General features: G+C 40.0%; 3 protein-coding genes across 11 annotated transcripts in view; 2 read left to right on the forward strand and 1 right to left on the reverse strand.

The window, feature by feature from the left end:
* The first annotated feature begins 3,145 nt into the window (after positions 1-3,145).
* Positions 3,146-32,108, forward strand: LOC110258709 (C-type lectin domain family 4 member A-like). 5 transcript variants are annotated; one of them, XM_021081966.1, is made up of 7 exons: positions 3,147-3,491; positions 5,191-5,304; positions 12,028-12,129; positions 25,759-25,910; positions 27,611-27,726; positions 29,709-29,890; positions 30,825-32,108. In XM_021081966.1, exons 1-6 carry the CDS (start codon positions 3,410-3,412, stop codon positions 29,854-29,856), a joined length of 714 nt encoding a protein of 237 aa, XP_020937625.1. In that variant the 5' UTR covers positions 3,147-3,409; the 3' UTR covers positions 29,857-29,890; positions 30,825-32,108. The 5 variants fall into 5 exon arrangements, with proteins under 5 accessions (XP_020937630.1, XP_020937625.1, XP_020937629.1 ...); XM_021081970.1 differs by lacking the exon at positions 29,709-29,890; XM_021081968.1 differs by lacking the exon at positions 12,028-12,129.
* Positions 32,109-48,505: 16,397 nt separating this feature from the next.
* LOC110258710 (C-type lectin domain family 4 member D-like) lies at positions 48,506-59,337 on the forward strand. Of its 5 annotated transcripts, none has more exons than XM_021081972.1 (7): positions 48,775-48,846; positions 48,941-49,058; positions 51,805-51,894; positions 54,747-54,851; positions 55,833-55,984; positions 57,518-57,633; positions 58,170-59,335. In XM_021081972.1, the coding sequence occupies exons 2-7, from the start codon at positions 49,031-49,033 to the stop codon at positions 58,315-58,317; spliced, it is 639 nt and encodes a 212-aa protein (XP_020937631.1). In that variant the 5' UTR covers positions 48,775-48,846; positions 48,941-49,030; the 3' UTR covers positions 58,318-59,335. The 5 variants fall into 5 exon arrangements, 4 of the variants coding, with proteins under 4 accessions (XP_020937634.1, XP_020937631.1, XP_020937633.1 ...); XR_002341227.1 differs by lacking the exon at positions 48,775-48,846 and adding an exon at positions 51,992-52,127 and having other exon boundaries at positions 48,875-49,058; positions 57,518-57,631; positions 58,170-58,861; XM_021081974.1 differs by lacking the exon at positions 48,775-48,846 and adding an exon at positions 51,992-52,140 and having other exon boundaries at positions 48,875-49,058; positions 58,170-59,337.
* A 4,841-nt stretch (positions 59,338-64,178) lies between these two features.
* Positions 64,179-71,433, reverse strand: part of LOC110258711 (C-type lectin domain family 4 member E-like) — a 9,048-nt gene continuing 1,793 nt past the window's right edge. Inside the window, exons 2-6 of the mRNA XM_021081976.1 lie at positions 68,175-68,267; positions 67,483-67,572; positions 66,335-66,486; positions 65,301-65,416; positions 64,179-64,511 (exon numbers count right to left, since the gene is read on the reverse strand). Coding sequence (XP_020937635.1) covers positions 64,361-64,511; positions 65,301-65,416; positions 66,335-66,486; positions 67,483-67,572; positions 68,175-68,267 — 602 coding nt within the window. The 3' untranslated portion in view covers positions 64,179-64,360. The remainder of the gene's footprint in view (positions 64,512-65,300; positions 65,417-66,334; positions 66,487-67,482; positions 67,573-68,174; positions 68,268-71,433) is intronic.

Consider the following 71,433-nt stretch of genomic DNA (forward strand, 5'->3'; position numbering starts at 1 on the left):
GAAAATGTACACGTTATCTGAACAGATGATTTGAATGTTACTACATGCTCCAGTTTACCAAGGGCTGCTTTGTGATTCTAGGTTCCAGAATGAGAAAGTATTTAGAGAAGAGCCAAGCAGAGTTACAGTCCATCTAAGGCAGACCCTAAACCCTGACGTAACGTGAGTGAGAAGTAAATGTAAGCCGCTCCGAATTGGGGGTTGCTTGTGCTACACTGCAATCCAGTTACACTGTGATTTATTCCAGGAAAAGAGAGGCACCTTTAGGAATGTATTTTGCTTCCTCCTTGCAAGCTTGGATTGTTAAATTTCAGCAATCCTTGTTAGGTCCAATAGCCTTTTTGTGTGTGTGTCTTTTTAGCGCCGCACCTGAGGCATATGGAGGTTCCCAGGCTGGGGGTCTAATCTGAGCTGTGGCTGCTGGCCTACACCCCAGCCACAGCAACACCAGATCCGAGCCACGTCTGCAGCCTACACTACAGTTCATGGCAACGCCAGATCCTTAATCCACTGAGAAAGGCCAGGGATCAAACCTGCGTCCTCATGGATACTAGTCAGATTTGTTTCTGCTGAGCCATGATGGGAATTCCAGGTCCAATAACTATTTACTGGAAAACTTGTAAAAACTAGATTTTCTCCTCTTACATCCTTTTTATACCCCTTTCCCTTTTCTGACTAAAAATCTCATTCCTAAATGAAGCATTAGGTGAGGCAGAGCAAGGTAGCTGTCTGGGGAAGGGTGGCCTGGGAGAGCAACAGTGGTCTGGGGCAGGCTGTCTGAGCTCAAGTGTAAGGAGCAAGGTGACAGTGCCGAGTGGTGGCGGTGGGTTTGGTGGGGGTGTTGGAAAGTGTCCTGGCATCACAGTCTGAGCACGCTCTGGGTGCATCCACAGGGGTGTTGGCAGTGGCAGTGGCCTGATGTGAGGTGTCAGAAGCAGCCTGGGCTGGCGCTCCGGTCCCTGAGAGGTGAAGGGGGTGTCTAAGTGGTGGGGTGCTGAGGTTGCAGGAAGCCCACGCAGAGTGACGAGGGCATCTTGCTGGGAGGTGGAGGACCTAGCCTGCGGTGTCAGGGCCCAAGCAGGGTGAGGAAAGCATCCAGGCAGAGGGGAGACCCGGGGTGGGCTTCCAAGGCTGAGCAGGGCAAAGAGGATGTCCATGTGGGGGAGCAGCCTGATGCGGGGACTCAGTGGCCACACAGGGTGAGGAGGGCTTTTGCACGGGACGGTGACCTTGTATGGGTGGTAGAACCTAAGTGGGGTGGGGGCTGATTCCCCGTGAGGGACAGGAACTGGCTTCAGACTTTAGAGTCCAGGCAGGGTAAAGGGGGCTTTGCAATGGAAGGTGGCCTAGGGGCAGACCTGGGCCTGGTGAGGACAATGTCCATGGGGTTGGCTGGCTCTGTGCAGGAACACCCATGCAGATGCAGAGCGTGTCAACCACAGGGGGGGCCTGGATTGAGAAGTCAGAGCCCCATCAGGGAGAGAAGGATGAAGGGGCAGCAAAGATAGAAGATTCCTTACATCCGGGGGCGTTGATCAAAGCTGTAAATAAGTTAAAGAGAGTGGAAACAGGTTTCTTTATTTTTAAATGGATTTTATTTATTTATTATTTTGGCTGTACCCATGCCCAGGGCATGCAGAAGTTCCCCGGCCAGGGATGGAACCCAAGATGCAGCAGCGACCCAAGCCACAGCAATGGCAATGCCTGATCCTTGATCCACGGACTCACCAGGGAACTCTGCAATCAGGTGTCTTCCTGCCACAGAAGAAAATTCAAAAGGTGGAAAGGTGGAGTTGCCATGGTGGCTTGGCAGGTTTTGAACCCAACTAGTATCCATGAGGTTGTGGGTTCGATCCCTGGCCTCACTCTGGGTTAAGGATCCGGTGCTGTGAGCTGTGGTGTAGGTCGCAGACACAGCTTAGATTCCATGTGGCTGTGGTGTGGGGTGGCAGCTATATCTCAGATTAGACCCAAGATGGGAACTTTGTATGCTGTGGGTGGGGCCCTAAAAAGAAAAAAAAATACATAAAAAGGGAAAAAAACTAGAATGAACTCGTGCATTAGATTAGAATTAAAGGCATGAGTGTGAACTCATGGACTTCAATTATATTGAGACATAGAAATAAATATAGAGGCAAATCATGCACGTGTGTGTGTGTGTGTGTGTGTGTGTGTGTGTGTGAGTGATGCAGGTGAGGGAAGAATTAGGTGGGGTGATTAAAAGAAGAAGGATTATTTGGGGAGAGGGCTTGAACCAGGGCTGTGAGCTGGGAGCATGTCTGTAGAAAGATTCATGTGGAGGATTTAATTTGTGGAGTGCTTTCCTCCTGGCCTTTGGAAAAGTTCCTGTGTAGTGCTCATTTCTCTCCTAAACTGTGATTCCATTAAATTATCCTGATCTGTTAAAGGTCGTATATACCCTAATAGACTTTTGTGGTGGTGTCGTGGCGGCTCGGATCTCACGTTGCTGTGACTGTGGTGTAGGCCGACAGCTGTAGCTCCGATTAGACCTCTAGCCTAGGAACCTCCATATGCTGCGGGAGCGGCCCCAGAAAAAAAAAAAAAAAAAGACGAAAAAAAATAAAAAGAATCGAACTGCAGCAGTTCCCACTGCTGCTTGGTGCAGGGGGTTAAAGTATCCGGCATTGCTGCAACTGAAGCGTACATGGCAGATGTGGCTTGGATTCAATCCCTGGCTGGGGATCTTCCATATGCTGTGAGTGCAGCCATGAAAGCAAGCAAGCAAGCAAGCAAGCAAGAAAAGGAAAGGAAGGAAGGAAGGAAGGAAGGAAGGGACAAGCAAAGCAGGGAACATGGGGGAGCAACTCCCGAAGGCACATAACCTAAACCCTGACTCCCCCACTGCATTAGGGGATGCTGATTCTTGAGAGTGGGGAGGCTGACATGCTGACACGTGATTTCCTTTCTCAGTTGGAATGTGGTACCCCAACCCTTACCTGGCCAGCCACACGGGATGAGGAGATTGCAACATAAAGGGGGATAGACCCAGGTTAGTTGGTCTAAAAATAATTAGGTGTTTCAGGTAGATGCTCCCCAATGCAAATTTTCTGGTGAGTTCACTGTTTCTGAAAGTTCTAACTGCTTTGTTCCTCCTTTCCTTTCCTTCCTGTTTCTTCTACCCTGGGACTTCCTACTTTTATAACAATTTGCCAGCAGAATGTTTAAAGGCTGTGACTGACACTGCGCCTGTCTTGGGGATTGGACTTCTGCCTGAGGTTTTCAGTTTTCCTGAGTTTTCTTTCAGGGTTATTTGCTCATCTGAGGCCTCTGGTCTCATCTAGTTGTGTGATGGGATGTATGACTAGTTATGACTGCATTTGAGCTTCATTTTAAGATGTTTTAAGGAAGAGGTGAAAAGGAGTCTTTGCAGAGAGCAGGAGATCTCAATATGAATTCAGAGATCACTTATGCTGAAGTGAGGTTCAAAAATGAACCCAAGTCTTCAGGCACTAAATCAGAGCCTCCTACAGGTAAGACATTTTCTGGTGGTCAGAGCTGATGATGAGATGAAAGATGAAGAGAGAATACTGTAAGTGGAGCATAGGTGATGTTGCCTGCCAGTTCTCTGCCTGGCCATAGTTGGGAAACACAGGATTTTCAGAAGACTGAGTTGCCTGGAGATAAGCATTAAGGGTTGTGCAGTTGTACCAAAAACAGGACTGGGGTGTGAGAAAGTCATAAGAGTTCTGAGCTAAGGAGAGTGCTAATGAAGCTGAGAAGCTGTCTTTCTATGTCTTCGGAAGCTAAGTGAGGCTGTGGTCAAGAGATGGGTACCAGTCCTGAAACCATCAGCCCTGATGCAGGGGCTGATAATGAACGAGTGGATTTTATTTCTTGATCTGTTAGAGGGGAAGAGTTTGGGTGGAGAGTGTTTGGGTACCTGACTAAAGTGGACAAACCCCCACTGCAGGTTGAAAGACTCCAAGAGTCTTAGAAGGTAAGTCCCTTATGTTTCAAGAGAATTGCTCTGTAGTCAGAAAATCCATTGCATGCTTCATCTCTGAGATGGATTCATCTCAGTGTGGACATAGATAACAAGTACTTTGGGTAGGATGTATGGCATCTCAGATATAGAACAAAAGAGAGAGAAGGAAAAATAAAAAGCTTGGAGACTATGAGAAGCTGTGAGAAGGAAGTCATGTTTGCTCATATTTTCCAAAATTCCTCTGAGGAGATATGAAGAAGGCTCAGGTTTTTTCCTCTTAAACATTTGTATATAACTTTATTGCATGCTACAATGTTTGCTCATAGAAAAAAATGGAAAATTAGAAGTACACGCAAATGTAAATTACTCTATTTCTTCTTACCATTTAGAGATAACTATAATTTACATTTTAGTGTACATCCTTCCAGATGTAAATATACATATATGTGTATTTTTTATAAAAATGAGATATTATCCATTGCTGAAGTTTTCCCCTGCATTTGGCAATCTGTTAGAACTGTGAGAAAAGAGGTTTTTTGTTTGTTTGTTTGTTTGTTTTTTAGGATTGAATCCATGGCATATGGAAATTCCCAGGCTAAGTGTCGAATTGGAGCTGCAGCTGCCAGCCTATGCCATAACCATAGCAATGTGGGGTCCGAGCCACATCTGTGATCTACACCACAGCTCATGGCAATGCCAGATTCTTTTTTTTTTTTTTTAAATAAACTTTATTTATTTATTTATTTTTTGTCTTTTTTTTTTTTTTTTTTTTTTTTGCTATTTCTTGGGCCGCTGCCACGGCATATGGAGGTTCCCAGGCTAGGGGTCCAATCAGAGCTGTAGCCACCAGCCTATGCCAGAGCCACAGCAACGCGGGATCCGAGCCGAGTCTGCAACCTACACCACAGCTCACGGCAACGCCGGATCGTTAACCCACTGAGCAAGGGGAGGGACCGAACCCGCAACCTCATGGTTCCTAGTCGGATTCGTTAACCACTGCACCACACGGGAACTCCGCAATGCCAGATGCTTAACCCACTGAGCAAGGACAGGGATCAAACCCACATCTTCATGGATACTAGTCAGATTCGTTACCACTGAGCCGTGATGGGAACTCCTAGTTTCATATTATTTCAGATGTCATGTTGTTAGTAATAGCGCATCATCCAAGAAAACAAAGAGGAGAAAGAGAAGGTCAAAGTTAAAATTTATGATTGATGAAATTAATCTGATTTCTCCTTCAGCTCCCAAAGAGAAGACCAACCCTCAAAAAAGTGACTCTAGTTTTCCCAAGCTTCTTGCTTCATTGCTGATACTTCTGCTGCTATTGACAATCTCATTTTTAATTGCTTTTATCTGTAAGTATCCAGCTGAATCCATGAGGAATGTCTGCTTTACATGAAGAGATGGCATCCAATAAGGCGATATACAATGGGTTTATTCAGAAATCTGGAGAAGCAATTTTCTCTTGGGGAAGAAATATTTAGTGGGAATCCACTGGGAATCTTGCTCTTTCTTTCTTTCTTTTCTTTTTTTTTTTTTTTTTTTTTGTCTTTTGTCTTTTGAGGGCTGCACCCACAACATATGGATGTTCCCAGGCGAGGGGTCTAATCAGAGCTATAGCTGCCGGCCACAGACACAGCCACAGCAATGCCAGATCTGAGCTGCGACTGTGACCTACACCACAGCTCACAGGAATGCCAGATCCTTAACCCACTGAGCGAGGCTAGGGATCGAACCCGCAACCTCTTGGTTCCTAGTCGGAGTCGTTTCCACTGTGCCACAATGGGAACTCCCCAAGCCTCATCTTCATTCTACATCACAGCTCGTGGCAACGCTGGATCCTTAACCCACTGAATGAGGCCAGGGGTTGAACCCGCAACCTCATGGTTCCTCATTGGATTCATTTCTGCTGCACCACGATGGGAACTCCTCTTTCTTTGAATTTAGTTTAGAAATAATGGAATTTACTCTCTTTAGAGAAAATTAAGAGCATATGTGTGTGCATGTTTCTGTTTTATAGAGTGAAATCTATAGGGCACCATTTCTCTTTTTTTAAAATAAATTTTCTGTTTAGTTGACTTTGAAAACTGTGTTAGTTTCAGGTGTATAGCAAAGTGAATCAGTTATACATGTATATATGTCCATTTGTTTTCAGATTATTTTCCCTTATAGGTTATTATACAGTGTTTTAGGTAGATTACCCTGTGCTATACAGTAAGTCTTTGTTAACCCATCTATTTTATATACGGTGGTGTGAATATGTCAATCCCAACTCCCTAATTTATCCCCTCACCCCACATTTCCCCTTTGTAACCATAAATTTGGTTTCAAAACCTTTGAGTGTGGTTCTGTTTTGTATGTTCTTATGTATCATTTTTTGTTCGATTCCACATATTAGTGACTTCGTATTATATGTATCTTTCTCTGCCTGGCTTACTTCACTAAGTGTAATAATCTCTAGGTCCATCCATGTTGCTGCAAATGGCATTATTTCATTCTTTTTTATGGTTGAGTGATATTCTAGTATATGTATGTACCACACTTTATTCATTCCACTGTTGATGGACATTTAGGTTGCTTCCTTGTCTTGGCTGTTGTAAATAGCGCTGCAATGAACATTGGGGTACACATATCTTTTTGAATTATGGTTTTCTCCAGGTAGATGCCCAGGAATGGGATTTCTGGATCATATGATAGTTCTATATTTAGTGTTTTAAGGAACTTCCTTACTGTTCTCCATAGCGGTTGCATCAGCATACATTCTCACCAACAGTGTAGGAGGGTTTTCTCAGGCACCATTTCTATACTAGACAGTGTGTAAGTAAGGCCAAATCTGTATTTCCTTAGTAGCGTTTATAAGGCCATGCCTTTTTGTGTGCACAGACACATATTTTGGGATGGACAGGTGGACAAGAAGGAAATGGGAAGAAATCTTTTTTTTTTTTTTTTTTTGTGACCATAAAACAGTGTCTGGGTATTGTGACAATTTTGCTGCTGTCAACATTCTTTGAGTTCCCTAGAAATTACCACCTGAAGCAAATTTGACTTTCTGAAGCTTTACTGGAAGAATGCAACCCAGAGGAAGCTAGAATGAAGGGGAACAGGGCACTGAGGCAGGAGGAAGGGGAAGCAGATGGAAGGTGCTTTGTGACTGCGCTGGCCCCCACTTCACTAGAGGGCACAGACGGGTGCTCGGTCCTGTGGGAAGTTTCCAGAGGCCACGTGGAAACATTTTTTTTTTTTTTTTTTGTCTTTTTTGTTGTTGTTGTTGTTGTTGGTATTTCTTGGGCCGCTCCCGCGGCATATGGAGGTTCCCAGGCTAGGGGTCTAATCGGAGCTGCAGCCACCGGCCTACGCCAGAGCCACAGCAATGCGGGATCCGAGCCGCGTCTGCAACCTACACCACAGCTCATGGCAACGCCGGATCGTTAACCCACTGAGCAGGGGCAGGGACCGAACCCGCAACCTCCTGGTTCCTAGTCGGATTCGTTAACCACTGCGCCACGACGGGAACTCCGGAAGAAATCTTTCAAGAAAAAAAAATTTTTTTTTTTTTGGCTTTCCTGCTATTTCTTTCTTTCTTTTTTTTTTTTTTTTTATTTTCCCACTGTACAGCAAGGGGGTCAGGTTATCCTTACATGTATACATTACAATTACATTTTTTCCCCCACCCTTTCTTCTGTTGCAACATGAGTATCTAGACATAGTTCTCAATGCTATTCAGCAGGATCTCCTTGTAAATCTATTCTAAGTTGTGTCTGATAAGCCCAAGCTCCCGATCCCTCCCACTCCCTCCCCCTCCCATCAGGCAACCACAAGTCTCTTCTCCAAGTCCATGATTTTCTTTTCTGAGGAGATGTTCATTTGTGCTGGATATTAGATTCCAGTTATAAGTGATATCATATGGTATTTGTCTTTGTCTTTCTGGCTCATTTCACTCAGTATGAGATTCTCTAGTTCCATCCATGTTGCTGCAAATGGCATTATGTCATTCTTTTTTATGGCTGAGTAGTATTCCATTGTGTATATATACCACCTCTTCCGAATCCAATCCTCTGTCGATGGACATTTGGATTGTTTCCATGTCCTGGCTATTGTGAATAGTGCTGCAATGAACATGCGGGTGCACGTGTCTCTTTTAAGTAGAGTTTTGTCCGGATAGATGCCCAAGAGTGAGATTGCGGGGTCATATGGAAGTTCTATGTATAGATTTCTAAGGTATCTCCAAACTGTTCTCCATAGTGGCTGTACCAGTTTACATTCCCACCAGCAGGCAGGAGGGTTCCCTTTTCTCCACAGCCCCTCCAGCACTTGCTATTTGTGGATTTATTAATGATGGCCATTCTGACTGGTGTGAGGTGGTATCTCATGGTAGTTTTGATTTGCATTTCTCTTATAATCAGCGATGTTGAGCATTTTTTCATGTGTTTGTTGGCCATCTGTATATCTTCTTTGGAGAAATGTCTGTTCAGGTCTTTTGCCCATTTTTCCATTGATTGATTGGTTTTTTTGCTGTTGAGTTGTATAAGTTGCTTATATATTCTAGAGATTAAGCCCTTGTCGGGTTGCATCATTTGAAACTATTTTCTCCCATTCTGTAAGTTGTCTCTTTGTTTTCTTTTTGGTTTCCTTTGCTGTGCAAAAGCTTTTCAGTTTGGTGAGGTCCCATGGGTTTATTTTTGCTCTAATTTCTATTGCTTTGGGAGACTGACCTGAGAAAATATTCATGATGTTGATGTCAGAGAGTGTTTTGCCTATGTTTTCTTCTAGGAGTTTGATGGTGTCCTGTCGTATATTTAAGTCTTTCAGCCATTTGGAGTTTATTTTTGTGCATGGTGTGAGGGTGTGTTCTAGTTTCATTGCTTTGCTTACAGCTGTCCAGGTTTCCCAGCAATGCTTGCTGAATAGACTTTCTTTTTCCCATTTTATGTTCTTGCCTCCCTTGTCAAAGATTAATTGACCATAGGTGTCAGGGTTTATTTCCGGATTCTCTATTCTGTTCCATTGGTCTGTCTGTCTGTTTTGGTACCAGTACCACACTGTTTTGATGACTGTGGATTTGTAGTATTTCTTGAAGTCTGGGAGAGTTATGCCTCCTGCTTGGTTTTTGTTTCTCAGGATAAGAAAAATTTTAAATTGAATTTTCACCTTGATTATTTCTGTCCTTCCCAAGACTGCTTGAGATTTTAAAGCCAATTTGGTGACTGGGAGTTTGGGATTAGTAGATGCAGACTATTCTATATAGAATGGATAAACAAGTCCTATTTAGGGAACTATAGTCAATGTCCCATGATAAACCATAATGGAAAATAATGTGAAAAACTGTGTACATGCATGTATAACTGAATCACTTTTCCATATGGAAGAAATTAACACAACATTGTAAATCAACTATACTTGAATAAAAAAAAAAAAAAAAAGCCAGTCTGACAAATAGGTGGATTTCTATCTATCTTTCGTGTTAAGAATTTATCAAATTTTTAAAAGTCATAAAACTAGATATATTTGGGTAATACTTTATTTATTCATTTGTTCATTCAAAAAGCAGCGATGGCCACCTACTTTATATCAGGCGCTGTGCCATACAGAGTTGACAGAGCCATAGCTTTGGTCTCAAGTTCAGAGAATGATGGTAACTGGTTGAATGAGCCAGTGGCTATAACATTGCATGGTAAATGTTGTTCAGGTAAGAAGCACAGGAAGCTGAAATAGGCTTGTGGAAGGAGGTGACATCTACACTTATGTGACGTGAGAGAGCTTGGAAAAATTGGGGGAACCATATGTATAAAATGGCTGTAATGTGATTCTGAATGAACTGTGAGAAATGAAGTTGCAGGTAGGAGAATCAAGCTGGGTTCAGATCATGAAGACTATTTTGCACGATTCTAAAGACTGGATTTCCCTCCCCTGAAGGTTATTGTATCAATTATTCTCCACTGCTTAGTAAACCAATCTAAAACATAGTGGATTAAACCAACAACTATCTTTAGCTCATGATTCTGTGGTTTGGCAATTTGGACTATGCTCAGCTGGGAGGTACCTTTGGTCCTGGCTAAAACCATTCATTCATATGCAGTCAAATACCAGATGCAGGGAACCCAGTTTCTGAGGCAGAGGATGTAAGCTTGAGTGACATGGACAAATTGGTCCCATTTCTTTCCTAATTCATCTTGATAGCTTGAGCTTGTTCAGACAGTAATGTGTAGGCTTTGAGAGTGAGAATGACAGTGAGCAAAGCCTCTTGAAGCCTTCGCTTGAAACTAACTAGAGTTGCACCTGCTCACTCTACTGGCCAAAGGAGGTCTTAAAGCCAGGCCAGAGTCAAGTGATGGAGAAACAGACCCACTGAGAAGCTAAGAAGTTATATGGCAAAGGGATGTGGATACAGAGAGAGTTGAAAATTGTGATCATTTTTGCAGTGTGTCGTCCCAGTCATGGAGAGTGAGCCATTGAAGAATTTGAAGCAGGGACACGATATAACTCAATTTGACTTATAGAAATATGCTTTTGGCAGAGTGTGTAAAACAGATATATGAGGACAGAGCTGGAAGCAAGAGAGAACAGTTAGAAAGCCAATTCACCATCTGACTGAGAAGTAGTGAGACCCTGATCTAAGGCTAGAGGTAATGAGGAAGGTGAAGAGGGGTGGCGTTGAAGGATAATGAGAAGGTAGAATGGAGGAGATAGAGACTGAATGAATACTTAGATCTGGGAAATAAGGGACCAAGAGAAGCAGAGCATGGCTCCAATATTCTGACTCGGTAAACTCAGAAATCACAAAGTTATTCAAGGAGGTAGATAATGAAGGATGAGTAGGAGGTTTGGGATGGAAGATGGCGATTTAAGCTTGGGGCATGTTAAGTTTTCTATGACTCTGGGAGCTTCAGAAGGACATATCTAGTGGGAGACATATTTGTATGGATTTTAGGAGAGAGGTCTGAACTTTGGAAGCCATTTACATCGAGGAAGCTGTTGAAACCATGGGGATGTATGATATTTATTCAAGGAGACGGTTTAGTATAAGAAAGAAGGATAAGGATGCAACTCTAGGGAATGTTACATTTTAAAAGAGATGGATCAGGAGTTCCCTGGTGGTCTAGAGGTTAGGACTTGACGCTTTCACTGCTGTGACCCAGGTTCAATCCCTGGCCTAGGAAGAACTGAGATCCCACAAAAAACTGCTGCAGGCTGCAGCCAAAAAAAAAAAAAAAAAAAAAAAAGAGAGAGAGAGAGAGAGAAGAGCTTATAAAGGAGAATTAGGAGCAATAACAAGAAAGGTGAGAGGCCCAAACAGGAAAGAGCAATGTCCCAAGAGTTAAGGGGAAAGAGAACTGGGGTCACGTACTACAGGACATCAAAGAGGAAGAAAATTAAGAAGTGACCCTGGGAATTACCGATGAACCATTGGAAGGGTGGTTTTCATGGAGTGGTGAAAGCAGAAGGCAGCATGCAGTGGATCAAGGAGTAAATGGAGATAAGGAAGAAAGAAAGAGAGAGAACATTTGCTTTATAGAGGGAGAGGTACGTTAATTTTAAGTTGTGAAAGACTTTAACTAAGGAATAAGAGCCAGTTGGGATAGATAAAGAAAAGGAAAGAAGATGAAGAGACTAATGCTTTTCTTTTTTGAGCATTGTTGGATTTTTTTCCTTTTTGATTACCTATTCTACAAGTAATTCATGCAAATTAGCTCATTTCCCCTATGTACATCCTCAGATAGGAGTGGTTAATGGTTTTCTCTCCACTTCCCCTCCTTAGCACAGCCTTTGCACGCATGTGGTGTGAATACCTGAAGGAGAATATGGATGAGTCCCTTTGGACTCATTATAATGGAGGTATCGTGTCCTCTTTCAATGCTGATTTTTCAGCTATTGACTTGGAGAAATCTATGGTTTGAAAATCAGAGGGATTAAGGCTAATTGAATGTGGGGTGATAGGAAATCTTTTCCACTATCAGGATTCTTCTATTAATGTAATTGGGCAATTGTAGATTTTGTTTCTATTAAAGAATGTAAGTAACATTAAAGAGTGAAGCTGTTACTGCTGCTAGGAAAATGAATGGTCTTATTCTCTTTTTCAGTTTTTTTTCAAAAATATTCTCATATTCATAAAGAAAAAACGACTCTAAAAGAAGTCCCTCACAGAGCTTTGGAGTGTATGAAAGAAAATTTGACCATGGAAGGTAAAAATTCATGTGCCTATAATTCAGTTGTTGGCTATACTTAAAAGGATCCCAGATCAATATGTCCAATAAGATTCACAGGTAATTATACTAAGCAGTTGATGCCTATGATCATTTTAAGCTTTGAGGACATACATATATATATATATATAAATTTCTAAAATTTTTGTGTGTGTATCTTTAATTTATCTGTGCAAGAATGTAGTCTCAATTGTGAAAAAGATTACATGGCTTTTGGCTCCACTTCTTTCTGAATTTTCTATGCATACTTGCTGTTTTTCTCACGCATTGCTTAAAACTCACTTGCTCAAGAGAAATCTAATTAATTTATGTTGGAAGAAGACATATTGTGTTTGCATCAAACATTTCTAGGAGAATACATAAAATACCCTTACAGTGCTTACCAAGGGAGACTAGGGTTGAAGATGTTGAAAGAGAAAGTTTTAGTTTTGTTTGATGGCAATGACATTAATTTTAATGTAGATGTGAATTATTTAAATTAAAAATTGACTATTTTTAGAGAGCAGTTTTTATTTTTACAGCTAAATTGAGCAAATAATAGAGTTGCAATATCACTTCCCTCTCCTGTACACAGAATTTCTCAAATTATTAACATCTCACATTATTACTTATGATACATTACAATTGTTGAACCAATATTGATAAATTAGGAGTTCCTGTCATAGCTCAGTGAGTTAAGGCGCGTGACTCTGTGAGGATGAGGGTTCAATCCTTGGTCTTGCTCAGTGGGTTAAGGATCCAGTATTGCTGCAAACTGTGGCATAGGTTGCAGGTGCAGCTTGGATCTGATGTTGCTGTGGCTGTGGAGTAGGCCGGCAGCTGCAGCTCTGATTTGATCCCTAGTCTGGAAACTTCCATATGCCTCAGGTTTGGTCCTAAAAAGAAAAAATATTGATAAATTATCACTCATTAAAATTCTTAGTTTGTTCAGATTTCCTTAGTTTTTTCCCTTAATGAAAAAAATTTTTTTCTTAGTGAAAGCTTTTTCTTAATATTTTAATTGCTATTTTTTCTGTCCTAAGATCTCATCCAGGATGTTGCATTACATTTAGTTTTCATGTCTCTTCAGGCTCCTCTTGGCTGTCATTGTTTCTCAGATGTTTCTTGTTTTTGCTGACTGTGTCAGGTTTGAGGGCGATTGGCCAGGTATATTGCAGACTGTCCCTTTATTGGAATCTGTCTAATATTTTTCTAATGATTGGACTGGGATTATTGGTTTTTAAGAGGAAGATTACAGGCAGACATCAAGTACCATTCTCATTACATCATATCAAGGATACAAACTATCAAGATGGTTTTGAACTGTTGATGTTGAGTTTGAACACCTGGCTGAGATAGTGTTTGTCACATTTCTCAACTATAAAGTTATTCCCTCCTGCTTTTCATACTGTGCTGTTTGAAGGGAAGTTGCTATGTGCATGCCACAATTAAGGATTGGGGAGATACACTTCTTGTTTTTAGAGTGAAGTATTATTGAATTTAGTTTGCTTGGGTTGCCATAACAAAATACCACAAAGTGCATGTATTAAGCAATAGGTATTTTTTCACCGTTCCGGAAATTAGGCATCAAAGTGTAGCAGGGTTGGTTTCTGTTGAGGCCTCTCTCTCTGGCTTACAGATGGCTGTCTTCTCACTGCATCCTCACATGGCCTTTCCTCTGTGCACATGCAGAGAGGGGAGAGAAAGAGAGAGAGATGGAGCAATCTCTGGGGTCTCTTATCCTTTTTATAAGGACATCAGCCCTAGTGGATTAAAGCTCCTTCCTTATGACCTCATTTAACCTTTTTAAAAACATTTTTAAAAAATTATTTTTATTTTTTATTAGCATATGGTTGATTTACAGTGTTGTGTCAAGGTCTGCTGTATGGCGTAGTTACTGAGTCATACGTGTATATAATCCATTCATTTTCTCATACTATCTTCCATCATGTTCCATCCCAGGAGACTGGATATATTTCCCTGTGCTGTACAATAGGACCTCATTGCTTATCCATTCTACATGCAACGGTTTGCATCTACCAACCACAGACTCCTCTTCCATCCCACTGCCTCTCCCTCCCCTTTGGCAAGTGCAAGTCTGTTCCCCATGTCCATGAGTCTGTTTCTGTTTTTTGTAGATAGGTTCATTTGTGCCATATTTTAGGTCCCACATATAAATGATGTCTTATGGTATTTGTCTTTCTCTTTCTGACTCACTTCACTTAGTATGAGAATCTCTAGTTGCATCCATGTTGCTGTATATAGCATTACTTTGCTCTTTTTAAAGGCTGAGTAGCATTCCATTGTATATATGTACCACATCTTATTAATCCAGTCATTTAATCTTATTTGCCTTCTTAAAGGCCCTCTACAAATATAGTCACACTGAGGGTTAGGGCTTCAACATATGAATTTTGGGGGAACAAGGTTCAGTATGTAACATTCCACCTTCTGACCACCCCCCTCTCCCATTCACATTCTTCTTGCATAGAAAATACATTCGCTGGAGTTCCCATTGTGGTGCAGTGGAAATGAATCTGACTAGGAATGATGAGGTTGTGGGTTCAATCCCGGGCCTCTCTCAGTGGGTTAAGGATCTGGCATTGCCATGACCTGTGGTGTAGGTCACAGATGCGGTTTGGATCTGGTGTTGCTGTGGCTCTGAAGTAGGCCGGCAGCTACAGCTCCAATTACACCCCTAGCCTGGGAACCTCCATATGCTGCGAGTGCAGCCCTCAAAAGACAAAAAAAAAAAAAAAAATCTACAGTTATCAAGATGTTCTTCAGCAGGTGGATAAAAAAACTGGTACATCCTTTAAATCAAATGGTATTCAGTGATTTTTAAATGAGCCACAATGTCATGAAAATACATGGAGGAAACAAACGCATATTGCCTAGTAAAATAAGCCAATATAAAAAGACATCCCGGAAAAGGCAAAACTATGGAGACAGTAAAAATTTCAGCAGTTACCAAAGTTTGGAAAGGAGGGTAGAGCACACAAGATTTTTAGAGCAGTGAAACTATTCTAATATTGTAACAACAATGACATTATGCATTTGTCAAAATCCATAGTACTTCATACATATATATTTTCATTTTTAGGGCCGCATCCACGGCATATGGAAGTTCCTGGGCTAGGGGTCAAATCAGAGCTACAGCTGAAGGCCTATGCCACAGCCACAGCAACACCAAATCCGAGCCACATCTGCAACCCACACCAAAGCTTGTAGCAACACTGGATCCATAACTCACTGAGTAAGGCCAGGGATCAAACCTGTGTCCTCATGGATACTAGTCAGATTTGTTAACCACTGAGCCACAACGGGAACTTCCTATACTCCATTTTCTTTATCCAGTCACCTGTTGATGGAATTTCTAAAATAGTCAAATTCCTAAAATCAAAGGCTGGAATGGTGGTTACCAGGGACTAGGGAGAGGGGAAAATTGAGAGTTATTAATCAACGGTCATATACTTTCACTTAAGAAAGATGGATAAGTTCTAGAGATCTGTTGTATGGCATTGTAACTATAGTCATCAATACCGTACACTTAAAATCTGTTAAATGTACAGCTCATGTTAAGTGTTTTACCACAAGAATAACAAGAATGTCACTTACCAGATGTACTTCCCTAGAGACAAAAATTTTGGCTGCAGGTTCATCTGATAGCTATCAGGTTTGTTCAGAGAATAATATAAGCTTTTATCCCTTGGAGATCTAGTGTCCATTAGCATGCTAACAATTTTATAAAGTCCTGCATTTATCCTTTTATTTACTCATTCAATACCGATTAACAAGTGCTGACTATGAGCCAGAAATTGGACATTGAACAGAACAGAAAAGCTTCTTTCTCTTACAGAATTTTTCCTATAGAAGGGGAAGAAAATAAACAAGTAAATATATTTTATGTGGTGATAAGTGCTGTTGTGTTAAAAGCAAAGTATTAAAAGGAGACAGCAGATGCATGGGGGTACTATTTTATGTAGGGCAATTGGAGAAGATTCCAAGAAAAGGAGACATTGAACAGAGATCTGAAGGAATTAATGAAGCAAACTGTGACTATATTAGGAAATGAGCATCTCGAGCAAGGGGAAGAGGTAGTGCAAAGGTCCTGTAACAGGAACATACTTAAAATTCTTAGGAAACAAGCTGACAAGTCAGCCAGGGGTGGTGTAAGTGGAGATGAAGTCAGAAGGTTAGTGTGAATCACATGCCATGGGAGGGAATTTGGCTCACATTGAGTCTATTTAAACATGTGAGAGGCCATGATTTCATCTTCAAAAAAGCTATAATCTAGTGAGAAATAATGATGGCCAGAAACTGGATAATGATGTATGATATGGCAGGATTCTGCATGTAATATACAGATACAGACAATAAAAAAGTTGATAGATTGGATATGAAGCATGAAAGAAAGATTTCTTGGCCTGAGAAATTGGAAAACCAATTGCTATCGAATTGCCGATTGCTAAGATGAGAAAGACAATGGAAGGACCAAAAATTTTTCATTTTGTGAGGCATCAAATGTTCTCTTTGGAAATATATATGTTCTTTTTGGAAAATATAAAATCTAAAATAAAAATATATGTTCTCTTTGGAAAATATATAAGTGGGAAGTTCCTGGATATGAGTATGTAAAGCTATAGGCTAGATTAGATCACTTGAAGAGTGACAGTGCAAGTAGACAATGAAAAGGGGTCCAATATTTGAGTTCATAGAGAGGAAGAAGAACTTGTAAAGGATATTAAGATATAGATCTTGCAGTAAGGGTGAATGACATACCAGAAGCCAAAGGAAGAAAATATTATAAGGGTTGAGTCATGGAGTTCCCTGGTGGCTCAGTGGGTTAAGGATCCAATGTTGTCATTGCAGCAGCTTGGGTCACTGCTATGGCATGGATTCAGCCTCTGGCCTGGGAACTTCCACATGCCAGCGGTGCAGCCAAAAATAAAAATTAAAAAAAAAATTGAGTTGTCACCTATTTCAATTGATCTCAATGAAAAGTTTAAGTTGGAGATGGGAGAGAACTGAAAAAGGATTTGGCAACAAGGATGTCTTCAGTGACTTTAGCAAGATGCATTTTGGTGGACTTGAGGGTTAGGAAGCCTTCTTAGGAGGGTTTGATAGATGTTGGGAAGAGAAAAACTGAAGAGGATGAGTAAAAACAACTTTCATTTAGAGCAGAGAGACGAAGATTGCTGATAGCAGACTGTGGCTCCCAGGGCAGAGTGGAATGTTGCCTTCCAAATGAAAAGATTTAAAGTATCCAAACTACCAGTTTTCTTTTCTTTCTTTCTTGTGTGTGTGTGTGTGTGTGTGTGTGTGTGTCTTTTTGCCGTTTCTTGGGCCACTCCCACAGCATATGGAGGTTCCCAGGCTAGGGGTCAAATCAGAGCCATAGCTGCTGGCCTACGATAGAGCCACAGCAACGCGGGATCTGAGCCACATCTGCAACCTACACCACAGGTCATGGCAACGCCAGATCCTTAACCCACTGAGCAAGGCCAGGGACTGAACCCAAAACCTCATGGTTCCTAGTCGGATTTGTTAACCAAGAGCCACGATGGGAACTCCCCAAATCACCAGTTTTCTACACAAAATGGATTTTCTTATATGATGGCCTGTTCTGTTACAGGGTTCTGGTTTTATTGTCTGGATTCTCCTCGCATGAATTACACCCTCAGCACAGATTTCTAACTAGTAAGGTTATACTAATTACAAACATCATTTATAATCCCATTTTGGGGAAATTATGTTTATCTCAACTGACTCAGAAAAAAATCAATTATTTATTTATGTAGTTAAAATTAAGTTATAGTTGACTTACAACAGTGTGTAAATTCAAGGTGTACAGGTATTGATTTTATGTCATAATATAATTGCTATATTACCATTAGCTAACGTCTCTAACATATCATATAATTACCATTTTTTTTCTGGTGTTGGGAAGACTTAAAATCTACTTTCCTAGCAACGTTAACATTCACCATCTAGGTTTGTTGTCTATAATCACTGTACTGAGTATTAAATCTCCAGGACTTAGGTGTATGCTAGTTCTAAGTATGATCCCTTAAACAGCATCTCTCCTATTCCCACACCTCCCAGCCACTGGTAACCACCAATTTATTCTCTGCTTTTACAACTTTTTTTTTTTTTTTTTTTTTTTTAGATTTCACATGAAGAGATACCATATAGTATTTGTCCTTCTTTATCTGACTTATCTCATTCAGCATGATGTCCTCAAGGGCCATCCACGTTGTTGCAAATGGCAGAATTTTCTTTTTTCTCATGGCTGAATAGTATTCCAGTACATACACCACATCTTCTTTATTGGTTCATCTCTTGATGAACACTTGGGTTGCTTCCATAGCTTAACTTTTGTAAATAATGCTGCAGCGAACATAAGAGTGCATGTATCTTTTTTAACTGGTGCTCTTATTTTCCTTTTTTTTTTTTTTTTTTTTTGTCTTTTTGCTATTTCTTTGGGCCACTCCCGCGGCCCATATGGAGGTTCCCAGGCTAGAGGTCAAATCGGAGCTGTAGTCACCGGCCTACCCAGAGCCACAGCAACGCGGGATCCGAGCTGCCTCTGCAACCTACACCACAGCTCATGGCAACGCCGGATCCCTAACCCACTGAGTAAGGGCAGGGACCGAACCCGCAACCTCATGGTTCCTAGTCGGATTCGTTAACCACTGCGCCACGACGGGAACTCCCTGGTGCTCTTATTTTCTTCTGCTAAATACCCAGAGTGAAATCGCTGGCTCTTTTTCTTTTGTGTATCTCCTGCCTACTTATTGTGGATGTAGATGACTTTATTCCTTTTGTCTTTTAACCATACCGCTAGCTTTAAAGTGGTTGATTTTCTACTCATACCATATATTTGCCTTTACTGATGAGGTTTTTCCTTTTGTAATGTCTGTGGTCTTTTCACTTAGAGAAGTCCCTTTAATATTTTTGGGAAAGCTGGTTTAAGTGGCTCTAAACTCTTTTAGCTTCTCTGTAAAACTCTTTCTCTCTCTTTCAATCTGAATGAGTGCCTTGCCAGATAGTGTATTCTTGTTATTTTTTTCCCTTTCATTAAATAATTGTGCCACTCCTTCCTGACCTGCAGAGGTTCTTCTGAAAAGCCCGCCTTATGAGAGTTCCCTTGCACATTGCTAATTGTTTTCCCTTGCTGCTTTTACAACCTCTCTTTATCTTTAAAACTTGCCATTTTTATTACAGTGTTTCCGGATGTGGACTTCTTTGGGTCTCTCTGTGCTTCTTGGACCTGGATATCTGTTCCCTTTTCCAGGCGAAGGACATTTTTCAGCTATCATGTCTTCAAATATATTCTCTGCCCCTTCCTCTCGCTTCTGCTTCTGGGACCCCAGGAATGTGAATGTTAGTATGTGGATGTTGTCCCAGGAGTCTCTTAAACTGCCCTCATAAAAATTTTTTTTCTTTCTGTTCAGTTTGGGTGATTTTCACTACTCTTTCAGTTTGCCGATCCAGTCCTCGGTGTCATCGGATCTATTGTTGATTCCTTGTGGTGTATTTTTAATTCCAGCTATTGTGTTTTTCAGCTCAGTTTGGTTCTTTTTTATATTTTCCAGCTCCTTCTTAGACTTCTCACTGTATTCATCCTTTCTTCTGAGCTTGTCTAGTATTTTTCTGATCATTACCTTGAACTGTTTAATGGGTACATTACTCATCTTTGCTTCGCTTATCTCTTTTTCTGGAGTTTTATCTTGTTCCTTTTTTTGGATTCTCTGTTCTTATTTCTGCACATGAGGTATGTCAGTTATGTTCCTGGATTGTGGAGAAGTGGCCTTATATAGGAGGTGTCCTGTGGGGCCCAGCAGCATGTTCTCTTCTGTTCACTAGTGTTATGTGCTCTAAGGGTGCCTCCTATGTTGGCTGCATGGGACCTTCTGTTGTGGCAGGGCCAACTACTGTGGGTGCATCACTAGGCAGGCCTGGCTTCTGGGCCTGGTCCCTGCCAGGCACTGTCTAGTGCAGAGGTTGTTTGCCCAGTAGTTGGTAGGCCATGTCCTGCTGTGGATGGCTGCAGGTCCCAAAGGCCCAGGACTAGTGCTAACCCACTCTTCGGGCAGAGCCAGGTCCCAGGTGTCTAGGTGTTGGGGGCGAAGGGGGTTCCTGGAGCTGATACTGGTTGCTGGTGGGCAGGGCCATTTCTTCTTATGGCTGGGTGTGGTCCCTGGGGGAATTCTGTGGCTGGTGGTGGTCCACTGGTGAGTGGAGCTGGGTCCTGGTGGCTGGCTGCAGGGCCTGATGGTTCTGGAGCTGTTGGCCTACTTGTGCACAAGGCCAGACTTGGGGGTTCCAGAGCAGGTGCTGGCTTGCTGGTGGGTTTTGACATTGCTGGCTGAGGTCACAGAGGGCCCAGGCCTACAGCTAAACAGCTGATGGGTGGAGCCGGGGTTCTGGGGTGGCTCTGCAGGACCTTGGAGCCGGCATAAGACTACTGGTAGATGGGGCCAGGGCTGGGATCTTAGGGCTGTTGCCCACCTGCTGGTGGATGTGGTTGGCTCTGGGGGGTTAGTGCTGGCCTGCTGGTGGGTGGGGATGTGTACTGGGCCCTTTGGTGGGCAGGGCTAGCATTTGGGGTGGATGGGGGCTCAAGTGGACCGATGGCTGCTGACAACCTGCTGGTGGGTGTGGCTCTTTTCCTGCACAACTTGTTGCTTGGCACCCAGGACAGGTGCCAAGAAGCTGGTGGTTGGCATTGGGTCTGAGAAGCTAACAAGCTGGAGGAAGAACTGAAAAATGGCACTTATCTGCACCAGCGCCCTTGTGGGAGAATGAGCTCCCCAAAGGGCTGCTGCCAGTGTCTATGTCCCCAGGGTGACTCCCATGTGCCTCCTGCCTCTCTCTGGGAAGTTCTCCAAGATTAGCACGTGGGTCTGACCCATGCTCCTTTTAAGTTAATGCTTCTTCCTTATATTTTAGAACATGTGAGGTTTTGTGTGTGCCCTTTAAGAGCAGAGTCTCTGCAGAGCTCCCTGTGGCTCAGAGGGTTAAGGATCCGGCATTGTGGAGTTTCTTTTGTGGCTCAGTGGTAATGAACCTGACTAGTATCCAAGAGGACGCAGGTTCGATCCCTGACCTTGCTCAGTGGGTCAGGGATCTGGTGTTGCCATGAGTTTGGTGTAGATCACAGATGTGACTTGGATCCTGCATTGCTGTGAATCGACCCCTAGCCTTGAACTTCTAAGTGCTGCAGATACAGCCCTAAAAAGCAAAAAAAAAAAAAAAAAAAAAAAAAAGGAGAATCTCTGTTTCCTATAGCTCTCTGACTCTTCTAGTAGCAAGCCCCATTGGCCTTCAATGCAATGACATTTTGGGGGCACATCTTCCCAAGGCATGACTGGGGAACGTGATGTGGGCTTGGACTCCTCCCTTCTTAGAACGTTTTTTTTTTTTTTGTTTTTTTTTTTTGTTTTTTTTTTAAATAGCCTCACTCCCAGAATATGGAAGTTCCCTAAACTGCACTGCAGCTGTGGCAACGCCAGATTCTTTAACCCACTGGGCCAGGCCAGCGGTGGAATCTGCTGTGACTCGAGCTGCTGCAGTCAGGTTCTTAACTCACTGCACCACAACAAGAACTTCTCGAGTTCTCTTTCTTTTATGTATGTATTTATTTATTTATTTATCTTTTAGGGCTGCACCCATGGCATATGCATATGGAGGTTTCCAGGCTGGGGAACAATTGGAGCTATAGCTGCTGGCCTACGCCACAGTCACAGCAACACAGGATCCAAGCCACATCTGCAACCTACACCACAGCTCATGGCAACGCTGGATCCTTAACCCACGGAATGAGGCCAGGGATCGAACCCAGGTCCTCATGGATGCTTGTCAGGTTCGTTAACCACTAAGCCAGGAAGGGAAGTCCTCAACTTTCCTTTTAAATAACTGTGTAAAGCTTCAGATGCAGTGAGAGTACCTTAAAATAACAAAATGATCTGAATTCCTTCCTTCCATCCCTTGTATCAGTGCTATAATGTATTTCACTTACACATTATAGTTGATATTATTATTTTGAACAAAGTATCTGATAGATCAATCGAGAATTTGAAAAATAAAAGTTTTTATTTTACTTTTACTTATTTATTCTTTGATATTCTTTCTTTCTTCATGTAGATCTATGTTTCTGACCTATACTATTTTTCTTTTCTCTTAAAAACATCTTTCAACATTACCTGCAAATCAGGTCAACTGGCAATAAACTCCTTCAATTATGTTTGTCTGAAAGCGTTCTTATTTCTTATTCACCTTCGAAGGTTAATTTTGCAGGTTACAGAATTAGGGTGCTAGCTTTTTTCTTTCAACACTTTAAATATTTCACTCCACTCTCTTCTTGCTTCTGTGGTTTCTGTGAAGTCTGAGGTTATTCTTATCTTTGCCTTTCTATAGGAGGTGTTTTATGCCTTCTGGCTTCTTTAAGGAGTTTTCTTTTTTCTTGGCCACACCCAAAGCCTGTGGAAGTTCCCAGGCCAGAAATTGAACCTGTGCTGCAGTAGTGACCTGAGCCTCTGCAGTGACAATGCTGGATCCTTAACCCACTGCACCACAGGGGAATTTTTTTTTTTAAATCCAAATTATATCTCTGCTTTTGTTTAATTTAATTAATTAATTTATTTTGGGTCATGCTTGCACCATGTGGAAGTTACCAGGCTATGGATTGAACCCCCACCATTGCTATAAGCTGAACCGCAAAATTGACAATGCCAGATGACTAATCTGCTGAGCCACCCGGGGATGGGGACGCCTTCAAAGTGTTTTGTTTTAGTATGTCTTGTATTTTTTTCTCACGAGCTGCACATGATGTACCAAGTAAAAGCAACTGCTATAAATAGACCTTAACCTGTTGCCACATCCAGCGCTGCAGGGAAACGGGGAATCCTGGAAGAGAGACGGTGCCCGTATAACAGATCACACAAGACACTTACGTTTAGAAAGTGGGGGACCAGGAGGCACTCTGTTCCGAGGAACAAAGGCCCCTAGGCTTTTAGCCCACATGATTTTTATTAAGGAAGGTGATGAGATTAGTGGGCAGGGACAGGTAGAGGCAATAATGAGATTATCTTCTTAGTGATATCAAAGGGGGTATCCTTAGGACTTAGTGCAGCTGTTTATAGAATGACCTGGTTAATGCATAAGTCCTTTATCTTGTCTTGGATGGAGACTGTACTTTAGAACTCTGAGTCCATAGATACTTGCCTTCTGCCGAGTTCTGCTGTTCCTTGGTCTGCAACACCCTGTGTGACAGTGAGGTGTGGGTGTGGGGGAATTCTATAGTTCTATGATTTGATTCACTCTTTTATGAGTCTTTGCCTTTGGGCTTTGAACTTACAAATTCTTCTCAGTTGTTTTCATTACCCCCTTGAAGTGGGCCAGGTGGCTAGAGTGGGCTTCCTTAGTTAGTTGGGATCTGATAAAATCTCCAGCAGGTTAGGCTCTGGTTAGATGGTTTCTCCTGAGGGCAAATATTGTTAAAAAGAAAAGAGGGAGTCCCCATCATGGCTCAGTGGTTAACGAATCCGACTAGGAACCATGAGGTTGCGGGTTCGATCCCTGGCCTTGCTCAGTGGGTTAAGGATCCAGCATTGATGTGAGCTGTGGTGTAGGTCGCAGAGGCAGCTCGGATCCCGTGTTGCTGTGGCTCTGGTGGCTACAGCTCCGATTAGACCCCTAGCCTGGGAACCTCCATATGCCTCGGGTGTGGCCCTAGAAAAAGATTTAAAAGAAAAGAAAAAAGAAAAGAAAAGAAAAGAAAAGAAAAGAATATGCTGCTGTGTTTCAAAATGGTACCTTTTGCTCTGTTTTTGCCAGAAGCACAGAATTTTTCTTAGATATTTACTATGGGAAGTGGGTGGAACTCCGGGATGTAAAACTCACAGAAGTGTGGGGGTCTCCACATTGACCAGGTCCCCCTGGACTTTTTATCTCTTAGAGTTGTCCACACGGAGTTTATAGCTATTTCACAATTATAGACCAGGCTTCCTTACCCCGGGACTGGTTCCCAAAGAGGTTTCTGCTCTAGTAAATTGTGATTCTCTGTATTTGCCTGGGTGTCTCTCCAACTTTGGGGGCAGTGGTTTGCTTTGTCAAGAGTCATTGATCTTGAGTTTGTTTAGCTTTTTCCTAGATAGAATAGAGTGATGAAGGAGTTCCCATCATGACTCAGTGGTGGCAAGCCCGACTAGTATCCATGAGGATTTGGGTTTGATCCCTGGCTTCAGGTTCAGCCCTAAAAGACAAAAAAAAAAAAAAAGAAAGGAGTGATGACTTCCAAACTTCTTACTTGCAAGGCTGGAAACCGGAAGTCTGTTTATTTGTTGTTGTTTTACTCTATTTTGTCTCTGTTATTAGGTTGAGTAATTTCTGTTATTCTAGCTTTTGATTTACTAATTTCTCTGTCCTCTTTATTCTGCTGTTGAGCCCATGCAATGAGCTTTTAATTTGGGCTAATATATTTTTCAATTATAAAATTCCATTTGATTCCCCTTATATCTTTAATTTGTTTGCTGAGATTCTCTATTTCTTTGCTGAGGTTTTCCATTTTTTTTATTTGGTTCAAACATTTGTAGTTTATTAATGAAGCATCTTTCTATGGCTTCTTTAAAATCTTTGCCGGATAATTCCAATATTTCTCTTATCTTGGTTTTGATATATGTGTTTTTTCTTTTTTTAAAACTAATTTTTGGGGAGTTCCTGCCATGGCTTAGTGGTAACAAACCTGACTAGTATCCATGAGGATGCGGGTTTGATCCCTGGCCTTGACAGTGGGTTAAGGATTCGGTGTTGCCATGAGCTGTGGTGTAGGTTGCAGATGAGGCTTGGATTCAGCAATGCTGTGGCTATAGTGTAGGCCCACAGTTGCAGCATAGATTCGACCCCTAGCCTAGGAATGCCGCAGGTGTAACCCTAAAAGACAAAACAAAACAAAACAAAAAAACTAATTTTTGAGAACTTTGTGGTTTTTGGTCTGAGAAGAAGTTTTCCCTGAGACCTGAATATTTTTGTATTATGTTCTGAGAATCTGAATCTTACTTAAGCTTCTATTTTATTTATTTATTTATTTATTTATTTATTTATTTATTTATTTATTTATTTATCTTTTCTAGGGCTGCTCCCGTGGCATATGGAGGTTCCCAGGCTAGGGGTCTAATCAGAGCTATAGCTGCCAGCCTACGCCACAGCCACAGCAACGCCGGATCCGAGCTGCATCTGCAACCTATGCCACAGCTCACGGCAATGCCAGATCCTTAACCCACTGAGCAAGGCCAGGGATCGAACCCTCAACTTCATGGTTACTAGTTCGGATTTGTTACCCCTGAGCCACGACGGGAACTCCTTTAAGCTTCTATTTTAGCTGGTTTTTCCTGACACCACTCTGGCAAAGGAAACAGGCCCCTACCTGGTTACTGCCTATGTGGGTGGACTTGACCTCCTTGCTACCGAATGGGTGGGGCAGAGTATCCTTGTTGTCCCCAGGTTGCCCCCAGATGCAAGTTCTGGTTTCCATGTAGTCTGCCATGGTTCTTAATTTTTATAAAACACACACTGTAAAAATTCCTTTTCTTATATGGCACTGATATGGCCTTCTTCTTAATACAGACAAAGACTGGAGTTGCTGTCCAAAGAACTGGACGTCCTTTGGTTCTAACTGCTACTTTATTTCTGTTGAAAGCGGTACATGGGATGAGAGTGAGAAAAAATGCTCAAGTGTGAAGACTCACCTGCTGGTGATCACCACCAAGGCTGAACAGGTACTTTCTTTCTTTTTTTCTTTTTTTTTTTTATAATTTTTTTATTTTCCCACTGTACAGCAAGGGGGTCAGGTTATCCTTACATGTATACATTACAATTACATTTTTCCCCCACCCTTTGTTCTGTTGCAACATGAGTATCTAGACAAAGTTCTCAATGCTATTCAGCGGGATCTCCTTGTAAATCTATTCTAGGTTGTGTCTGATAAGCCCAAGCTCCCGATCCCTCCCACTCCCTCCCCCTCCCATCAGGCAGCCACAAGTCTCTTCTCCAAGTCCATGATTTCCTTTTCTGAGGAGATTGAACAGGTACTTTCTAATGAATAATGGAGTCAGGAGTGTTACCTGGCTTTTTAACATCTCCTTTGGCTAAGAAGGAGAAATTTATCATCTTGGGATATTAGTGCTGTGGCAGGAGGCTTTCGAGAAAATAGAAAAGGCTACCTAAGGTTTTACATTCAATGCTTTCTTCCTGAATCTATAAAACCAACCTGCCCCAAATAAATTGGGGTATTGAAAATATAATTTGTCAAGGGTTGAGTGGAAGGATGAAAATATTTCAACCTGAAACATCAGTTTACTATTTCAATGTGTACATGTTTTATAAATTATTAATGATTTAACAGAGAAGAGGTATTAAGTCAAGTTGTGACCTAAAGTTCAGTCATGAAGAGTCACAATCAACAATCAGAAATGAAGTTAAGGGAGTTCCCGTCGTGGCGCAGTGTTTAACGAATCCGACTAGGAACCATGAGGTTGCGGGTTCGATCCCTGCCCTTGCTCAGTGGGTTAACGATCCGGCGTTGCCGTGAGCTGTGGTGTAGGTTACAGACGCGGCTCGGATCCCGCGTTGCTGTGGCTCTGGTGGCTACATCTCCGATTAGACCCCTAGCCTGAGAACCTCCATATGCCGCGGGAGCGGCCCAAGAAATAGCAACAACAACAACAAAAAAGACAAAAGACAAAAGACAAAAAAAAAAAAAAAAAAGAAATGAAGTTAAGAATCTTTACATTTAGGCATTCCCGTTGTGGCTCAGCAGGTTGAGAACCCGACTGGTTCCATCCCTGGCTTTGCTCAGTGGGTTGGGGATCTGGTTTGGCTGTGAGCTTTGGTGTAGGTCACAGCAACTGATCCCTGTTGCTGTGACCGTGGTGGAGGCGCCAACCGCAGCTTCAATTTGATCCCTAGTCTGGGAATGCAGGCGAGGCCCTAAAAAGAGAGAGAAAAAAGAATTTCTATATTTATAAAAGGAAAATTATTTGTTTGTTGTTGTTGTTTGCTTTTTAGGGCCGCACCTGCAGCACATGGAGGTTCCCAGGCTAGGGGTCGAATCGGAGCTGTAGCCACCAGCCTATGCCAGAGCCACAGCAATGCAGGATCCAAGCCGCATCTGCAACCTACACCACAGCTCACGGCAACACCGGATCCCTGACTCACTGAGCAAGGCCCGGGATCGAACCCGCAACCTCACGGTTCCTAGTTGGGTTCATTAACCATTACACCACGACGGGAACTCCCACAAGTGGTATCTTTGATCCAGCACTGCTCAGCCAGGAGAGACCTTGGCTCCTCGGCAGGGCTCCCATGTGGCTCTTTCTGGATCCTCTCCTTTTCATCTCTTCTCCCTGAAGCTGTAAAAATTCAATTCAACCTGAACACTTGAAAGGCTATATATAACTCCTTCCTTTTCTTCCCTTAGGATTTCATCATCCAGAAGCTGGATGAAAACAATGCTTATTATGTGGGGCTGTCAGACCTACAGGGAAAAAATAATTGGCAATGGGTTGATCAGACACCATACAATGAAAGTGCCACGTGAGTATAGAATTAGGAAAAGGAATCCTGTGTCCTGCACCATACAGGGGTTTTAGGGCATTACACCTGTCAGCTATTCAAATAAGATAGCTCACTCTTTTTTTGGAGTTCCCATCATAGCTCAGTGGTTAATGAACCCAACTGGTATCCATGAGGACGTGGGCTTAATCCCTGGCCTTGCTCAGTGGGTTAAGGATCCAGCATTGCTGTGGCTGTGGCATAGGCCAGCAGCTATAGCTCTGATTCAACTCCTAGCCTGTGAACCTCCACATGCTTCGGGTGCAGCCCTAAATAGACAAATAAAATAAAATAGCTCACGCTTCTTTTAACTCTTGGGCACTAGGTTAAATGATTGTATCTATTATCTCATTCAATCGTCACAATAATTCTATGAGGCACAATAATTCATCTCACTGTAGAGATGAAGAAACTGAGTTTATTTTATTTTTTTGTCTTTTCTAGGGCCACGCCCACGGCATATGGAGGTTCTCAAGCTAGGGGTCGAATCGGAGCTGAAGCTGCTGGCCTACGCCAGAGCCACAGCAACACAGGATCCAAGCTGAGTCAGCGACCTACACCATAGCTCACAGCAACGCCAGATTCTTAACCCACTGATCAAGGGATCGAACCTGCAACCTCATGGTTCCTTGTCGGATTCGTTAACCACTGTGCCACAACGGGAACTCTGAAGAAACTGAGTTTAAAGAGTAGAGATAACACAGTGGTTATCTAGCAATGACAACAGTGGTCCTCAAACCCAGGTCAGTTTGACATCCTGGTCTGTGCTTATAAACACTACTTTATACCTAAATATGATGAAAGTTATGTCAATTAAGATCATAATCAATTATTAAGATCAACTATCTCTCATAAAGCAAATGAGCTAAATTCTGACAGTCTTACCTCATATTTAGGTAGTTTTTTGAAAACTCAAGTACTTTGTACATTACTTCCTTTGCTCCTTGCATCACTGTGTGAAATATACAGGGATATTAATCTGGTCTCTGAGAATCTGTGAAGTGAAAATACTTGTCCAGTGGGAGTTCCTACTGTGGCACAGTGGAAATGAATCCAACTAGTATCCGTGAGGATGTGGGTTCGATCTCTGGCCTTGCTCAGTGGGTTAAGGACCTGGAGTTGCCGCGAGCTGTGGTGTAGGCCGGCAGATGTAGCTGTGATGGGACCCATAGCCTGGGAACCTCCATATGCTGCAGGTGTGGCCCTACAAAGCAAAAAATAAAAAAATAAAAAAATCACTTGTCCAAGCTATCAGGGATAGTAGCAGATTCAGAGATTTTAACTACTTCTTCAGACTCCAAAAGCAGTGTATTAAAAAAAGAAGCAAGCTACCTTGACACTTGAGACAAGCATGAAATCTTTCATATCATTTAAGGGAGCCTATGGGCTGACAGTTCCCTGGGAACAGGATAGAAGATGGACAAACAGGAGAGAGCTTCTGGAATATCTGTTGGGAGATTGTCTAATGCAATAAGATGATGCAGTACTTGATGATGTAAGAACAGTTTTCAAGGGAAATACCAGAGACACAGATGGAGGAAAAGCTCCATGAGAAGTGGGAAGGGATGATTTGGGCCTCTCTGATTTTGACTTCCACACAGTTCCATCTCAGCTCCTCCATCTCCCCACCCCCTTACCGCCTCTTTTCAAAGCACAGTTTAAAGACACGCTTTCAGGAGTTCCTGTCTTGGCTCAGTGATTAATGAATCTGACTAGGAATCAAGAGGTTGCAGGTTCGATCCCTGGCCTCGCTAAGTGGGCTAAGGATCCGGCGTTGCCATGAGCTGTGGTGTAGGTCACAGACACGGTTCGGATCCCATGTTGCTGTTGGCTGTGGCGTAGACTGGCAGCTGCAGCTCCTATCAGACCCCTAGCCTGGGAACCTCCATATGCTGCGGGTGCGACCCTAGAAAAAGAGAGAGAAAGAAACATTCTCATCCTTTTTCTCCCTTTCTGGCATGCAGATTCTGGCACTCAGGTGAACCCAATGATCTCAGTGAACATTGTGTTATACTACATTTTCGTGCTTCACCAAGAAAATGGGGTTGGAATGATGTTCGTTGTAATCAGCATCAGAAGTTTATTTGCAAGATGATGAAGATTTACTTATGAGTGGAACATTCTCCATGATCGTGTGGTTGAACTGGTATTCACCATCATTGAGATAGCTAATTTGTTCTTTTTTTTTTTTTTTTTTTTTTGTCTTTTGTCTTTTTAGGGCCACACCCGAGGCACATGGAAGTTCCCAAGCTACGGGTCTAATCGGACCTGTAGCTGCCGGCCTATGCCTATGCCACAGCCACAGCAATGCCAGATCCGAGCAGAGTCTGTGACCTACCACAGCTCATGGTAACGCCAGATCCTTAACCCACTGAGTGAGGCCAGGGATCAAACCTGCAGCCTCAAGTTTCCTAGTTGGATTCGTTTCGACTGCGCCACAAAGGGAACTCCTAATGTGTTCTTGTTATTCCTGTGTAAGTCTTTTATAAGGGATCTTCATAAAATTTTTCAGTAGTCTGTCACCTCTTCCATGAACAAGAGAATCATTCATCCGTTCATTTATTCATTCATGAAATCTAAAATTTTAGGGGTGCAAAATTTGCCCCCCCGGAATGTCTTTTTGGCATGTGCATTATTTCAGGCTGAAAGCAATCAAGGCCCAAAAGGCTCAGGAAGAAACTTTGACCTTCCCCCTATCTGTCTAAAGAATGGAGCTAGAGGACCAGTTCTAGAAAAGGAGGTATCTCTACAGATCACTGTACTAAGAACAAGGAACCGGGCAAAGTCTGTTAAAATTCCTCTCTGTGTCCCATTGTCTCTGCAGAGCTCAGCAAACATTTGTTTACTGAATCTTTGTTTGCCATCTCCTTGTCAATTGCCTTCCTCTCCCTTAAGGTCTCAAACCAGTACCTCCCAACATCCTCTTCTGTCTTAAGCTGCGTACAGTATTTAGGCAAGGGCTTCAGACCTTTTAGCAAGCTACCCAATTTTCCTGGGTCTCCCCCATGTATAAACATGTTATTAAATGTTTGTTTGATTTTTCTCCTGTTAATTTGTCTCACAGCAGTTTTAATTCTTAGGTCATCCAGAAGAACCTAGAAGGGTAGAGGAGAATTTCTTCTTACCTGAAGACATGAACATACACAGAGCGTGGCAGAGACTATTCTGCAGACAAATGGAGGCAGCATGAACCACATCTTCTAATTTTGGTCTGATTGCTAAGGGGTTAGACACTGGTTAAGTTTTATGATGTGGTTTCTCCATCTGTCTGAATTTTCCTCTGTATGGGTTAGTCAACAGCAAAATCATTCCCGTCATTGCTTTTTTTCATTTCTCTCAGACAGATGTATTATCTTGAACCAAAAGCATATTTTATAAAGGTGGAATGTAATACACATCCAGGGAAGATAAATTCCAGCTTTGTCCAAGTAGATTTTTTGGGCTTCCTAACATTCTCTGTTCAGTCTTGGGCTGTCATTTAACATCAGGGTACAAGCAGAGGGAAGTCGGAAATTGAGTGCTGGAGACTTAGAATTAGAGAATTGGCATTGGACGTTATTACGGTGAAGTTACATTCATCCATCAAGTATTCTGATAATTTTTTCCTTTGGTTAAATTTTATAGTTTCTTTGTATGTATTCCCACTCAATTTCCGGTTGTATTTATATTCCTCTCTTTACTAAAGGTATTACAGATCATTTTTCTACTACAATATATCATATTTACAATAAAACTAATTTGTTACATTAGCATGGTAATTATAATCAACCATGACAAAGCTGATTCTAACCATGGCTATCCCAGTGTGACCGCCTGAGGTTATGCCCTGATTATCTTGATGCAAACAAGTAATTAATTTTGCCATCCATTTCCTGATTATATCTAAGGATGAGTTACTATTATACAGGTCTGATCTTATCCACTGCATGTAGAATTTACCGGCCCAATTCTCAGAGACCAGCTTACATAACAAGAATTCTGGCAGAATTCTTGCTGGCCTTTATTTACAATGAGTTTTCCCATTATTATTTCAATTCTAATATGGAGATGGAATGAAAGAAGGGCACGAAGAACCTCTTCACTAAATGCCTTAGATTGTCAGAGTAGAAGATGTGCTTGACCTGGAGTGAAATGGAAAATAGTAATAGTCAGTATTGGAATTTTTTTCTTCTCTCCACATTGTATTTTATGAATGTGATTTAGAGTCTTTTTGATTTTCCTTTGAGCACCAGCAAATTAAGTTTGGACATAACAGATTTTATGTTAAGATTTGTGTTTAAAGTGTGATATTAAAATGAAGTAGCCATCTGAGTATCCATTAATGGACAGAATTGTGAAAATAATAAAATAGCTCTTTCAAGCTACTGAGTTTTGGGGTGGCTTATTATTCAGCATATATAACTGAAAATCTTTTAAGTTATATTACAGTTTTGAATTAAGATTCTGCAAAATGATGTAATGTATCCAATCATACTGATGCCTCTAAAGAGATTAGTAATGATTTGGAAATGAGAGTAGATTAATTTTACTATTAGTGAATAATATACAGAATTGAAGTGTTTATTTTTTTATATCATTTAAAATTCCTATTCTTATATAGTAGGCATATTGTATTATACCACAGATGTGTTTCTTAAATAAATGTTCAATATTAAGTGTGTATACAAAACTAAATTTTTCCTACTACTAAGGATATGTGATCAGAAATTGTTCTCAGATCACTATTTTAGAAAATCAATCTTAAAATTCTTGCTTAAAGTAGAGGTAAATATTCCTTGAGGTTAGAAAAAAGATAGGCTAGATACAGAACTGTTTGAAGACAGTGTGCTTACATGTTGGCTTATCTAGCAGATGTATTTAAGTCTATAAATGAAATATATTTTGGAATTTTAGGCTCTATATTCATCTTTATAGTTGCTATTAAAAACAAATAAACATACAAAAAAAAATCTATGAACACTTCCCGGCCTTTTGTTCGATCTATCACTTGGTAAATAGAAGGGAAGGTGGAAACTAGGGAAAATACTTTTGCCCATTGGAATCAAAATGATCAACCTGAAGGGAGTTCCCTTTGTGGCTCAGCAGTTAACGAACCTGACTAGGATCCATGAGGATGTACGGTCGATCCCTGGCCTCGCTCAGTGGGTTAAGGATCCAGCATGGACGTGAACTGTGGTGTAGGTCACAGACGAGGCTGGAATCCTGTGTTGCTCTAGCTGTGGTGTAGGCCAGCAACTGTAGCTTCAATTCAGTTCCTAGCCTGGGAACTTCCATATGCCACGGGTGTGGCCCCCCCAAAAAAGATCAACCTGATTGTTTCTCTGAAAGTGGGAATCTGCTGATACTTGATAACCCTTTATGGCCTGTTTAATGTTAATTTTATTTTGATGCTCTTAATACTGCAGCATGGATTAATAGGTCTGTCCTTGCCAATATGGAAATCATCAATGGTGTGTACTTTGTCAAGGGTGAGTTTAATGTCCGTAGGACAGAAAACATAACAGGACAATTCAATTATATTAAGCCAGATGTCCAGTATAAGGGTTTGATTACATTCATTATATCTTGTCCACACACTGAAATGCCCTGCAGCACTTAAAACTGTTGCAAATGAAATCTAAACCAGTGTTTAAGACTGTGCTGCATATTGTTGGTCTGTTTATCCCTTCTTGCCTACGAAAAACTTTCAGCGTTGCTTAGTCACTTTCCTTATAGCCAAGGTGCCTTGAGATTGCTGACCTCATAGTCATCTGCGTGCATGGATGCTGGTTAGTACAAGGTAATGGAAATAATCACCCTAGGGGTTAGTTTTTAGGAAAAGGCACCGATTGCAAGTCACACCAATCAATTGCCTCTCCTAGCTCTCAGAGGACTCAGGGAGCTGACAAATATGAACAAAGACATATGTGGTCCTGCTTGTTACTGATCATCATTCTTTTTTTTTTTTTTTTCTTTTTGCTATTTCTTTGGGCCGCTCCTGCGGCATATGGAGGTTCCCAGCCTAGGGGTCCAATCGGAGCTGTAGCCGCCAGCTTACGCCAGAGCCAGAGCAACGTGGGATCCGAGCCGCGTCTGCAACCTACACCACAGCTCACGGCAACGCCGGATCGTTAACCCACTGAGCAAGGGCAGGGACCGAACCCGCAACCTCATGGTTCCTAGTCGGGTTCGTTAACCGCTGCGCCACGATGGGAACTCCTGATCATCATTCTATGACCAGGAGGGGAACTAGCCTTGGGATGACGGGAGCATCACGAATAGCAGAGCAGAACAGTGGAAAGAATCTGGTTTCTTTAGGGTATTGTTGAGCCACAGAATCCGCTATTTCCGAACTTTTAATAATAAAAGCTAATACATTTTCTAATTATTTAAGTCTGATTGAATCTTGATTGGTATAAAAAACATATTGTATATTTTTAGTGACCAAACTTCATTGGGGTTTAATTTATATACAGTAAAAAGGTGACATTTTCGGAGTACAGTCGAATGATCTCGACAAATACATACAAATCTGCACCCTCCATGTCCATCAATATAAAGAACGTTTCCATCACTGTAGAACCTTCCCTCATGCCCCTACCCTAGGAGAGCAGTGATCTGATTTCTACCAACATATATTTGTTTTCCCAGCTCTAAAATTTCATGTAAGAGAAATAATAAAATATGCTCTTTTGTTTCTACCTTCCTTTGCTCAGTGTTTGTGACATTCGCCCACATTTTTGTATTTTTTTTCAACCATACATTCAGCTTTACTCTTGAGTTGTATCCCGTTGTATGTAATATGTCATAATGTTAGCCATTCTTTTTTGGTAACCTTCGAGTTCTTTCTAGGTTTTAAATATTATGAATAAACCTGCTATAAACTTTCTTCTATGTGTCTTTTTATGGGCCTGTGTTTTCATTTCTTTTAGATATATAACTGGGAATGGGCTGTATCAACCCTTACAGCATCGTAAAGAATAGTTGAAATGCCCTAACAATTCTCTGTGTCCCACTTTTTCTTTTTTTTTTTTTTTTTTTGCCTTTTTCTAGGGCTGCTCCCACAGCGTATGGAGATTCTCAGGCTAGAGGTCTAATCGGAGCAGTAGCCACCGGCCTATGCCACAGCCACAGCAACGCCGGATCCTTAACCTACTGAGCTAGGCCAGGGATCGAACCTGCAACCTCATGGTTCCTTGTCAGATTCATTAACCACTTCGCCATGACGGGAACTCCTGTGCCCCACTTTTTCATTCCTTTTCCACTCTCCCATGACCCCTAGCCACCACTCGTCTTGTTACCGTTTCTATGGTTTTGCCTTTTTCAGATTGACACATAGTAGGAGTATGGCTTTTTTAGACTGGCTTATTTCACTTAGCAATATGCATTTAAGGTTTCTCCGTGTCTTCTTGTGGCTTGATAGCTCATTTCTTTGTATCGTAGAACATATTTCCTCATATGGCTGTACCACAGTTTATATGTCCATCTATCAAAGGACATCTTGGCAGTTTCCAATTTTTGACAGTTGTGAATAAAGCTGCTGTAAACTTTCATGTGTAGGTTTTTGTGTCACCATGGTTTCAGCTCATTTAGGGAAATACCTAGGAGCCCAGTTGCTGGATTCTGTGGTAAGATTATGCATGACTTTGTTAGAAACTGCCAAAATGTCCTCCCCATTGGCTCTCTACATTTGCATTCCCATCAACAATGAATGAGACTCCCTGTTGCTTTACATCCTCACCAGCATTTGGTCGCGTCAGTGTTGGTGGATTTTAGCCTTTCTAATAGGCATGTAGTGGGGAGATTGCATTTTAATTTGCAATTCCTTAGTGATATGAAACATCTTCTCATATACTTATTTGCCATCGGTATGTCTTTTTTTGGTGAAAAGTCTATTTAGATCTTTTGCTCACTTTTTATTTTTTTATTTTTAAGTTTAGCTTTAATTTTTTTTTTTGAACAAAATAATGACATTTGCAGCAACATGGATGCAGTAGAGACCCTCATACCAAGTGAAGTCAGAAAGAGAAAGACAAATACCATATGATATCACTTATATCTGGAATCTAACATACAGCACAAATGAACCTTTCTACAAAAAAGAAAACCATGGACATGGAGAACAGACTTGTGGTTGCCAAGGCAGAAGGAGAGAGTGGGATGGACTGGGAGTTTGGGGTTAATAGATGTAAACTATTGCCCTTGGAATGGATAAACAATGAGATCCTGGGAACTATATCTAGTCACTTATGACGGTTTTGTTCACTTTTTATTTGTCTTCTTTTGTATGACGTCTTTGTCTGGTTTGAGTAATAGGGTAATGCTGGCCTCATTGAATGAATTAGGAAGAGTTCCTTTTAATTGTATTTTTTGGAAGAGATTGTAGATAATTTCTATAATTTTTTTTTCCTTAAATGTTTGATTGAATTCACCAGTGAAACCATCTGGGGCTTGTGCGCTCTGTTTTGAAGTTTATTAATTACTGACTCAATTCTTTAATAGCTGTAAGCCTATTCAGCTATAAGCCTAATAGCTATGATCTGTTCCTCCTTGGATATGTTTTGGTAGATGTGCCTTTTAAGGAAGTAGGTAATTTTAGATAAGTAATCAAATTTGTGGGCATAGAGGTGTTTATAATATCCCTTTTTATTTATTTATTTTTAATTTTCATTTTTTTTTTTTTTGTCTTTCTGTCTTTTCTAGGGCTAAACCCATGGCATGTGGAGGTTCCCAGACTAGGAGTCTAATTGGAGCTGTAGCTGCTAGCCTATGCCAGAGCCACAGCAATGCCAGATCCGAGCCATGTCTGCCATCTACGCTGCAGCTCATGGCAACACCAGATCCTTAACCCACTGAGCAAGGTCAGGGATCAAACCAGCCATGTCATGGTTCCTAGTCAGATTCGTTAACCACTGAACCATGACGGGAACTCCAAATATCCCTTTTAAAAAAATGTGATTTGTCCCTACTTTGTAAGGCATTTAGTGAAGTATTTAAGAATAACGGTAATGAAGATAATACCTAAAAAGCACAACTGGTAAGTTGCATTCAGAACACTGTTAAATCAGTGAATGGAAGTGATCATTCTGAAGCACATGCAGTGGCGTGTTAAAGTATGCTTTTAACAAAGATGTTTATAAGAATGCTAATTGTAAGCTGCTTTGAGAACACTTTCATAACAGTGAGTGGAAGTGATCCCCATTCTGTAATGCATGTAGTGAAGTGGCTTTTTTCCTTTTTTTGCTTTTTAGGGCCACACTCGTGGCATACGGAGGTTTCTAGGTTAGTGGTCCAATCGGAGCTACAGCTGCTGGCCTGCACCACAGTCGCAGCAACAAGGGATCCAAGCTGCGTCTTTGACCTACACCACAATCACAGCAATGCCAGATCTCTAACCCACTGAGTGAGGCCAGGGATCGAACCTGCAACCTCATGGCCACTAGGTCAGATTCGTTTCCGCTGTGCCACAATGGGAACACCTTCATGTTTTTTAATTACTCTTTTAATGTCCATGTGGGTCATTCGTGATAACTCCCTTTTTTAACTTCTTTTTCACTTCTAACATTAGTAATTTGTGTCCTCTCATTTTTTTCTTTGTTAACCTGCTAGGGGATTATCAATTTTTCTCCTATTTTTCAAGAATAAACTTTTGGTTTCATTGTCTTTAGTTTTTCTGTTTTCAATTTCATTGATTTCTGCTCTCACTTTTATTATTTATTTTCTTTTGCCTATTTTGGATTTAATTTGCTCTTCTGTCTTTATGGTTTCCTAGGGTGGAAGCTTAAATTGCTGATTTTAGGTCTTTCGTCTTCCCTGACATAGGTATTCAATCGTATAAATTTTGGTCTAGGTGCTTATTTTGCTATATCCCATACATTTTGATAGATTTCATTTGCACTTAGCTAAAATTTTAAAAAGTGGGGACAATTCTTCTTTAAGCCATGTGTTCCTTAGTGTTGTGCCATTTAATCGCTAAGTATTTTGGGATTTTCCAGCTATCTTTCTGTTACTGATGTTTAGTTTAATACCACTGTGTGTTGAGAGAAGACATTGTGTAATTTCTATTATTTTGAATTTGTTAGGGTGCATTTTATGGCCCAGAATATGGCCTTTCTTGGTGATGTTCCATGTGAGTTGGGAGAAGAATGTGTACTTTGTTGTTTTGGGTAAAATATCCTATAAATGTCAATTAGATCCTATTGGTTGATAGTGCATTTTTTTGAATTAGAGTTTTCATTTTTTCCAGATATACACCCAGAGGTGGGATTGCTGGATCATATGGTAGCTCTATTTTTAGTTTTTTAAGGAATCTCCTTTTTTTTTTTTTTTTCTATTTCAACTCCACAATTTTATTTTATTTTATTTTTTAGAGAATTTTTATTACAGGGGTTCCGTCGTGGCGCAGTGGTTAATGAAGCTGACTAGGAACCGTGAGGTTGCGTGTTCGATCCCTGGTCTCGCCCAGTGGGTTAAGGATCCGGCATTGCCACGAGCTGTGGTGTAGGTCACAGACGTGGCTCAGATCTGGCATTGCTGTGGCTCTGATGTAGGCCGGCAGCAACTGCTCCCATCAGACCTCTAGCCTGGGAACTTCCATATGCCGCAGGTGCAGCCCTAAAAAGGACAAAATACAAAAAAAAAAAAAAAAGAATTTTTATTACAGTTTATTTACAATGTTCTGTCAATTTCTGCTGTAAAGTGACATATATATACATTCTTTTTCTCATATTATCCTCCATCATGTTCCATCCCAAGTGATTAGATATACTTCCCTGTGCTTTACAGCAGGATCTCAACGCTTATCCACTCCAAATGCTATAGTTTGCATCTACTAATCCCAAACTCCCAGTCCTTCCCACTCCCTCTCCCTCCCCCTTGGCAAACACAAGTGTGTTCTCCATGTCCATGAGTTTGTTTCTTTTCTGTAGATAAGTTCATTTGTGCCATATATTCGATTCTAGATATACATGAAATCATATGGTATTTGTTTCTCTTTCTGACTTAATTCACATAGTGTGAGAGTCTCTAGTTCCATCCAGGCTGCTGCAAATGGCATTATTTTGGTTTTTTTTTTATGGCTGAGTAGTTCCATTTTGTATTATGTACCACATCTTCTTAATCCATTCATTTGTGTTGATAGACATTTAGGTTGTTTCCATTTCTTGGCTATTGTGAATAGTGCTGCAATGAACATAGGGGTGCATGTATATTTTTCAATGCACCCTGATTTTTGTGGCTGCTGTCCTGAGTACTCCCCTTGATCACCTGGCTCATAAGTTCATATGACTCTTTTCTTCATTCAGTTAATGTGGTGTATCATACTTAACAGTTTTTTGTTTTTTGTGATTTTTTTTTTTTTTGGCTCTTTTTACAGCCACACTTGAGGCACATGGAAGTTCCTGGGCTAGGGGTTCAATTGCAGCTTGCAGCAATGCCAGATCCTTAACCCACTGAGCAAGGCCAGGAATCGAACCTGCAAATTATGGAACACATGTCGGGTTCTTAACCTGCTGAGCCACAAAGAAAACTCCGAATATGGTGTATTACACTTATTGATTTGCATGTGTTGAACTATCCTTGCATCCCAGGGATAAATCCAACTTGATTGTAGTGTATGATATATTTAATGTGCTTTTGAATTGGGTTTGCTAGTATTGAGTTGAGAATTTTTGCAGCTATGTTTATCAGGGATACTGGCCTGTAATTGTAATTTTCTTTTCTTTTAGTATTCTTTTCTGACTGTAGTATCAGAGTAATGCTGGCCTTATAAAATGAGTTTCTTTGATTTGAGGGGAAGAGTTTGAGAAGGATTAGTATTCATTCTTCTTCAATGTGTAGTGGAATTCATCTGCGAAGCCATCTGATCCTGGGCTTTTATTTCTTGGGAGATTTTTGATTACTGATTTCATCTCCTTGCTTACTATTGTCTGTTTGGATTTTTTGTTTTTTGTTTTTTGGAGCCGCACCCACAGAATAAGGAGGTTCCCAGGCTAGGGGTCCAGTCGGAGCTATAGCTGCCACCCTATGCCACAGACACAGCAACACAGGATCTGAGCCGTGTCTGTGACCTACACCACAGCTCACCGCAATGCCTGATCCTTAACCCACTGAGAAAGGCCAAGGATCGAACCTGCAACCTCATGGTTCCTAGTTGGATTTGTTTCCATTGCACCATGGTGGTGGGAACTTCTGTTCAGATTTTCTATTACTTTATGACTCGTCCTGGTCAGTTGTGTGTTTTAGGAATTCATCCATTTCTTCTAATGTATCTAATTTTAGGAGTATAATTATTAAAATGTTCATGGTTCAAAAGTAGTATATAGGGTAATTTAGCATTTCTCATATTTATCATCTTTGGATTCGTATCTTAAATCTTAATGTGAGAGCTTTCCAAACTATGAAAAGATGACAGCTCTAAAGGATAATTTATCTGTGAATATAACATTAAAATATATTATTCCTTCTTCCTGCACCATGAAGCAAATATCTGAGATTAACTATTTTGAGAGATAATAAGGATTTTTCATTGCTTTGCTTTGTTATTTCCTGATATTTAAAAATGCCTATTTTACGGTGTGATGATAAAAAAGCAGATCATAAGAGTGTGAGGGAACAACTCAATCTGTTTTTTTATGTGAATTGGGAACATGTGGATCTAGACAACCTGAGACTTTCTTGAATGTTTAAAAAAAAACTTCAGACTTTAGTATAACCCATCATCACTAAAGTTAGCTCCATTTTGGCATTGCACAGTCAAGAGAGAAATGGGTTTAAAAATAGGTATTTCAGGAGTTCCCATCGTGGCTCAGTGGTTAATGAATCTGACTAGGAACCATGAGGTTGTGGGTTTGATCCCTGGCCTTGCTGAGTGGGTTAAGGATCTGGCGTTGCTGTGGCTCTGGCATAGGCCTGCGGCTACAGGTCTGATTAGACCCCTAGCCTGGGAACTTCCATATGCCACAGGTGTGGCCCTGGAAAAGGCAGAAAGATAAATAAATAAATAAATAAATAAATAAAATAGATATTTCATTAATCAAGGGGAAGTGGATTAGAAAACCCATATTTAACTAAGAGAAATATAGAGAAACCAAATTGAGTTGAGTATCCACAAGTCAGAAGAAAATGAAGGAAGGGAGAGAAGAAATGAAGTGAGAAACTGAGTGATCTCTGCATGTTTTTTCCAAAGAACAGAGAGCTTTAATCATAAGATATTGAAGATATCTCAAAGCATTAAGAATTTCCCTTGTTTGTTATTTATCCTTTATGTTTTTTTCATAGTTACTAGTAGTCAGAAACTCTCAAAAGGTCCATGAATTTTCCTTGGGATTAATAAAATACAGAGAGGTAGGCAGCCATGAGTCAACACATTTGTATTAAATAATGACTATTTTCCTGGTGTTATAAAAAGAATGGGGCCCCTAACCATCCCTGTTCTAAACTCTAGCTCTTACAGTTTAATGGGATGGACATTGAAAACTTATGTAAACTTATAACTGAATAAACAAATATAAGCAAGTTCTGAGATAGCAAAGTTTTTTCCTTGAGGTTGGGCTCCAAGAAGAGTGAGTATATTTAGGAGGGTTGGAGGGACTTAGCGTTAAATTGTCAGAGTCACAATGGCAAATTTTAATATTAAGACACAAGACAGAATAAATGTGGGAGAACAGGAGTAAACTGATCTGTGAGGGGGCTGTGCTCTGGTGGCTTGTAAGAACAAGAATCTCTCTAGCCTGACAAAGACAAAATGCATTATGAAAGAATGAATTCCTTTCCTCTTTTCCAGTGACCCATCAAAACTCTGTATAATGGAAAAGAGACAAGGGTATGTTTGTTTGTTTGTTTTTTCTTTTAAATATGACTTGCTGTTGAAATGCAGTCCTACTGAAATATATCACTTTGCCATGAGCAATCAAACTTCTCTGTTCTAATGTTGAAATTTCTATTCAATTTAATCTCCATTCTGGAGTCCAAATGAATGCATTCTGTTGTTTCACTTGGAGATTGTAAAAAAAGTATTTCAAACTTAACATTTGAAATAAGGCCCTACCTAGATTTTACTTAAAAACAGCTTTTCCTCTTTTTCGTTTCATTTTATGGCTGCACCCGAGGCACGTAGAAGTTCTGGGCCAGGGACTGAATCTGAGCTGCACCTGTGACTTATGTTGTAGTTGCAGCAATTCTGGATCCTTTAACCTATTGCCCCAGGCTGGGAATTGAACCCATAGCTCCAAAGCAACCTCAGCTGTTGCAGTTGTATTCTTAACCCATGGTGCCATAGCAAGAACTACAAAAACTGTCTTTCCTGTGCTCCGTATTTCAGTTTATTACTAAAAAGTACAAAAGAGTGTATGGCACGCCTGGGGCCACTCAGCAAGATCTCAGGATGGGGCGGGGGCAGAGAGAAAGCGAGAGGAAGGAGAGAAAGAGAGCAGACCTTGGGTTCTTCTTTTATTGGGGTCCAGGGTCTGGGCCTAGGGTTTGTAGGTTAACTTGCTACTAGTGAATTTAAGATATAAGAGTGGGAATTGAAGCACAGGAAGGGAAAAACAAGTGTCCAATGTTTGGTTATTTAAGTCAACGAGAGATTTTTAAAACAAAAGAAATTTTAAGGGTAGGGAGCAGTGTTGGAGGATGTCATTGAAGGGATGTGAATGCTGGTTGACCCACCAAATGGACCTGGGCAATTGCAGGCTCTTCAACCTGCTTTGTCCTTGGAACATACACTCTGCCCACTGTTCCTACACTAGGAGCCATTTCAAGGATGAAGCCTTGAAAGAGTAATGTGTTGTTGAGACCATCTGGACTGAATATGTTACTGTGCCCTGTTAAGGCCTCTACATAAACTTTAAGATTTTGGCAGTTGGGTGCAAAGTTCTACTCATTTTGTGCTGCCCAAGGCAAGCCTCATGTGTGAATTCTCATGCTTATTAAAACCACCTACTACCAGTCTGGAATGGTCTGCCTTTTTCTTTGGTCTCTCCTTACCCTCCATGTACCAGCACCAGTTTCAGATTTAACCTGGGAAACTTCCAGGTTTTAAACCAAAAGGTAGCCTGGCTCTTTATCTAGAAAATCCTGAATTTGTCACCAAAAACTCTTAGAACTAATAAATACATTCAATAAAGTTGCAAAATGCAAAATTAATATGAAGAAACATATTGTATTTGTAGACACTATTGGTGAACTACCAGAGAGAAAGAGAGATTAAGGAAACAGGCCCATTTACAACTGAATCAGAAAGAATAGAACATTTAGGAACAAATCTAACCAAAGAGGTAAAAGACTTATACTTGGAAAAAGTTCAAGGCACTGATAAAAGAAATTGAAGATGACACAAGGAGATGGAAAGGTATACTGTGCTCATGGATTGGAACAATTACTGTTGTTAAAATGATGATACTACCCAGGGCAATCCATGGATTCAATGCAATCCCTATCAAAATACCAGTGGCATTTTTTCACAAAACTAGAACAAGTAGTTCAAAAATTGATGTGGAAGCACAAAAAGACGCTGAAGAGCCAAACCAATCTTGAGAAAGAAGGACAAAGCCAGAGGTATCAATCTCCCTGATTTCAAACTATAGTACAAAACTACAGTCATCAAAACAGTATAATATTGGCACAAAAACAGACGCATAGATCAGTGGAAGAGAGAGCCCAGAAATTAATCCAATGAGAACTATGTCTAGATACTCATGTCGCAACAGAAGAAAGGGTGGGGGAAAAAACTGTAACTGCAATGTATACATCTAAGGATAACCTGACCCCCTTGCTGTACAGTGGGAAAATGAAAATAAAAAAAAAAAGAAATTAATCCATACATATATGATCAACTGATCTACTACAAAGGAGGCAATAATATACAATTGGAAAAGACAGTCTCTTCAAAAAATGGTGTTGGTATAACCAGATTTCTACATGTGAAAGACTCAAACTGGACTACTTTCCCACACTATGTACAAAAATAAACTCAAAATGGACTGAAGACTTAAATATAAACCCTAAAATCATAAGAATTCCTAGAAGAAAAATAGGCAGTATGCTCATTGATATTGGCTAACACTATATTTTTGACATTCTTTTTAAGCAAGGGAAACAAAAGGAAAAATAAACGAGACAACATCAAACAAAAAAGCTTTTGCATGAAGGAAACAATCAAAACAAAAAGGCAGATATTTACAAATGATATATCTGATAAGGGTTAATATGCAAATTATACAATAACTCATAAAATACGGCATCAAAAAAACCAACTCAAAAAATGGGCAGAGAACCTAAACAGGCATTTTTCTAAAGACAAACAGATGGCCAATAGACACATGAAGATGCTCAACATCGCTAGTCATCATGGAAATGCAAATCAGAACCACAGCAAGAGAGTACCTCACACCTGTAAGAGTGGCTATTATCAAAAAATGCTATTAACAAATGGGAAGTGTTAGCAGAGATGTGGAGGAAAGGGGACACTCATGCTCTCTGGATGGGAATCTATATTGGTGCAACTACTATGAAAAACAATATGGAGAGTCCTTAAAAATTAAAAATATGACCACCACACAATCCAGCAATTCCATACCTGAGTATTTATCTGAAGAAAACAAAAACACTAATTAGAAAAGTGGCTCTAATGCCCTTTGTGGTTCAGCAGAAATGAGTCTGACCAGTATCTGTGAGGTTCTGTCCCTGGCCTTGCTCAGTGGGTTAAGGATCCCGTGTTGCCATGAGCTGTGCTGTAGGTCACAGATGCAGCTTGGATCTGGTGTTGCTGTGCTGTGGTGTAGGCCGGTGGCTTCAACTCTGATTCCACCCCTAGCCTGGGAACCTGCATATGCAGCAGGCACAGTCCTAAAAAGACCAAAAAAAAAAAAGATATACAAATCTTTATGTTCACTGAAATTTTATTTACCATAATCAAGGTATGGACGCAACCATATTGTCTATCAATAGATGAGTGGATAAAGATGTGATAATACATATATATATACACACACAGACACACACACACTCGAATATTGCTCTGTCATACAAAGCATGAAATCTTGCCATTTGCAATAGCATGGATGGAGCTTGAGGGTATTATGCCAAGTGAAATAAGTCTGACAGAAGAGGACAAATACCATATGATTTCACTTATATGTGGAATCTAAAATGAAAAACAAATGAGCAAACATAACAAAACAGAAACGGAGTCATAGATGCAGAGAACAAACATGATTTCCAGAGAGGAAAGGGGAGGAGGGATGAGTGAAATAGGTGAGGGAGATGAAACTTTCTTGTAAATTCCCTTTTTCTTTAGCAATTTTCAGTAGGCTTATTTCTGTTATTTGCAAGTGAGAAGACTTACCATATGACACAGGTTACACAGAAAAAAACAGGAAGTATGGAAGTGACAACCCGAAGGATTAAAATGGAATCTAAAAATATTGTGGCTTGGGGGACAGCCGTAACCTTAAAATGAAAATTGTGTGCCCTTGATTAAAAAAGAAATAGAGATATGTGTCTAACCTCAGTTTCCTACGTAGATCACCTGCTGTGTATAAAGCCAGCCAGTAGCCTGGAAGTATGGATGCTATCTACCCTACCTGAAGAAAGTTCTTTGGCTAATGTCTTTGACTACAGTCTAGCCTCTAGAGTGCAAAAGCAGCACTTAGGGGAAGAAGCACGTACTCTCAGTCTGGATATGTTCACTCACGGACATTTCTGGTTTACACTGGACTGCCTACCTACAAGAAGCATACTGCCACAGATCAGTGTTCTTTACTTGTTTCATCAAAAGAGGAAACTGTGGATCCCCGTTGAGCCATTGCTTTGGTTTCATCTTGTTTGCCTATGCTGGTTTCATCACCACTGTAGTTGGTTTACATCGTTCCTTTTTTCTGCCCCTTGCAGACTCCTTTTCCAGTGTGACCCAGTCATAATTTCCATACTAGATATGTTCTTACTTCCTGTTTGTCATCTATGTTTTTAATTTTTCTGTCAGTTGGTATTTATCTGTGGTTTTTTACCTGGTGAAATGTCCCTTTCTCAGAGGACTATAATCCAGTCATTAGCAGGATGGGCTTGAGTGTCGTGTTACCCAGATCTGGATTTCAGTTCTAGCATACTCTCTATGGGAGGTCAGGCAAGTTTCTAGCTTTTCAAAGACTTGGATATGTTATTTGTGCAGGCGGGAAAATAATAGTACATGCTTCATTTTGTGAAGGTTATGCAAGTCAATTTCTGTTCAGTGCTTAGAACAGTGCCTAGCATATCCACAAATGTGAGCAATTATTGCTTTAGAGGTATTTTTTTTTTTTTTTGTCTTTTTTTTGCTGTTGTTGTTGTTGTTATTGTTGCTATTTCCTGGGCCGCTCCCGCGGCATATGGAGGTTCCCAGGCTAGGGGTTGAATCGGAGCTATAGCCACCAGCCTACACCACAGCCACAGCAACGCGGGATCCGAGCCGCGTCTGCAACCTACACCACAGCTCACGGCAACGCCGGATCGTTAACCCACTGAGCAAGGGCAGGGACCGAACCCGCAACCTCATGGTTCCTAGTCGGATTCGTTAACCACTGCGCCACGACGGGAACTAGAGGTATGTTTTTTATAATGCTCCAGGTTATAGCTAGCATCAGCTGGTGCTCACATTCTCCTAGGTGTATTGCTTGGGTGGCTTATATTAACTTTTTTTGACTAAAGGAATTATTTATTTATATTTTATTTATTTTTTTTGTCTTTTTGCCATTTCTAGGGCCGCTCCTGTGGCATATGGAGGTTCCCAGGCTAGGGGTTGAATCGGAGCTATAGCCACCAGCCTACACCACAGCCACAGAAACACCATCTGAGCCACGTCTGAGACCTACACCACATCTCAGGGCAATGCAGGATCCTTAACCCACTGAGCAAGGCCAGGGATCGAACCGGCAACCTCATGGTTCCTAGTTGGATTCGTTAACCACTGCGCCACGACGGGAACTCCCTAAAGTGAATTTATTTAGAGAGATACATATTTCATAGGCAGAATTTGGTCTGTCTCAGAAGGCGAGAGCAACCCCAATGATAGTTTTCAAAGTTTCTTAAAATAATTTGCCTAGTTTTATTTTTATGACCCCCTCATTGAAAATGGGGCAAATAAAGGCCAGAATTGTTCTAGGGATAAACTCTGAGGTTTTTTTGGTTTCGTTTTTTCTTTTTAGGGCTACATCCATGGCATATGGAAGTTGCCAGGCTAGGGGTTGAATTGGAGCCACATCTGTGACCTATGCCCATGTTCACAGCAACACTGGATACTTAACCCACTGGGTGACGTTGGGGATTGAACCCACATCCTCATGGATACTAGTTGGGTTTGTTACCACTGAACCACAACAGGAACTCTTTTCATTCTATTTTTATTTTTTATTAAAGAATAGTTGATTTACAATGTTGTGCCAATTTCTGCTATATAGCAGAGTGACCCAGTCATACCTATATATACGTTCTTTTGTCATATTATCTTCCATCTTGTTCTATCCCAAGAGTTTGGGTATAGTTCCCTGTACTATACAGTAGGATCTCATTGCTTATCCATTCTAAATATAACAGTTTGCATCTACTAATCTTAAACTCCCAGTCCATCCCTCTCTCTCCCCTGTCCCGCTGGGTAATGACAAGTCTGTTCTCTATGTCTGTGAAACTGTTTTTGTTTTGTAGTTAGGTTCATTTGTGCCATATTTTAGATTCCACATATAAGTGATATCATATGGTATTTATTTGTCTTTCTCTTTCTGACTTACTTCACTTGGTATGAGAATCTCTGGTTCCATCCATGTTGCTGCAAATGGCATTATTTTGTTCTTTTTTGTGACTGAGTAGCATTCCCCAAAATATTGTACTTCTGCTATTTTGGTGGCTGGTGTACTTTATTGACTTCATCTGCTAGCATTATTCAAAAGCCATGCATTTATTATATTTTTAAACTCAGTAATTCTTGTTGGGATTTCATCTTCTAAGAGTTAAGTGAATCCCTCTTGTTAGCTCCCTTGCTTAGTATGTCTGACTAATTAATAACTTTGTAGCACGTTAGGCACCCTCTTCCTACTCAGTTACTTTGTATGAATTGTTGACTTCCCTTTCTACCTGGTTGTTAGAAGTAATAACTGAAGCACATTAGTCTTTCTGGTTGTTGGTGAAGAAAAGGACTTTTTCCCCATGTTACTATCTTAACATTTCCATGTCTATTATTTAGTTTTACGAAACAGAACAAGGAAATACCTATGCTTAGAAATGCATATATTCTTTCTGGAAGAAACAAACAAAATTATTAATTACATATAATAGTACCTTTGTTTTTTAAAGTCATTAAAAAACAAGTCATAATATTTATTCATATTTTATATTGCAAATATAAAATGAATTTCTTTTGTATCATTGCAAATTCATGGATTTTCATATATTCAAATATTTTTAATTAATCATCATCATAAAAATAAATTATATATAACATATATATATAATTTAAAACATAGACACATATTTTTTACACTTAAGTTATCTTAACTGTTTTTGGAGTCCTTGCAAGTTAACCAGGTTTAGAACATTTCAACTGTGATAAAGATTGTGTCTTTACCAGAGAATTTCACATTTCCTCTCCCTTTGCCCTAATAACTCTGTTTTCTCTCATCGGAAGATTTGGAAATTTGATCCACAGCGCCACCAACTTTTTCTCAACTATACAACACATGTTCTTGTGTCTTTACATCCTCGTGTGGTGTAGATGAACACTTTTGCTCATTGTTTGCATTGTCTTTTACCATCTTGCTTGCAACTTACTCAGCTCAGAGAATTTTCCAGGCAGAGTTTACCTCAAGCATATCACTGTCTTTGAAAAATATAATATCCAGGAGAAGAAAAGCTTGAGGAAATGTTTATTTTATTTTTTTTAGGTATACTTACTCTTCTTTTAGGACATTGCTAAATTTTTTGGAACGAATATAAACAAATGAAAAAATTCTACATGACACCCTGGTCTAGTGACCTCAACATACTTATGAAAATTTGTACTGTATTTGAGTGTTGCTTTCTCAATTTCCTTCTTTCTTTGCTCCATTCCAGAGTGAATCAGAAGAAACCCCAATCTTTGAAAAGACTTCTTCTTTTGAGGTGTCTTTTATGTTGCGCAATTTCTAGTTTTACCAGAATAGGTAAGATTAACACTTAGTGTCAAGAATTTCTGAATCTCTTTCTTTCTCCACAGAACTCTATCCTGGGGGAAAAAAAAAAATGCAAGAGGCTGCTGAGACTGCTGGTCTACCCAATCACTGAACCATAAGGGATTTAACATACCATGGGGCAAGAAGAACCGAAAGACAAACGTGAGTGCATTTTCTCCTTTCAATTTTAAAGAGACATTTAATTATGACTAAGGTTTGAAAATATGAATTGATGATCGTTGTAGTTGGGAGGATTGAAGATGGTGATAGGGATGAGGAGGCTGAAGGAAGTGTAAACGATTTTGGAGAAGGAAGGACACAGATTCAAACATTTGGGGTGTAGAAACTTCTTTATGAAATGTAAATTGGGGCAAAAGAGGAGATAAAGTATATAAAAAGTAAAATGAGGAGTTCCTGTCGTGGCTCAGTGGAAAAGAATCTGACTGGTATCCATGAGGACACAGGTTTGATCCCTGGCCTTGCTCAGTGGGTTAAAGATTTGATGTTGCCTTGAGCTGCGGTGTAGGTCCCAAACATGGCTTGGATCTGGTGTCTCTGTGGCTCTGACGTAGGTTGGCAGCTGCAGCTCCAATTCGACCCCTAGCCTGGGAACCTCCATACACCACAGGTGCGGCCCTAAAAAGCCAAAAAAAAAAAAAAAAAAAGGGTACAGTGAAAAGAGAGTAATTTGGGAAGATTCCTTACAGGGAAGAGAGAAGAAAGATACAGAAAACACACTGAAAGGGGCAGTAGTGTAACCTGAGTCTCTGAATTTATCTCATTTTATGTTTCACTTATGAGACACAAATGGATTCGTATTATAAGACCATTAAAAATACTTTTGAGAAATATATAGAACAAATGCAGAAATATGTAACTTTAAAATTAATGTTTCTCTGTCTCATCACCCCACACAAACTTCAATGGAATCACGATAAAATGGTCCTGAAAAGTCACATTTTTATGTAACAATATGTTTGGGAGTTTTTTTCTGTCAATGCATGCATATGTGCATGATTATTTTAATTGCTATATAGAATTTCATCATATGACTTCACCATAATTTAGAGTCTCTGCTATTGATGATACATATGTAAGTATTAGGTTCCAGGGTTTTTCTGTTTCCAGAATTAATGCAGTGAGTATCCTTTTACAAAAATTATTTGGGTTATTTCTATAAGCTAGATCTCTAGAAATGAAACTGTGGCAAATATAATGCATTTAAAATTTAATAAATATTCCTAACTCGATCTGTCTAAAAGACTTTCTAATTTATACCTCATCAGTAGCATTTATTCCCTTACTTAGTGTTTATTTCCCTCAGCCCTGCAACACCACATGTTTCAATTTACTTTTTAAAATCTGATAAATGAAAAATTTTGCTATAATATTTTGGCTTATATTTCTCTGATTGAGCATACTCTTTGTTTGTTTAATGGCTTTTTATAATTTCAGCAAATTAAATTTTTAGCCAATTTCCTGCTCAAACTTTTGCTCAGTTTTTATTTATTTATTTGTTTTTTAGGGCCACACCCGTGGCTTATGGAAGTTCCCAGGCTAGGGGTCGAATAAAGCTACAGCTGACAGCCTACACCACAGCCTCAGCAACAAGGGATCCAAGCTGTGTCTGTGACCTACACCGCAGCTTATGGCAACACCAGATCCTTAACCCACTGAGCAAGGCCAGGGATCGAACCTGCATCCTCGTGGATCCTATTTGGGTTCCTTAACAGCTGAGCCATGAAGGGAACTCCACTTTTGCTCCTTTTTTTTTTTTTTTTGGCTTTTTAGGGCCACACCTGCTGCATATGGAGGTTCCCAGGCTAGGTAGGGGTCGAATCAGAGCTTCAGCTGCTGGCCTAAGCCACAGCCACAGCAATGACAGATCCGGGCCTCATCTGTGACCTATACCGCAGGTCAGGGCAGTGCTGGATCCTTAACCCACTGAGTAAGGCCAGGGATCGAACCAGCAACCTCATGGTTACTAGTTGGGTTTGTTAACCACTGAGCCACGGCGGGAAATCCTTGCTCCATTTTTAAATTGATTTTTGCAATTCCTTATACAGTCTAGACATTAACATTGTGACAAGATTTTTCTTCCACGTGTTCCTTGTGTTTTAACATTGTTTGTATTATGTTGGATTTTTATGTACCCAAATTACTGATTTTTTATGATTTTTGGTTTTTTTTTTTTTTTTTTTTTTTTGGTCTTTTTGCTATTTCTTGGGCTGCTCCTGTGGCACATGGAGGTTCCCAGGCTAGGGGTCGAATTGGAGCTGTAGCCGCTGGCCTACGCCAGAGCCACAGCAACGCAGGATCCTTAACCCACTGAGCAAGGCCAGGGACCGAACCCACAACCTCATGGTTCCTAGTCGGATTCGTTAACCACTGCGCCACGACGGGAACTCCTAGGTTTTTTGATTTTTGTTTTTCTTTATGGCTGCACCCATGGCATATGGAAGGTCCCAGGCCAGGGACTGAATCCCAGCTACAGCTGGGACCTAGGCCACAGCTGTAGCAATTCTGGATCCTTTAACCCACTGCACTGAGCCGAAGATTGAACCCTTGCTGCTGCGGCAACCCAGGCTGCTGCAGTTGGATTCTCAACCTACTGCACCACAGCGGGAACTCCTGATTCTTGGGGTTTGAATCTTGCTTATAAAAGTCTTTTCCCAATCCACCCTCCCAGTCATTTACATTTTTCATATAAATGTGTATATATGTGTATGCATATATTTATCAGTGAGCTCTAAAACTGATTTATTCGGGAGAAATCTTTAAGCTCTCTTCCAGACCTAAAGTGTTTTGGAGGACCTCATCCTTAGTTTTCTCCTGGGTAGAATGAGCTTCCCTAGTTCTTGTGGCTGAGAAGAAGATAACCTATTAGTCTTTCTTTTTTTCCTCATAGAAGGAGGCCAGCGTTCCCAGCTGATCCCTTGGGCCATTGCTATTTTTTTCATGTCACTTCTAAGTGCCTGTTTTATTGCAAGTTGTGCGGGTAAGTTATTAGCAAAAGTGGAATTATTCTTGAATTATTTACTCAAACAACTTTTCTAAAGTTGCTCTAAACTTTTTGTTGTCTTGATTTTCCCCAGCATATCAATCCATAATGCCTTCAGGGTCTTGGATTTGATATTCAGCGCTGCCTATTTGACCTTCTATTCTTTTATGATGCTGCCCTGTGTCAGGGAAGGAAAGACGGAATCTAGACCTTTTTCTATACACCTGAAGGTTGGTGACTGTAGTAAGTCATGCCCCATTTTGGACCATGATCACAAAGGGATGCATTTTACTAGTAACCAGCAAAAAACCAACTTTCAGATGGACTGAAATCTGGCTTTGAAAAGAAGAATAGTTGGAAGACTTGTTCTTTCTGATATCAAGACATTGTATAAATTATTATAATTAAAGTAATAAAGTCGAGGTACAGTTGTAAACACATAGTCAAGAGGAAAAGAATAGAGTAAATTACAGATTTTTCATATACAAACTCTATGTAAAATAGAAGGGGATAAAGCAGAGCTGTGGGGAAAGGCCTGTTTTGTTCATATTATGTGGTAGAAACCATCGATTATCCATATTTTAAAAATGACCTTGGCCTCCTCCATCATATCGTGTACAAAAACCAACATTAAGTTGGATTATTGTCCAAAATGTAAAGAGAAAATGAAAAACACTTTTTATTTATTTTATTTTATTTTTTGTCTTTTTGCCTTTTTCTAGGGCCGCTCCTGCGGCATATGGAGGTTCCCAGGCTAGGGGTCGAATCGGAGCTGTAGCCACCAGCCTACACCAGAGCCACAGCAACATGGGATCGGAGCCGTGTCTGCAACCTACACCACAGCTCACGGCAACGCCGGATCGTTAACCCACTGAGCAAGGCCAGGGACCAAACCCGCAACCTCATGGTTCCTAGTCGGATTCGTTAACCACTGCGCCACGATGGGAACTCCCGAAAAACACTTTTTAGAAAATACATGGAGAACATACTTATGACCTTGAAATGGGGAATGATTTCTTAAACAAGTCACAGCATGTGCTGGTCATTAAAGAGAATATCAGAAGTTTCCCAGTGGTCAGCACTCAGTGCTTTTACTGCTGTGGTCTGGGTTCAATCCCTGGTTCGGAAACTGAGATTCCACATCAAGCCACTGCACACCATGGCAAAAAAAAAAAAAAAAGGATCAATGAAGTATCCTACATTAAAATAGAAATTCCTGCATGACAAATAATACCTCTAAGAATGAATACGTAAAGTCATAGGAAAACATTTGTAATTCATACAATCAATAAAGGATTAGTGTATAGAAGATATACAGTATTCTTTCAAATCAATAGGAAAAATATTGACACTACAATAGAAGAATGGGCAAAGTCTTGAATAGGCACGGTAGAAAAGAAAATGTGAAATGTCTAATAAACATATAAAATATGTTTAACTTCCTTAGCTTTCTGGGGAACTTCCTTAGCTTTCAACTCACAGTGAGATACCATGGCAAACACACAAGGCTGGCAGTGATTAGTCTGGAACTAGCAATTGATGATCATGCTGTGGGGCAACTGGACCTCCAGGGACTCAGCCATAGAAAGCATACAGCAGTATAACAGCGCTGGAAAAAGTTGCTGCTGTCATTGCCAATACGTCTATCCTATTACCAGCAATTCTACTCTTAGGCATGTACCCTGCAGAAATGCACGCTTATGTGCTAGGATGCATGGTTGAAAAAGGCTCAGAGCAGCATAGTTCACAGCAGCCAAACACTGGAAACAATGTAGATATCTACCAGAAGAGGAATAGATAAATAGATTTTAGTTCATTATGACAATAGATCGCTTTACAGAAATGGAAACCAATGCATTACGGTTGCATGGAACCACATTGATAAATTTCAGAAACAATGCTGAGCAGAAAACAGAACTAAAGAATTCATTGTAAGATTTCATTTATATAAAGTTCAAGAGCAGCAAATCTGGAGAGTTCCCATCGTGGCTCAGCAGAGACAAACCGGACTAGTATCCATGAGGACACGAGTTTGATCCCTGGCCCTGCTCAGTGGGTTAAGGATCCAGTGTTGCTGTGAGCTGTGGTGTAGGTCCAGACGCACCTTGGATCTGGTATTGCTGTGGTTGTGGTGTAGGCCTGCAGCTGCACCTCTGATTTGACCCCTACCCTGGGAACTTCCATATGCTGTGGGTGTGGTCTTAAAAAAAAAAAAAAGGCAGCAAATCTGATTTATTTCATTTAGGGATGTATTATTAAGTGGTAAAATTTTGAAGCAAAGCACGAAGTGATTACTTTAAAAGTCATGACATGATAACCTTTAAGAAAAAGGGAGGGGAGTCGCTTTGCATTTTGGCTGTGAAGGCCACGGGACTGTTGTTGGTACTGTTGTGTTTCCTGAGTTGGGTTGTTTTTACCTGGAATGTTCACTTTACAATAATTTGAGAAAAGTGCACTTTTTATATTTTTCACGTCTTTAGTTTGGTTATATTCCAAAGTGAAAATATTTAAAAGGTAAATATGTAAGGCTCGTAGAACTTTGCAGAACTATCACTGAAAATCTCCACCCGAACATAAAGTCTGATAGAAAATTATGCTTAAAGCCCATGCACAGAAAGGTTTGCAAAACTACCCATAGAAAGCACAGAATGGACAACATGATAATAAAAATATTAATTTTTAAATTCCTTTCACCTGGAGCTGGAATAGAGGAACCACATAGGAAGAGCAGAGAATGTGGGGGCCTTAGCTGTTGGAGTTAAGAGAAGAGTTAGCGCCGTCAGTTCCCACTTCCCTAAGAAAATGGTTATACAGGAAAAAGAAACTAAGTTTTTTTTCCTCTTTGATAGTGACTTATCACAACTTTCTACGCTGTAAGAGAGGAATCAGAGGTTTGTGGTCACGGGAGCACCACCCAAGGCTGACATGCGTCAGAGAGAAATCAGAACTGAAAGGTACGGATAGCAGAGAATGTCTTTCCTATTTCCATTTCCTTTCAAATTTGTAATCTGATTCAAATTGTATCATCTATGCACTATACATATTTATATATTTCTAAGGCAAAGTAGGAGAGATGGAAAGAACATAAGAATTTGGGACAAAAATGCCCATCAGGGAGTTCCCGTTGTGGCTCAGTGGTAATGAACCCAACTAGTATCCATGAGGACATGGGTCGGATCCCTGGCCCTGCTCAGTGGGTTAAGGATCCGGTGTTACTGTGAACTGTGGTGTAGACTGCAGATGTGGCTCGGAACTGGTGTTGCTGTGGCTGTGGTGTAGGCCGGCAGCTGCAGCTCCAATTTGACCCCTAGCCTGGAAACTTCCATACGCCGTGGGTATGGCTTTAAAAAAAAGCACATCAGCAAATTGAGAGAGAATTATTTCTCATGACTGTAACCAGTTGAATAACTGATGGCAGAATATTAACAGCATATTTGTGAGCCATTTTTGGCATCCAAAACATAACATTAATTCCATTTTCTTTTGATTCAGACATGTCAACTGTTTCCTCCTAGAATATACAGCTTTGCCAAAGTATCTTTATCTCTTTTATTATTCTGGAATTTGTAAAGGCTTATTTGGGAGAATGGGAGGAAATGCATGAGCATTTTAGCAGGTTCTTTGCCTCCTTCAGATAAAAGGTCTTGCAAAAGGCTTTGATATGGTACTGCTTTAAATATGGTTATAAAGACATGTAGGGACATTGAAAAATGATCATGTCTTCTAAGAGAATACTTTGTATGTGATTTAGCTACTTTGACTCAGAAGATATTTAGAAATGTAATTGTCAGGATTTTTTTTTTTTTCTTTCAAAGGAGGGACAGAATGATATTGGTAATCTTGGTATTATTCTTGTATTAGGTAGCGGAATAGCTGTGCAATCTGTTTCAGAGACTCCTTGGTAACAAATTTTCCTTTGCAAATTTTCACCTGAGGGGGCACCTGGAATTGCTGTCCTGAGGGCTGGAGAGCCTTCCAGTCCAATTGCTATTTCGCTTTTCATGACAGCAAGACATGGGCTCAGAGTGAAAGGAATTGCACAGAGCTGGGGGCGCATCTGGCCACCATCAGCACAGAAGCTGAGCAGGTATGTTGGGAGGCTCACAGCAGTTTCTCTGCTGGGTTCCCTCTCTTGGCAGAGGCAGAGAAAGAGAAAGTTCTCGGTTCTGCTCAGGCCCCTCTGTGCCTTTGCTTCATCTGGTCCACCTGCCTGGACAGACTTTTCTTCCTCTCTCATTTTTCTTCATATGATCAACTTCTTTGGGTCTTTCCATGTGTTATTGCTTCAGAAAACTACCCACATTCCCCACTCTACCCTCCCTATTCTAATTTGGAGGCAAGTCCGTTGTCCTTTGTGCCTTGTGTGACCATGGAACTTCGTTCAGTGTGCTGCAATCGTCTGTTCACTACTCCAAGTCTTCCTATCCCTCCTACTTTGTAGATGGCTGGAGCCATGCCTTACTCATCTCTGCATCTCCAATGGCCTCTGCAGTGCTAGGCACACTAGATAGGGCTTGATCAACGTTTGATGAGTGAGTATATCAGGAATGAAATCGCTTCTCAGGATAAAGCATAGGAAAAATGATTCATATATATGGTTGTTATTCTTAAAAAAAAAAAAATCTCAGAGTTCCCTTGTGGCTCAGCAGGTTAAGGATCCAGTCTTGTCCCTGCTAGGGTGTGGGTACAATCCCCAGCCCGGGAACTTCCATATGCTGTGAACGTGGCCAAACCATTAAGAATTAAACAAACAAACAAACAAAAAAAAACTCAAGGTAATTTCAATTTTTTAAGAACTGAATTTAATTTTTTCATGTAATATATTTCCTTATGCGCACCATAACCCAGATTTTACCCTTTTCTTGGCTAGCAGGGTTTCCTGGAATATTCTTTTTCCATGGCTTTGCAATGGATAGGTTCACCAATTATTTGAATAAAATGGAATTTAATGAAGTGCTCAAACAATTAGTGAAGGCAATTTTTATTTATTTATTTTTATAATGATTTTTATTTTTTCCATTATGGCTGATTTACAGTGTTCTGTCAATTTTCTACTACACAGCAAGGTGACCCAGTCGCACATACATGTATACATTTTTTTTTCTCCCATTATCATGCTCTATCACAAGTGAGCAGACTTAGTTGCCCGGGGTATACAGCAGGATCCCATTGCTTATCCATTCCAAAGGCAATAGTGTGCATCTATTAACCCCAAATTCTCAGTCTCTCCCACTCCCTCTCTCTTCTTCTTAGCAACCACAAGTCTGTTCTCCGTGTCCATGAGTTTAATGAAGGCAATTTTAATAATAAAAGTTCCTAAAAGTCCAATCCTGTTAAGCACCTTGCTAAGTGATTTGCAAGCTGATCTCAATTTTCACAGAGACTCCATGAAGTAGTGGTGTTGTCCCTTCTGGAGTTGGGAAAACTGGGGTTTGGGAAAATCAAAGCAGTTACTAACATTACACACTTAATGTCAGAGGCAGGACTTGAAAAAAGATCTGATGCCAATGCTTTGGGGCTTAACTAATAATTTATTTGACCCCTTTCCTCTTTTCCTAACATAGCAGCTATTGCTTGAGAAATGCAAATGTACTTATCAAAATTCACATTTTTTTTGCAGAACTTCACTACTCAATTTTTGGAAAAACAATTTTCATATTTCCTGGGACTTACTAGTGAGAACCATGAAGGCCAGTGGCATTGGGTGGACAAGACACCATTTAATCCACAGATGGTGTGAGTATACTTACTGGGGCCAAAGAGCTTTATTGGCAAAGGCGGGAGGAAAAGAGCAAGCAGAGTTCATTTTGGAGTGGAGTATGGCAATGTGAGGATGCTTACTCAGAATAGAGCACTGAGTGTTCAGTAACCTCAGTACTAGTATACTACTAAACTAGTGTCAGACAGTGCAATTCTTCTTTTTTTTTTTTTTTGCTTTTTAGGGCTGCACCTGCAGCAAATGGAGGTTCCCAGGCTAGAGAGTCTAATAGGAGCTATAGCTGCCAGCCTACGCCACAGCCACAGCAACGCAGGATCTTAGCCACATCTGCGACCTACAGCACAGCTCACGGCAATGCCAGATCCTTAACCCACTAAGCGAGCCCAGGGATCGAACCCACAACTTCATGGTTACTAGTTGGATTCGTTTCCACTGTGCCACGACAGGAACTCCATGGACAGTGCAATTCTGTTTTCCTAGGAGCATTTTCTCTGCCTTGTCCTCCGACCTACACCATATTCATGCAAACACACACACCTTTTTTTCATTTCAGATTCTGGCATGAAGGTGAACCCAACATCCATCAGCGAGAAAACTGTGTCGTTCTTGTTAATGAGCAAGACAAATGGGGCTGGAAGGATTTTTCTTGTAAACTTGAGACAAGCAGGATCTGTAAGATACCTGGAATAGCCTTCAGCTAGGAACCTGTGAAGGGGTCCTTGTGAAGAGAACAGACAAGAACCAACGGGCACAATGTACATGCATCATTGGGACACAGAACATTCTGGGTCATAGAACATTGTCAGGCATGATGGCCTTATTTATTTTTGTTTGGTTCATTCAAGGTAATGTGTTTTTGTGTGGCATTTTGGTGGCAAGAATCATTCTTTTCTATGAGACTCAATTTCATTAACTTTGCTTTTTTGATGGCAGTTCAAGGTATTTGCTTTTCATTTGGTGTTCATTGGTGATGGATCTAAGAGTGGCGTGAAGGGTACAACCTCTAAGTCATTGCTTCTTCTGCTTTGAATCTTAAAAGTTCCAAGGTGGGATATTCTGACTTGTAGTGGTGTACCCGTTTTTTTAATCCAAATATCACAAACCCTTTAAAGTTTTAAAACATTTTTATTATATGATGCTTCATTTTTCAGACCTTTCAGTAGTATCAGTCATTAATTGATATTTCATGCGCAAAATATTTTCTGAAAAACACTATAAAATAATTAGATTATTGTATTGCCCAAGGAGAAAAAAAAAAAGCTATTTACTTTAAAAAAAATTTACTTCTCACTCCACTTTAAATGCCTTCCCATGGTGAGGAGTCTCCAGCTGACTTAATTTCTTTTTGAGTGGAAAAGGGCCTGAGAGGCTGCCTTAACCAAACTCCTTTAATTCTGTAGACCAGAAAACAAAACCTTGGGAAGCCAAAGAGCTAACTAACCCTCTCACAGCTAGTTTATAACAGAAACAGGACAGTGGCCCCAATCTGCTTTTCATAGCAGGTGAAATGTAGTCCCTTTGGCATCACAGGACATTTCTGGAAGTGCCATGGCCTCTTGGCTAAGAGATAGATAATAGTTCTTAATTATTTGTGTAATATTGTATTGGTGTTTCTCTCTCTCTATATATATGTATTTTTGTCTTTTCTAGGGTGGCACTTGCAGCATATGGTGGTTGCCAGGCTAGGGGTCTAATCGGAGCTATAGCCACTGGCCTAGGCCACAGCCACAGCAACTCGGGATCCGAGCCACGTCTGCGACCTACACCACAGCTCACTGCAATGCCAGATCCTTAACCCACTGAGCGAGGCCAGGGATTGAACCCGAAACCTCATGGTTCCTAGTTGGATTCGTTAACCACTGAGCCACGACGGGAACTCCATGTTTCTATATTTTTAATATGAATCAGAAAAATATCGTATTTCCAATCCATTTATGTAAATTGTTAACATGTTTCTCTAGAGCTATAAAGCTACCATTCGAACTGGCAAGGAAGTCATTGCTTTACCAACCTAAGTTGTGCTTTTGTGATGTATGTACATTTTTAAAAGTATGTACATTTTGTGATTTTATGTACATTACAAATTATTTTATTGAAGTATAGTGGATTTACAGTGTTGTGTGTGATGTATGTAGCTTTAATTGTGAAGCAGTCACATCTAGCATCAACAAAATATGGCAGTCTTTCTTAAAATTTTCATTTTATATTAAAAGGTATATGTGATATACCATAATATGAAATAATCTTTTTTTTGGGGGGGGGGTCTTTTTAGGCCCCCGTAGGAAGGTTCCCAGGCTAGGGGTCAAATCGGAGCTGCAGCTGCTGGCCTACACCACAGCTCACAGCAATGCCAGATCCTTAACCCCCTGAGCAAGGCTAGGGATCGAACCTGCATCCTCATGGATGCTAGTCAGATTCGTTTCCACTGCACCATGACAGGAACTCCAATATGAAATAATCTTAAAATGACAAAATATTTCCTTTATGTAATAAAGTCAACAAAATAATGGCTGTGAAACCAACCATGAGAGCAATCCTGGTTCAGATCAGAAAAAGAAGACAGAGTTCCAAGAGGATTTCTTTTCTCCATGAAAATATGGGACTAATAAAGTGCATTTGTATGCACTGAGACATGATGTATACTTCTGGAAAGTTAAGGGGTGAATTATTAATCAGCACATACAAAATTGATTGATATGAAAAATGATGCCAATATTAGCTACATGAAAAGCAAAACGTGTTTAGGAGGGGAGGTGGAATCGTGGTATAGTACATGATTCAACTGAAATAATATTTACATAGTTATAATAATGTAAATGTTAAACCTGATTTAAAAAAATTAGGAGATAGTGATAAGAGAGGGATGAAAATTTTGTGTAACATGTGTGTGTGAAACGGAGATTCTTATTTTAATTTGATAATTACCAAATTACCTAAAAATTGAAAAAAAAACATTCTATTATAACATATTCAGAAACTATTAGAAATAGAAACTATACGATTGGGAACATGGGGCTCAATAGAAGAAACATCTGAAGAGTTGAGTGTGGTTGCCTCTTGGACATGGGAATCAGCTGTTGGCTGAAAATAGCTATGTTTACTTATAACCCTTGTAGAATACTTTGGTTTTTTAAACAATGTAGGTAGTATGGAAATTTATTGATGTAGTTAATCATATAACATTTAGAAAGAGATACATAAGCATCATTTAATAAAACCAAGAAATTAATGTAAAACATTTAACAAGTAAAAATACAAGGAATTTTCTTTCTTTCTTTTTGTCTTTTTAGGGCAGCACCTGTGGCATATGAAGGTTCCCAGGCTAGGGGTTGAATCAGAGCCGCAGCTGCCGGCCTATGCCACAGCCACAGCAATGCCAGATCCTTAACCCACAGAGCGAGGCCAGGGATCGACACATATAAAGCGTTTTCCTTATTATCAAGGACGAAACAGGGATGCTCACTATAGCAGCTTCTGTGTAACCATATGTTAGTAGGCCTAGCCAGCTTAGTACAATCAGGAGAACTGGAAAGGAAAAAACCCAAACTGTCGTTATTTGTAGACCAGAACTATTGAAAGGAAGTATAATGCAAGTCAAAAATATGAGCCATATACACTTAAAATTTTCCGGTAACCATATAAAAAAGTAAAAGTAAATTACTGTTCTAATAATTTATTTTATTCAAGGCAATACATAAAATATTATTACCATGCAATTTGTATAAAATTGTTAGCGACACATATTACTTTTTTCCCTTCAGATGAATTCCTGGAATATCTGATCTGTATTTTACACTTCCCAGCATATCTCAGTTGAAACTAGTGTTCAATGAGCAGTGGCTACAGTAGTGGGCAACTCAGTATACAAACAATAGAACATCTACATATAATCTACATAGAAAATATAAGAGAATCTATTGCCAAAGTGTTAAAATAATAGAAGAGTTCAGCAATGTTTCTGAATAAATTATCAATATACAAAGACCAATAATATTCCTATGTAATACCTAAAACATATAGAAAACATATTTTATATTAAACACTGTACTTACAAAAGCAGTACAACTGTAAGATACACAAGAATAAATGTGACCAAATATACAAGTTTTATGAGGAAAACCATAAAACTGGTTGCAAGACCTGTAAGCCAACCTGCTAGGGCTTGGCTATGTGGCTCTCTTCACCCACCTGTGACTTGGTGGTTCCCCTACTTGGGCTCGGTCACCCTGTGCTCCTCATATTTGCTCAGGTTTTGACACTTCCAGCCAGTCTGCCCTCTACCAGGTTGCTCTCCTGAATCCACTGGGGCTATGACACCCTGACTGCCATTCCTGCTGCCACCCTCTGCCTTACACAGGTTCACCTTGCTCGGCCCCTCAGTCCCTGTGGCATAATCATGCACCCCTTTGTGAAACCCCTCTCCCCCATGCACACACACCAGCACTTGCAAAGGCTACCTTGCTACTCCAGCTCATGAATGATTTTAGGACTTTACTGTTGAGCCAGGAGAAGGAGAAAAGGGGTTTGGGAAGACGAAGAAATAGAAGAGCAAGAAGAATATTTTACATGATTCCTTATAATTTTTCTTTTAGGCACCTTTAAGGAAATATTTTTTTGTGGTAATCTATAAAGCCTATAAAATCCTTGAAGTTTAATTATTTAATTTTGCCTCAATTTTTTACTTATTAAATTCAAGTAAAATTAAATTTACTACTTTAAAGGAATCATCCATTGTATGAGTCTTATCTATCTATCTATCTATCTATCTATCATCTATCTAATTTATCATCTATCATCTATCTATATCAACTTGGGATATGGATTATTTCACTTTCATTTTTGTACAGTTGAGCTCTGTAGGAACTTTTAATAATATATATGTGTCACTTTTACAAGATGTAGTAGAGTGATTTGTCTTTAAAAAATGTTAGGAGCCCGAATAGTAGTATAATTTAAATCAAAATAGTGGTTTATTTGGGGAATATATTCTTGGGAATATGAAAGATTAATTATGCTTTATTTTTTGTAACTTTTTGGGTTTTCCAGTGCCTTTGCATCTATCTGTGTAGACTTATTTATAAAATACTATATTTTAAAATGGTTTCATTTGGATTATCTATTTCTCAAAGAAGAATTTTCTAGGTAAATAATTTATGTTCCAATGATTTTTTTTCTCTAATCACTAAACCTTTAACAATTGTTTCTTTTCTTGCCAAACTTTGAAGTCAAAGTTAGTTGTATAAATTAAATTATAAATAAACCATGAATACTATGCATTAATATTTTAATGTCTTTCAATATTTAGATAAAATTTAAATGATATAGTCATCTAAAGTGTAATAACAACAAACAGAAAAATTTCCATGTTTTTCAATTTTTCCTCATTGATATTTATGATATAAAGAAAGAAATTAGAAAGATGAATATGTGTTCATTGGATTCTTTTCAGGTTGAATGACTTTTGTTTTAAAGGCATTTCAAAACCACAGATTGTCACTTATGTCTAAGAGACATAAATATTTATAAAGAAAGCTAATATAGTCACTTGCTCAGTTGAATTTTTCCATTCAATGGTTACACATTAATTCCAATGTGTGATTTTGAAAGTCTCTTTCTGGTGGCTGAGTACAAGAACCATGGTTATAAAAGCTGCCATATTATTTACATATTCTTGAGTAACCTGATAAGTATTGATAGTATATTTTGCAATAAATGGAGAGTGTTAAGCTGACTGTTCTCTTACCGTAATTTGACTATTGGAATCTGGCTCTGGCTGAGGAACAGATACAAATTGGGGTGCAATCCAATTAGTCAAGGGAAGCAAATAGAGAGGAAAGGGAATTCCTGGGATGAGCAGACTGGATGGCAGTGTCTTTGGAGATGAAGGTTAGCATGGCCTTTTTAAGAAGCTGCAGTAGGGGAGTTCCCGTCGTGGCGTAGTGGTTAACGAATCCGACTAGGAACCATGAGGTTGCGGGTTCGGTCCCTGCTCTTGCTTAGTGGGTTGATGATCCGGCGTTGCCTTGAGCTGTGGTGTAGGTTGCAGATGCGGCTCGGATCCCGCGTTGCTGTGGCTGTGGTGTAGGCCAGTGGCTACAGCTCCGATTGGACCCCTAGCCTGGGAACCTCCATATGCCGTGGGAGCGGCCCAAGAAATAGCAAAAAGCCAAAAAAAAAAAAAAAAGAAGCTGCAGTAAATGCCTTTGCCAAGAAAGTCCACTCTAGTCTTGTGGGCAGGTATAAGTTTCATGACTTGAGTAAATTTCCTACTCATTATACAGGAGAACGTAGTGAGGATATGTGCTTGGGTGGAGGGTAAAAGACAGACTTTTGAGGAACTAACTAGAAAGAAGAATAATTAACACAGAGCCTGAATTCAGATTGTTCAAGGCACTTTCCAAAATCCTCTTTGCTGGATTTGGTACTTCTTCTATGTCCCTGTATTTTCATATCAAGGCTCATCAATGAAACAAATGTACCATTCTTTTCTTCTCACAGCATTTCTACAAAAATTCTGAGAAATCCTGAGACTGACATAGAGAAAAATGCGCTTCAGTCAGTATCATGAGTTATAATAGTCAAAACGACTTATTTTTATTTGTATCAAAGCAACAAACACTTAAGACGTCCTTATAAAGTGCAATGCACACTTTTCAGAGTTGTGTGGCTGCACTTACGATGCTCTTGTTCCTTTTTCATTTATACATTTAAGTTGTGCCTTCTATCTTGGGGTTTTTTCTTTGTTCAAATATTTCTTTCTGGCATTTCACAAATCCGAAACATATTGAAGAAACAGGGCACATCATTCCAACTTTGCCTTGGGTTTGAAGAGTCTCTTATAGTGGCACAGTCCTCCACACTAACTATGTTGTTGGGCTCCCCTATATCCCAGAAGCTGAAAGAGAGTGACGTGGGACATTTACAAGCAGTAAAGTGACCTATAACCCAGGCAAATTTCTTTTATGTTATTTAACTTCACAACAATTTTGTGAGGCAGGTATTATTATCTCCACTTAATTGATGAAGAAAAGGAATTTCAGAAAAACTAAACCATTTCTGTAAGCTATAGAGTCTGTGAGTTAGGAAGTTGAGCTGGATCTTTGACTTTCAGTTCTGCTATGTTCTCTTAGGGCTTTAGACCCAGAATGAGGCATTATGGAAAGGATTGCTATCCTGACGGATTTGTTTCCTTCACATTCATATCTCATATCCTGCTTGGTTCCATTTATCCTATGGACTTTGTATTTAGCTGCACTGTGCTATAATGAAACAACTGTTTAAAGGATCAGCACATCCTACTTTTACTCCATACGAATCTATTGTCTTTCTCAAATCACTGTTTTTTTGTCTCATCTACTACAGTTTGGGGGCATAAGACTCTGATTTCCACATTTTGTCTCTCCTGCATTTTCAATGAATGAGTGTTTAATTCTAAGCCTCTTCTTGTTGTCATCTGCTATTTCCATCTTTATCTGAGGTAGTTCTAGGAAATAAGACCAGTAGATCCTCGTGCTTCTTTTTTCTCTCTTCTACATCAACGCTTTCCCTTCTTGCCTCTAATATCATCAAGAATGGACATGAATATACCTTCTGGAACAGAGGAGCTTCTGAGAACTCCCCTCAACAGTGGTCTAACTTTGAGATTTAGGCTAGGGTTAAAATTCTCCTAGAAGAAGAAAATTACCTCAGAGACGTTGTGAAAGGGGTACCATCTACCCATTTCCACTGACCCTCAATCACCTGGTCCGTCAGTCCGATATAAAACTCTTTCCTCTTAGGTTTTGCATGGAAAAGGAATTCCTATGGAAGATACACATAAAAACCTAGGAGATCAGATTAAAATTGTGCACAATGCTGAGTTATCCATATTTAAATTGTGTGCCAGTGACATATTGCATAAGGTCAAATATTTGATTAGTGCATTTGTTATATATAGGACTGTGGCAAAGAAGAGTGCTCCTGGTAATTCTTTTGTTTCATTCCTTTTCAGGAATAAATCAAACATATCAAAAGTACTCAGTGCTTAGCCCATCAACTAGCTTATATAATTAATCATAGTAGAAATTAGATATTATATTTTTGAAAAGAGAATAGAAAATTTAAAAAAATTAGGCAATCACTTACACCAATTCTAAACAACTGCTGAAGGTAATTATTATTAAAAGAGATAAAGTCAGATCTGGACTGGAGATGATAGAAAAATGGGTATGAAATTTTTAAGATCATGGGGGATAATCTCCTGGTTTGTTTATTGTGGTAAAACACACATAACGTAAAATTAAACCAGTGAAAAAGAACCTTCAACACAGAAGGAGGTTCTCAAGAACTCATTCAAAGTTTATCTAGTGGTATTGGTAGCACAAAACATTATAAATCATAGCTGAAAAGTGATAGACCAATATTTCTACTTGTCCTCTTTCATATGACATGTTTGCAAATATACTGGTCATTCTAAAATGAAATACCAACACTCTTTTTTTCCTGCTTTATTAATAAAGGAACTGGCTATGGGAAATTTTTTTTTTTATGTTTCTTCTAGCGACAGAAATAAATTAAGGTTGGTGTTGACTTACAGAAATAGAAAGAATGACATGTATTTCAGTAAATTCATTGAACAAATAGTAATTGTGGGCCAAGTATTATATCCCTGTTTGCAAAAAGGGATGGATCCTGTGAGGGGTGTTTCATTGACACTGGAGGAAGCTGTATCCCAAATACCTGCTCCTCCTGCGTGTTGATAACCACCAGATGAGCTCCGATGCTTGAGCAGTTTTTTAAACTTGCAGTCCAGGACATGACGTTAGTAGAAAAGAAGTAGCAGCTAGATTGAAAATGTATCCAGTTCAATGGACAGCAATTCTTGACTGAATCTAGAAAGAGAGAAGTTTCTGTGAGCATCCCATATGAACTGAGGAAGATATCAGAAAACTTCCTCTGGTCCCCAAATTTCATTATTTACAGTCAGAAGCCTTGGAAGCCCTTGTTCATACTCCACATCTTACTATCTAAGACTTTAGGTAGTTCTTATGTCAGCAAACACAAATAGCAATTTTCTTGTCATTCGAGACACAATCCTTGTTTTCTAGATTTTAGTGCCAATAAATACACTCATATATAATCTTCCTCAGTTATGCTATTAACATGGAACCCTATAATCTGTTCCTAGACTTCCAAGTTCAGAGAAAATTTATACATTTTTTTCTGAGTGACCGCACCGCTGAGCAACCATATCTCATGTTGCCCAAATAATGTACTCTCAACAAAATCTCCAAACTGGTTGTCCAGTTAATGTTAATGTTAATGGGTTAATGTTCTTAGAATTATAGAATTTAAGCCTTTGAAGTTTTTTGAAAATAAATAGTCTAATTTTTGTCAATTTAATGGTGAGGAAATAATAGCCCAGAGAATGACATAGTTTTCTAGTGTCATGTAGCATTTTGCGAAGACTTGGATCAAGACTCTATGTAAGAATATAGGGATTACACTTTGGGGATATTTTCAAATTGCCTACTGTAAACATTTTTTTCTCCTTCATCTCATTTTGGAAGCAGGTGACAAATGAAAACAAAAGTGTACTTCTGGGAATGACACCTTTCATTTCTAGATTTACTCTTTAGACACATACCTCAAATTTATTCTAGAAATTTGCTGTTATGTCCCCAAGATTTCCTGTCCCAACATTAATTGCATCTCCAAAGTTTATTTCTGTCCTCTTACCAATTCTTCATTATTTTCTTACAATACAGGAAAGATTTTGCATTTTGCTTTTGAAAAACAGGACCAAATTACTTTATCCCCAAGTCAACCTAGAAGCCAGAAAATATTGATTTGTAAATTTAGGTGTTTAAATTTGAGGACTGTAGTACTTGATCCATCATTATCGCAGGAGAACTCCATAAGATCACCAGGTGCCTGGAACTTTTTCTCATCACAGCGTTGAAAGATGTGATATGTCACTGTAAGGAAAGAGACAGTAGTTAATGTTAATTACTATCTATAAAAATACTTTTTATCATTTTGTAAATATTACAACTAATAATTATGATGTTTCCTTCTTAACTACTTTTCCTACAGCATGGAGAGGAGCTTCTTTACTTACTCAGAAAAAGAAGAAGGAATTCACATTTCATGGTTTTCCTGATTTATAAAAATAAATGTACTTTATTTCAGGCCTGAAGACCCAAAGAAAACAAATGTGTTTGCATTCTCTCTGTTGCCAAGTCTGACCTCTCAACAGTTCCTTCCAAGAGGTGATTGGTTTTGCCTCTGGTTAGGATCTCATGGAGAGGATTACACAAATTATAAGGGTACAGGAGGGAGGACTCAGGGCCACTGAGGATATAAAGATGAGTATCATGAAAAATGTGCCACAGGTCACTGAAATTTGGTAAGAATTTTGTACTAGTTGGCGTTTCTGGCTTGAGGAATAACCTGAAGATAAATAAGGGCAAAAATGAAATAAAAATACCCTTTGTGGGAGAAGAGAACCCAGAGGTGGTAAGGAAGGATTTACTCTTCATATTCATCAGGGAGATTGAATTTGATCTTCAGAACTCACCAACACATCTGGTGATAAAACAGGTACTGAGTAGTAAGATGGACACCCCAGTAATGGTCCTTAAGAACACTTGGGAAGAGAAGCATTCTCTCTCTGCAGAAAGAAAGACACAGACACGGTCAAGCTTTCCTAAGAAGATACAAAAGAAATATAAGAAATTCCTATTCAACTTTGCTATTTGCTTCCACTTGCGTTGTCTATATTGAGTAAATATCTGACTTTAGCATGCATCAGAGTCATTTGAAAGGTTTGCTAAAACACAGATTATGGGGTTTTGCCTCAAGAGTTAAAATCTCAGGAGGTCAGATCAAGATGGGGGACTAGAAGGACATAAGGCTCACCTCCTCCCACAAATACATCCAAAAATACATTACATGTGGAACAATTCTCATAAAATGTCTACTGAACGCAGGAGATCTCATATGACAAAAATTGCAAGAAAGATCACCTCCTAACCAGGTAGGATGAAAGGAAAAAATAAGAATCTGGGGGGGAGCTGTGAAAGAAGAAAGGTCCCTCACCCCATGGAGCCCCCTTCACCAGATCAGCAGGGACACGAAGGGAGTTCCAGAGACTCAGAGGAGAGTGCAGCAACAAGACTGTGGCAGGAAGAACAGAGAGTCCAGCACAGATGGTCCTTGCCTCCTCCCTGCACTTCTCAGCCTGAGATCACATCTACAGGTGCATGCAGGGGCTGGGTGCTGAAACTTGGGCTTCAGTGGACAGAGCTGGGGAGAAGACTGGGGTTGCTTCTGCAAAGACAGTCTGAGGGGCTGGAGTGTAGTGTGAGCCACATTTGAAGTTGTATGCAGGATGGAAGAACCTGGGTCTGCCATAAAATCTCCACTGTTAATGGCCCTAGCATAGCAGCCTTGTGTCTGTATGCTCACATAAGTCACTGTGATGGGATATTAGGAGATTTTAACACCCCACTGACATCAGTGACATATTTTCCAGATAGAAAATCAGTAAGGCATCAGAGATCCTAAATAATACAACAGATCAGTCAGACTTAATTGATATTTGAGGACATTACATCCCAAAAGATCAGAATACACATTCTTTTCAAGTGCACATGGAACATTCTCTAGGATTGACCATGTAATAGGGCACAAAACTAACCTCAACAAATTTAAAAGTATAGAAATTATATCAAACATCTGACCACAAAGGCATGATACTGGAAATCTACCACAGAAAGAGAAGTGAGGGGGGATAAAAAGATTACATGGAGACTAAACAACATGCTACAAAAAAACCAATGGGTTAATGATGAAATCAAAGAGAACATTAAAAAAATACCTTGAGTCCCCATCATGGCTCAGTGCTTAACAAATCTGACTAGGAACCATGGGGTCGCGGGTTCAATCCCTGACCTCGCTGAGTGGGTTAATGATCCGGCATTGCCGTGAGCTATGGTGTAAGTCACAGATGTGGCTCCAATCTGGCGTTGCTATGGCTGTGGTGTAGGCCAGTGGCTGTAGCTCCAATTCAACCCCGAACCTGGGAACCTCCATATGCTGTGGGTGCAGCCCTAAAAAGACAAAAGACAAAAAAAAAAAAAAATCCATTCATGATGAAAAAACTCTTACCAAAGTGGGTACAAGGAGAGCATATGTTGACATAATAAAAGCCATTTATGACAAACCCACAGCCAACATAATACTTGAAAGTGAAAAGCTGAAACCCTTCTTGTTAAAATCTGTAACAAGATGAGGATGCTTACTCTCACCACTTCTCTTCAACATAGTACTGGAAGTCCTAGCCACAGCAAGAAAAAGAAATAAAAGGTATTCAAGTTGGTAGGGAAGAGGTAAAATTATCATTATATGCAGATGATATGATAACTCTATATAGAGAACCAAAAGGACTCTGCACAAAAACTACTTGAACTGATAAACAAATTCATCAAGATAGCAGCATGCAGTTGCATAGAAAATAGAAATAGAGAAATCAGTTTCATTTCTTTTTTTTTTTTTTAATCTTTTTTTTTTTTTTTTGTCTTTTTTTTTTTGGTTGTTGTTGTTGTTGCTATTTCTTGGGCCGCTCCCGCGGCATATGGAGGTTCCCAGGCTAGGGGTTGAATCGGAGCTGTAGCCACCGGCCTACGCCAGAGCCACAGCAACGCGGGATCCGAGCCGCGTCTGGTGTCTGCAACCTACACCACAGCTCACGGCAACGCCGGATCCTTAACCCACTGAGCAAGGGCAGGGACCGAACCCGCAACCTCATGGTTCCTAGTCGGATTCGTTAACCACTGCGCCACGACGGGAACTCCAGTTTCATTTCTTTATACCAATAATGAAATATCAGAAAGGGATGGTAAACAAACAATTCCTTTTAAAATCACATCAAAAAATAAAATATTTAGGAATAAACCTCACTAAGGAAGTGAAAGATTTGTATGCTGAGAACTACCAAACATTAATAAAGGAAATTGAAGATGATTCAAAGAAATGGAAAAATATTCCATGCCCTTGGATTGGAAGAATTAATATTGCTAAAATGACTATACTACCCAAATCAATCTTTAATGTGATTCCTACCAAATTACAAATTTTTCACAGAACTAGAACAAATAATCCTAAGATTTATATGAAGCCATAAAAGACCCAGAATTGCCAAAGCAGTCTTGAGGGAAATGAATAAAGCAGGAGACATAACTCTTCCAGACTTCAGACAATACTACAAAGCTACAGTAATCAAAGCAGTGTAGTATTGGCACAAGAACAGACCTATGGATCAATGGAACAGAAAAGAGAGCCAAGAAATAAACCCATACACCTATTGTCAATTAATCTTCTACAAAGGAAGAATACACAATGGAAAAAAGACAATCTCTTCAGCAAGGGGTGTTGGGAAAGCTGGACAGCCACATGTAAGTCAATAAAGTTAGAACACTTCCTGACACCATATTAAAAATAAACTCAAAATGGCTTAAAAACCTAAGTATAAGACATTACACCAGAGAACTCCTAAAAGAGAACATAGGTAAAACATTCTCTGACATAATTATAGCAATGTTTTCTTAGGTCAGTCTCCTAAGGCAATAGTAATAAAAGCAAAAATAAGCAAATGGGACCTAATCAAACTTATAAGTTTTTGCACAAAAAAGGAAACCACAAACAAAATGAAAAAACAAAAAACAAAAAACCTATGGAATGGGAGAAAATATTTATGAATGATGTGACTGACAGGGCTTAATTTCCAAAATATACAAACAGTTTATACAACTCAATAACAAAAACCAAATAATCCA

The sequence above is a fragment of the Sus scrofa genome, unplaced genomic scaffold (genome assembly GCF_000003025.6).
Source record: "Sus scrofa isolate TJ Tabasco breed Duroc unplaced genomic scaffold, Sscrofa11.1 Contig303, whole genome shotgun sequence".
Classification (NCBI taxonomy): domain Eukaryota; kingdom Metazoa; phylum Chordata; class Mammalia; order Artiodactyla; family Suidae; genus Sus; species Sus scrofa.

What these genes read in the sequence shown, in the direction of transcription:
- LOC110258709 (XM_021081966.1), top strand. Translation starts at nt 3,410, where the DNA reads ATGAATTCAGAGATCACTTATGCTGAAGTGAGGTTCAAAAATGAACCC. An exon ending in TAAATCAGAGCCTCCTACAG is followed by an intron (nt 3,492 to 5,190) that starts GTAAGACATTTT and finishes TTTCTCCTTCAG; the next exon opens with CTCCCAAAGAGAAGACCAAC. An exon ending in AGAAAATTTGACCATGGAAG is followed by an intron (nt 12,130 to 25,758) that starts GTAAAAATTCAT and finishes TTCTTAATACAG; the next exon opens with ACAAAGACTGGAGTTGCTGT.
- LOC110258710 (XM_021081972.1), top strand. Translation starts at nt 49,031, where the DNA reads ATGGGGCAAGAAGAACCGAAAGACAAAC. An exon ending in AGAAGAACCGAAAGACAAAC is followed by an intron (nt 49,059 to 51,804) that starts GTGAGTGCATTT and finishes TTTTCCTCATAG; the next exon opens with AAGGAGGCCAGCGTTCCCAG. An exon ending in AGAGAAATCAGAACTGAAAG is followed by an intron (nt 54,852 to 55,832) that starts GTACGGATAGCA and finishes TTTTCACCTGAG; the next exon opens with GGGGCACCTGGAATTGCTGT.